At 31.4% G+C, this 60,284-nt stretch overlaps 3 protein-coding genes across 3 annotated transcripts; all 3 read left to right on the top strand.

The window, feature by feature from the left end:
• The first annotated feature begins 24,068 nt into the window (after positions 1-24,068).
• On the top strand, positions 24,069-24,680 carry LOC116105340 (replication protein A 70 kDa DNA-binding subunit D-like). The gene is made up of 3 exons (XM_031391773.1): positions 24,069-24,191; positions 24,308-24,456; positions 24,539-24,680. The coding sequence occupies exons 1-3, from the start codon at positions 24,069-24,071 to the stop codon at positions 24,678-24,680; spliced, it is 414 nt and encodes a 137-aa protein (XP_031247633.1).
• Positions 24,681-29,764: 5,084 nt separating this feature from the next.
• LOC116105339 lies at positions 29,765-32,166 on the top strand. The gene is made up of 5 exons (XM_031391772.1): positions 29,765-30,026; positions 30,750-30,848; positions 30,969-31,545; positions 31,633-31,699; positions 31,798-32,166. Exons 1-5 carry the CDS (start codon positions 29,765-29,767, stop codon positions 32,164-32,166), a joined length of 1,374 nt encoding a protein of 457 aa, XP_031247632.1.
• Positions 32,167-32,562: 396 nt separating this feature from the next.
• Positions 32,563-33,530, top strand: LOC116105338. The gene is made up of 2 exons (XM_031391771.1): positions 32,563-32,843; positions 32,957-33,530. The coding sequence occupies exons 1-2, from the start codon at positions 32,563-32,565 to the stop codon at positions 33,528-33,530; spliced, it is 855 nt and encodes a 284-aa protein (XP_031247631.1).
• The last annotated feature ends 26,754 nt before the right edge of the window (positions 33,531-60,284 follow it).

The raw sequence follows: 60,284 nt of genomic DNA, 5'->3' as shown, positions 1-60,284 counted from the left end.
TCTTTTCACGCTTAAACGTTCTCTCTCTCTCTCTTTGCAAGGATTCAGACTTGCCTTGCCTGCATCCACGGGCATTTGTCTACTTCTCATTGTACCAACTCTTTTTTTTTTTTTTTTCTTATAAATACATCATTTATTTTGCTCTTCTTCACACTCTCCCACATGTGATTAGTTACACTTATACTTAATCTAATTTACTTATCATGTAATTTGTAAATTTTAATGTTCTTGTCGCATCGGATTCAATTTATGCAGCTTAAATCTTCCTAATTACGTAAAAGCATTAAAATACGAGTTGGATGAAAGATATTTACATAATAAAAACTCATTTCTACTTGGTTGGATGTTCGAATATCACATCATGAAATATTTTTACTTGACTGGATGGACACCTCAAGGAAAGGGACGAATGAAAGACGCAACTAAACTATAAATTTAGAGTGTAAGATAGAAAGGCAAAAAATCAATCAGAAAATGTTAAAGTGTAAAAGAAAAATCGAAAGATGAAAAATACATCAGATGACGAAATGTTAACATCCTATATTGAAGATCAAGAGGGCTTATTTATTAGGTTAAGACTTAAGAGGCATATCAACGGTCAACCATCAATAGAAGAGACTGCTCAGTACTAAGAGAGAAAGGTTCAGACTTCACCTACTCCTTTGACAAAACAAGCAAAAATATATACATGGGTCTGTACGATCATGGAAATGGGTAAATATTTCTGCAGAAAGTCTTATTTCGGTGCTTACAGTTGATGTCACACTCATTTCATTTTTTATTTTTTACCCTAATACAGTAAAATACTCCACTAGTATTTTCAGTATTCATTGTCCACTAAATCATTTGCAAAACCATCAAATTATAAAAAGAATAATACAAATTCTTATATATGATAAAAAATGAACAAAAAAGTTACCTCACTTTTATGACAATATGATTGATGATGGTTAGATAAAAGATGAGAATTAATTAAATTTGCATCTGTATCTGTCACTTCAATTGAAATACGTGGAGTTTAATTAATTAATTAGTTTTCTAATTATATATTCTTCATAATTTAATTAAGTTGGTTGAGTTCTTATCTCCTGAATTATGAAAATAAAATTTTAAACGTGTAACATATAAATTGCATGAGGTGTCGTTATCTCCTGAATTATCATAATAAAATTTTAAATGTGTTGGGCATCAAATATATGTAGAGGTAGAGTTAAGATACAGACAGATAGATGCCATAGTATTTTTTTTTTTATTATTATTATTATTTTGGGTTTCTAATAATTATAAATAACTTTTATGACAATTTATAGAATTTTGCATGTATTTTGTATAAACCAGATGAATAAAATTTTATTTGAATAGTAAATATTTTTTCCTTAAAGATAGGATGCAATTTCTTTTTATTATTGTCAAAAAAAAAAATTTTCTTTAGCATCGGAGATGTTTGGATCAGTTTGCACACACCTCAACAAATCTCCTGAGATCTTAGAATTATTAACCGGATAAGAGTTTTAATGAATACCCCTATTAGTAGCTGAAGTGAATCGAACTCAAAAATTTTTAAGTAATGCATCTAAGAGTCCTAGTTGATCACTCGGTCATTCAGTGGTGGTTTATTATTGACAATCGACAAAGCAACCTTATATTTTAATAAAATTAGAACTGGGATAAACCCAAAAAATATACAATCAATCACAACAAACATATACAAATTAAGCCTATGCATTTAGAAAATCTAAATTAATAAGTTATGAAAAGGTCATTTTATCATAAAATAAGCCAAAAAGATTTAATTTCCAATTTAGAAGAAGACAATGAGAAAGAAAAAGATTGATGAGGCTAAACATTTTATAATGTAGTCTGGTCATAGTTCAGTAAAATATGGTATAATTATAGTGCAGAATATTTGGTGTGAAATTAATAAGTTTGAGTAGCTTATATAAATAAAACAAGTGTTAAGAGGCAGAATAAGGATTAAGGAGTACCACTACAATACCACTAATACCATGATGTATAATGATGAACCACATCAACCCATTTCCATTTCCTCTTAATTAATTAAAATACTACTCTGCTTGTCCATCTCTAATTCTAATTAAGTTTGACCCCACTTCTTGAATTCAATATTAATTCCATAGAACTAGGATCAGAGTAGGACAATACCTCAAAAGATATTATGGTCAATTTTTAATTTAAAATGGGAATGGTTCATCTCTTTAAGTTAATGTTAATCAAATAAGATACATTTAACCTCAAGAAGTTGATTGGGTGGTAATAAATATTTGTTCCTTTTATTTACTTCCTAAGTTCAAACTATCTTGGAGTCACCTATCACATTTATGGTTTACCTGATTCATTGGACTTATAAGGTATTCAATGAGCCTCGAAATTAATTGAGATGCATGTAAATTGGTCCGAACATTCTGGTTACCAAAAAAATAAAAAATAATATACATTTATAATAGAGACATAAATATTTCATTATTGATTTACAATTACAATACCCATATATAAGATTGATAGGATTAGAATCACATTAAACCAAATAAGTGGTTAAGGGTTGGTGTAACATTGTTTAAACTCGATCCCTTAAATTAAGTTTCATAAATTGGTGGTGTAATCTATTGGGAGGGAAAGAGAGAGAAGTGACTTTCAAGAAGTCAAAAAAGAAAACCCAATTGCAAACACTCTCTCTCTCTCTATCTTTCTCATTGATAGGATGTGTTATTATTAGTATTGTTATAATAATGGATCATGGTGGTCCATTTCATTAGTCTATTCTTGTTCCAATGGGCAAAGAGAGAAAGAAAGAGAGAGTTATTAAATATTATTTATGTAAAATTGAATGACCAAAAAACCACTCAAATACTTGATCAAAAAGTGGTGCATGTGAGACTCATTATACCATTTCATTGTCTTTCTTGTGGTTAAGTGTGCACTATTTTATAGTGTGTGTGTGTGTAATCTTCTTAATTCATTTTTATTATATGATATTATTTAATCTTAATTTTTAAGCTATAATGATTCCATGGCCTAGCTGTGGAACCAAATTCATCTACAAGATGCATGTGTTGACATTTTATTGCTTACCCAAGTGTCAAAAAGTGCTTTTCCTTTCTATTTTAATATAATTTTTTTCTTAATTAATATCTTCATTAATATATATTTTTGGCCCCATCAAATATTTGTCAAGCAAGTTGGTATTCATGAAGATTTCTTCATTGTCTTATTGGTATTGGATTATTATTATTATTTAAAATATATATATATAAATAATAATAATAATCCAATATATATATATAATTTGTTTGTAGAATAAGCCGAGTTATCATCATGGTTTTTCACCTACTTAAAGAAAAGGTACTCCTCGATCATAATGGTTATTTTGTTTTTTTAATTTAAAAGAACTTCTTTATTGTAAATTTGAAGCTCAACTTTGATTTTGTTCATAATTCTCAAGTGTGTAGAAAGCAATTCACCTATTTCTAAGTATATATACTATATAGTATAATAAAATGAGTTAGTCACAAACATTCTAGTAAAGTTTCTCCTTCTCTCGAGCAACTAAATTAAAGATTGGTTTGTTTGATTTGAGATATGGTAGGGCAATTGTTAGACATGTGGTGGAAAAGGTGAACAATTGATTTAATATTTTTCATAATAATAAGATCAAAATAAATGTAATGGGGGCCATGAAAAAGTGTGAAATGAAATATAAGGCTAGCTAAATGTGAAGGGTCCGTCTAAATCTTCCTTAGACTCAATTTCAAGGTATGACTTTATTATTATTATTAATTTAATAAAAAAAAACTTTGGAATTGTGGCCTACTCGCGACCATTATTTTCTATGGCATTGGACCCATTTGGGTTCACATCCGGGATCCTAGTCTACCACTCTATATATGCTTCATCTCTTAGACTTGTTTACTTAATCAACTTCTTGTTAATAAAATACAATAATTTCCAAGATTAATTCAACGATTTTGCATATATTATAGTACTAGAATTGACATTGCCATGGTATATCGGTAGCACCATCTTGATAACATTATCTACAACATCGAGGTTGATAATAATAAAGATTCGAATTTTTAACGTGTATTATTATATCATTAATGTCTAAATATCAAATTAAAATTCTAAAAAAAATGATGTGGAAGTTTCAATCAAACCCAAAATCCAAAAAGATTTGATTGACAATTGGGCATATAGTAACTGCCCGACCAATGCAAAACATCTTGTCTGATCAAAGTCTTCAAGTTAATTATATGTTATAATTTTGAAATTTTTGGTTGGTCATGGTAACTTATTTTATACATTTTTGTTAATTAATAGATTTATACTGCCAAACTTTTTAGCTTTAATGATTCATTCTCAACTTTTTTTCAGGAATATGTGGGTATACTATGAAATAATGTCAATATCCTAACATTAGTAAGTGGCAAATCTTGGCAGCAAGATTTGGATTTGTTGCCAAAAATTCTACCACCAAACTTTGACAGGCTATAAATTGGATTTATTAGCGAAATCTACCAACAAAATTGCCTTGGAAACTTCACATATATTATAAGAAATAGTGGGTTGCTGGGTTTAGAGTCAAGGTAGAAAATGAAAAGTGATTTGTCTAAGATCCTAATTGAGGTAAATTATTAAAAAAAATTCCCTTTTTTCATGTCATCTACAGAAAACAAGTAAAATCCTATGCCCCATGAAATTTGACGGTGTTTTAGTTTACCTTATTTGATGGGTAATGTTACTGACCCCTTCACAATTATTTGATTAGATCTAGAGAGGGATCATATATTGTTCCAAAGAAAATATATGAAGGTTTATTTTTTTAAAAGAAAGTATATGCTAAACATGGTTGGGGTTTTTACATTGAAACCCCTTATGATTATTGAAAAAACCCACATATTTTCAAAAGTAAAACTTGCATCCTTATATTTGATAGACATAAGTGAAAAGTAATGCTTTCAAGGGTAAAATGGACAATATCTGGCCATTTGATATTATGACAAAAATGGAGTAGATCTAGGTGCAGTCTTTTGCTTGGTGTAGTCGTCATTGCTAGACCGATCTAACTACAATAATCCATCTCATATACTCACGGTCTTTAGCCTCATATGGCCGTCGTCCCATACCCTAATTTGGCTATGACCATCGGCCTGGTCTCGTTGAGATCACAACCACATGTGGCCAAATTAGCACACATTATTGCGTGGTAATTATATAGTTAGATCATAGGTTGATGAAAGTCGATTTGACCAATATTGGTTAGAATAAGGATAAAGAAGTTGTAAGAAAGGGTGTATTAATCCTTACACTAGTTTCTATGTTAGATGTTAAATTTGACTAACTTACAAGAAATATAGAAAATGTAGGCACTACTTTTGCAAACTTGTGAGTCCAATGTTACCTTTACTAAACTTCAGGGGTGTCCATGTAAAAACCCCCCACATAGTTGACAAGGCTATTAATATTATATTAGAGACCCACTAATATAGCGGCCCCTTTATATGCCTAAATGTTAATATGATACCATTTTGGGACCAAAATGATATCACACCAAATTGAGCAACAAAAAGTGCCAATTCTTAAATGCCTAAAACATTGCATAAAAGAATAATCAACCTTCACCTCAACTTTTATTTGTTGAACTTAAAAGTACCCCCATTACATATAAACTTTTTCTCAAGAAAAATTCCCTTCTGATCAGTTGCTGCCAGGAAATCTGATATTCCTCTTGTTGCAAACAAGCATGAAGAATATTCTAAATTTTTTTTCCAGGTTGCAGCCATGCCTGAGCTGCAAGCCCCACCACCATTGCCTAACTCAACACAAATCAACAAAATATTATATCATCTTAGTTGGATAGCTCTAAGATTTTATAATTAAAACTAAACTATGTATTAACCATGCCACCACCACCACCACCACCACTACCCACATTCAATAATGCCAATAGTATCTCAAAGCATCGACATGATTACCATCTCATTTCATTTCTCTATTTGATTTGTCAAGATCTGCACACTCTTTCGTGTCAAAGTCTTATTCATTTTCATACCTGCTTATGCCAAAAACGACAGCTGATACAGATAGTTTAACTAATAATGTATTGTACGATTCTTCATTTTCTATTCAAATTTCTTCCATAAACATTCACTGGTTAGGCTTTTTGATTTAAAGTGACGACTATTTTAAGCATTTTTTGCATTATAAATTCGTTGTTTGGTGTAGTGGGAATCCAACTGGGAAGTATCAGGAAAAAGTCTTACTTTAAATTTTATAAACAGGTATCCTTAACGGTAGCAACTAATTGTTTTTAAAGAGANCATCTACAGAAAACAAGTAAAATCCTATGCCCCATGAATTTTGACGGTGTTTTAGTTTACCTTATTTGATGGGTAATGTTATTGACCCCTTCACAATTATTTGATTAGATCTAGAGAGGGATCATATATTGTTCCAAAGAAAATATATGAAGGTTTATTTATTTATTTTTTTTTAAAAAGAAAGTATATGCTAAACATGGTTGGGGTTTTTACATTGAAACCCCTTATGATTATTGAAAAAACCCACATATTTTCAAAAGTAAAACTTGCATCCTTATATTTGATAGACATAAGTGAAAAGTAATGCTTTCAAGGGTAAAATGGACAATATCTGGCCATTTGATATTATGACAAAAATGGAGTAGATCTAGGTGCAGTCTTTGGCTTGGTGTAGTCGTCATTGCTAGACCGATCTAACTACAATAATCCATCTCATATACTCACGGTCTTTAGCCTCATATGGCCGTCGTCCCATACCCTAATTTGGCTATGACCATCGGCCTGGTCTCGTTGAGATCACAACCACATGTGGCCAAATTAGCACACATTATTGCGTGGTAATTATATAGTTAGATCATAGGTTGATGAAAGTCGATTTGACCAATATTGGTTAGAATAAGGATAAAGAAGTTGTAAGAAAGGGTATATTAATCCTTACACTAGTTTCTATGTTAGATGTTAAATTTGACTAACTTACAAGAAATATAGAAAATGTAGGCACTACTTTTGCAAACTTGTGAGTCGAATGTTACCTTTACTAAACTTCAGGGGTGTCCATGTAAAAACCCCCCACATAGTTGACAAGGCTATTAATATTATATTAGAGACCCACTAATATAGCGGCCCCTTTATATGCCTAAATGTTAATATGATACCATTTTGGGACAAAAATGATATCACACCAAATTGAGCAACAAAAAGTGCCAATTCTTAAATGCCTAAAACATTGCATAAAAGAATAATCAACCTTCACCTCAACTTTTATTTGTTGAACTTAAAAGTACCCCCATTACATATAAACTTTTTCTCAAGAAAAATTCCCTTCTGATCAGTTGCTGCCAGGAAATCTGATATTCCTCTTGTTGCAAACAAGCATGAAGAATATTCTAAATTTTTTTTCCAGGTTGCAGCCATGCCTGAGCTGCAAGCCCCACCACCATTGCCTAACTCAACACAAATCAACAAAATATTATATCATCTTAGTTGGATAGCTCTAAGATTTTATAATTAAAACTAAACTATGTATTAACCATGCCACCACCACCACCACCACCACTACCCACATTCAATAATGCCAATAGTATCTCAAAGCATCGACATGATTACCATCTCATTTCATTTCTCTATTTGATTTGTCAAGATCTGCACACTCTTTCGTGTCAAAGTCTCATTCATTTTCATACCTGCTTATGCCAAAAATGACAGCTGATACAGATAGTTTAACTAATAATGTATTGTACGATTCTTCATTTTCTATTCAAATTTCTTCCATAAACATTCACTGGTTAGGCTTTTTGATTTAAAGTGACGACTATTTTAAGCATTTTTTGCATTATAAATTCGTTGTTTGGTGTAGTGGGAATCCAACTGGGAAGTATCAGGAAAAAGTCTTACTTTAAATTTTATAAACAGGTATCCTTAACGGTAGCAACTAATTGTTTTTAAAGAGAATAAGAAATTAATTCATATTAGAACTACTTCACCAAATGAAACTATACTATTTTAATATGAAATGAAAAAGAAAACCTTAATTAATTATAAGTGTTTTCCACAACATCAGCTTCAGAGTTTATCTTAATTATATATGAATTAATCATATAATTAAAAGGTAGTAAATGTCCCTTGCACATGCTTTAGGCATCTTCTTGATTATCAAACCTTTATGTAAATCTTGTTAATGAATACAATGGAAATTAAGTGGATGCAATTTTTTGATAATTTTATTGGGTGGTTTCGTACAGAATATATAGAAACTGTATCATTTTTTTCAATGGGAAACGTATCATTGTTTCCAATTTAGCTGTACAGTCAGTATCACTTTTCAATTAATGGGCAAAAAATATGTTTAAAGAGTTGTACATTAATTAAAGGGTTCGTATCTGTCGTACTTAAACAACTAATCTGGCAGTAATTAGATAACTAATAATCGCAAAAAGCTTAGTATGTAACATGTGCTTTATTCCAGGAATAATCAGCTTTTATAAACAAATACTTTAACAGCAGGAAATTCTTGTAAAAGTTATAAAATTATCAAAATCAGAATGCTGAATTATGCCCAACTTTCATCACAAACCCTTATAACATATCAGATATGTATATACTTCGTAGAACAACGGACGTAATGCAACATCTTACAGACGTTTTCTATTGCGTCATAATATATATATTATGAAGAAGCCTTGTTTTTGTGTCGGTTTATGACATTTTTCTTGTGGTGTTATGCATTAAGTTTTTCACTTATGTTGACGGAGAAGCAACTCTTTACACATAGAATCACCAAGTTTAATCACATATCCTGATGAGAGAATTTAAATTCATTAAGGAAATAAAACGAAATCTTTAATGAATATTCAGGATCCGACAAGGAAGGACGCTCAGGAGACTCATTTATTTGGGTTTATATATATGAGAGTACTATTAATGGCAGTGATGAGAGTCAAGATCTAGAGAGAACATGTTTGATATAGAGACACAGATTGGTGTTCCCGCATCAACAAGCAACAGTACCGCTTCATTTATTAACATAATCTCTTGGTTGGTATTATTTCAATGTCTCTCCTTAGCATTTTGGTACAGAATTATCCTTCCCTAATTCGAAAATATGTAAACCAATTAACATATATTGTAAAGTTACAATAACATTAATGTGGGCAAACTACAACTTTTATTTTTATTGCTTCCCAAGTAACCTTGAGAAACATAGTATTGACCATTACTTAAAAAAATTTTGTAAACTTCAAACATGTTTTTTAAAGAACGAAAATAAGAAAAGGGGAGAGGCCTAAAATTTGAATAAAAGCAATAGAAAATAGACAAGTAAACTTTTAAGGCGTGTAATTATGTTAGGTAACATGAGGGACAAAATAATTTGAAACAAGGGGGGTGGTAAAATAATAGGTTGTTGGTGTGGATTTGATTTCATATAAAGAAAATGAAAAAGAATGGAGCATAGCATATATGGAGAAGGATATATGAAAGTTGACCTTTAATGGGAAATGACAAAAAGATTTGAGATGGGGTAATTATAATTGATGATGAAAGATTATTTGTTCCATAGTGGAAATGGAATTGGATTTGGAAATGTTGGTTGGTTCCCATGTGTGCATGTTAGTGTCTCTCACCACTTTGCATCTTCCATGCTTTGCCATTGGCCCCATTCCCCCTTTTTGTCCTTTCTTTCTTCACTATTTTTCTTCCTTCTTTTTATTTTATTATTCACCTTTTAGTCCCTCATATTTGTCATTACAGTATATCACTTCCTATAGTTTTATCCAATAACGGATCCAGAAATTTCTGTTAGGATGAGCCAAAATAAAAACTAATTACATATAACATTCATATTTTTTTTTCGAAATTGTTACAAAAAGAAAAAAATTGCATATTAATATTTTTTTTAAAATCCGCCCCTGGTTTTATCATGCTATTAAGAAACAGAATCATAAATTTAAAATTAGAGGTAATTGTTATTCTTTAAAAATGGGTAATGTATTCACATCCCTATGACTATGAGAGACAAAATAGAGAATAAAAATATATAGAGGTACCATAGAAAGTAAATAAAAATTTAGGGAGGATTTCGATATAAAACTTAACCTTGGTAAGGCAGGGTGAAATATAAGGAAAAGAATAAGGACATAAATGATATTAGTATTTTGATAGTTAATGTAATCGTGAAAGCATCACGCACACGCAACCCAATTTTGATTGTACGGACAAGAGAAGAGATGAGATGCCGATGGGCATGCAAATGCAAATTGTTAGAAATATGGGGCGTGGGCCATCATTTAGTTGAGGCCTGACCTAGCTGTGTTCCTCTTGCATGAGCATGACCATGCCCTTCATCTCCTTCCTTCTTCACAATTCTCTTCTTTCTTACTTCACCATTAAACATTACTCCACAAACTTCAATTATATACTCAAATCAACTTAATTCTTTCATATAAATATTTATTTTAAAATTAATTAGTAAATTTGTTGACAAATGTTCCTCAAAAATGTTGAAAACAACCTGAATGATGTTTTTAATGTTATGTTAAGCAAGCCAGAAAACTCCATTAATTTTTAACTTCTTCAATTACAAAAATGAATAACATGCAATTTAAGAAATGATGCCACACAGCTACTTATAGTTTTGATTAAGCTCTGCAAACTCTTGTACGTGTTCTTTCTCAACAATACACAAAACTAAGACCAATTTATAACATCATTTTTAGCATATTTTCTCGAAATAGCCTTTGTTGTACAGAGTTTCGATTCTCTAGGCATAATATGGGTTCTGTTTTTTAGATATGAGAATATGATTTGATTCACTGACAATTGACATCACTATATATATATATTTTTTTTTTTAGATGATGTGATGAGTCTTTTTTCTTTTTTATTATTTATTTATTACAACCCATGACCCAACTTGTAGAGCTTGATTTGATTGAATCTTACTGCTTTCCTCTTGAAGACGAAATTACAAACTGCATAGATAGTGAAGCTGAAGTAAAGTAACTAAAACGAGAAATACGTAAAAAACTCAAATGCAGAAAGAGGAAGAAATGATATTATTGATATGGAAAAATAATAATGTAATGAAGAAACAAGGGCTGGCCCTCAGCATATGCAACACATGTGAAGGTTAGCTTGAAGAAGATCGATGAAAGATCATGCACAGTGAAAAGCTAAAATTAAAACAAAAGAAAGAAAGGTTCTGTGATTGTCGATCGTCACTGCTATCAAAACTTGTTCGAGAAAACGATGTTTGATAATGCCAAAACAAAGACACATCCATTGCCGGAACATATCTTGTAATAATTCTGAATTTGTATTGTCTTATAATTGAGGTACTCCTTGTACGTCAAGTTTATCATCATCTTTATGTGGCCACAATATTTTTATATGAGAAAAAAATAAAATAAAATTGTCACTATAAGCACACTGATATTATTGCGTTTGATTAGTCATTTTTAGTAGGGTTTTTTGTTCTCTGATTATAATTTTATGGAATATCAAGGGATTCATCAGTATACATTTTGATTATTTAATTGTGTTAATTAATTTCAAAAGAAAAGATAAAGGAAACATAAATTGTACGAGAAACCCTTTTTGTCTACTAGATCAACTAGAAGAGAATTGATGCTTCAACAGTTGCAATCCTTGAATCAGAAGTTTTCAGGCATTAGAAATGGGCTAGATTCACCTGTTTTATATGTACATTAATTTCTTTGCACAAATTATAGGCTCAACCATGTAGAAATTTAAATAGATTTTGAAGTGATTAAGACATAAAACAAATATCTTTATCAAAGACAAACGACCCTTTAATCAAATAATTAATGGAAACAACAAATATAAGTTTGGTAATTAGCGGATAAGTCAATGGAAATGAAAATAATGAAAGGACATAAAACGAGTTAGTTACAATGTCTCTGATTAATAGAAGGGGCCATGCGACAATTCAAAAGCTGAAAAGATAATTAGGGCACAGTACAGAGTAGACAACAACGTTTTCAATGACTCATTGAAGAAGAAAAATAGGACGTTGAAGGCAAGTTATAGATGTACACCTAGCTGGGTTGCATGTGCCACTGAATTATTGACTCATAGCTTAGCATTTCATGTCAAAATCCTAGAGGAAAAGCAAAGTGTCCACTCAAAATTTAAGCTCTTTGGACCCATTTCTTCCTTCAGGAATCCAGCTTTATTTGTACCTAACTAATGTGTTTCTCAACTTTCTTGTTGCTTGCAGTATCAAAATTATTTCTCTTTTATGGAGTCAAAAAGAGTTTCAGTTTCAATATGAAATATCAATAGTTAATTACATCAATAGGGTGGACCTTTAAGCTTCTACAGTGACATGAAATTGTTGACACATCATGCACCATGACTAATGGTAGAAAAAATATGCCTTTGATGTGTGAATAAAAAAGAAAATTCATGCATATATATGTAGCTGAGTCAAGTGGGGTCAATTAATTTAAATCCATTTTCCATGTTCCACCATGTTATTGTCACAAGAAATAGGAAAAATAATTTCCTAGCATTTTATATTGGTAGTCAATCTCTAGTGCCGGTATCTGAAAATTTTTAATGTGTGGAGTATGGGTGAGTGTCTCGTTATTAAGTTCATGAACCTCTAAAATCAAAACCAACGATCAGATGTTCACTTTTGGTCAACACATTAAAAATTTTGGGACATCTGCATCTGAGAGTTTCGTTTTATATTTTTTACTTAAATAAGAATTTTTTTCTTTCATGAAAGTAATTTTCTTTTTAAAAAAATCTAAATCTATCCGAAAGTGGGAGAATTGAGATCCTCTGTGTATTTAGGAGTTAGATATTAATTTTTCTTTGACACGAAAGCTCACATTGATAGAGAGCTCAGAGCCCAGCAACAACTAGTGCGTTTAGGTCTTCCAAAGGACTGGAGAAGAAAACGATGGAATTTGTATTGCTGAAGGCATCATCCTTACGAACATGCGCTAGGCTCTAGGGTTCTTGACCAAGAAGCCCAAACCCATTATAAGCCACTCTCCCACGAGCCCAAACCCATAATAGACACCCCCTAAAAGGCTAAAATTAGTTCAATGTCCATAAAAATAATTACTGAGCGTGAACTGTAGCATCACACCAAAGTGCTAATATTTTGTCTAAAATTTATCTCAAGTTTATCTTTGCAAGTCTAGTTGACATCTTAAATAGGGAGGAAGAAAATATTGAGATGAACAATAAATAGCTTTTGAAATATTCTTCTTGGGTTGGAGTAGAGAACTAGAAAGAGAGTCAAAAGAAATTGGATTTTTGGGGTGTTGGAGAAGCAATTGCATAGCTGACAAGCACTTAAATGGAGACAGAACTGGCAAATTAGAAAAGTGCAAATGACATAAACAGAAGCAAGCAAGCTAATATAAAGTCAAAAGTTGGAAGGACAAGATGCAATGTATTGTGGGTTTCTTATGGGGCCTGATGATGAGTCTTGAGGTTTGTCTCTGAATCTTCTTCAGCTTCTGCCACTGCCACTGTGGTGAAAATACTTTTGCTTAATCCTGAAACGTTCAGGCCGTGAGGTTGTGACAGTGTCAGATTGTAATGCCATTTGCTTGCTAAAAGAGAGGCATCCACTCATTTGTCAGTGCTCAACAACACTTTGCTAGCTAGTTATACTATCATTGATTGCTTTTTTTTTTTCCGGTTTTTGTTCTCCAACATTCACCAGCTTTATGTTCACTCTGAATTATAGCTGCCACGCACATTTCCATTTAAGATCATGGGCATTTCTTATGAAAATATATATTTTCTCTCAGTTGAGCCTATGCATAAATTACATAATATTGACTTGTAGTATCATTAATTTGAAACTTATATAGTATTCTAAATTTTCTACTCTTTTAATAGCTTAATGCCTTTGATTCAAGGTTTATAAAATTAAATTAAATTGAACTAAAATAGTCATGTCAAAAAGAGGAGACAAATATGGTCTAAAGTTGACATATATCAAGAAACAACTTTATTAAAATGAAAAGAGACATTGATTAACTCCAATAAACTAGACATGTTTGAAATGGGTTTGGCTCATACAAAAACCCAAATAAAGTCCATGACAGAAAGGAAAAGCAGGAAGTGGGTTATTAGGTTAAGGTTACAAACACAAACACTAGTATTGGTTGTATTTCTTCAGGATGATTTTGGGTGACTCTTTACAAAATTAGGTAACTTTGCTTAATCTTTTAAATTCTAATTAATTATGATTTCAAATCTTATGGATGATCTGCTTCTTTCATTTAACCAATGGTACTTAACATAGACTTAAAAAAAAAAGGGGCAAAATAATGTATAGTCATATGCTTTTTCTAGCTATAGAAAGAAATATCCAGCCAAAATTTAGTTGCTCAAAAGGGACAGAACCATATACCAGCTTTTCCTTGAATTTTTAGAATACTGTTTTTGCTTAATCAACTACATTTATATCTTACATGAATCAATCATTTGATAATTACCCAAAAGACTAATCTATAATGTGAGATTTTTTATTCGTCTTTTTAAATTCAAGACCCCATCTAATGTCCATCTAATGTGGAACGTAACATTCTCTCTCATCAAATTATGTGATGCTTTTGTGATTTTCGACACTATCATTTTAGTTCCCACACTTCCATTCATATGTCATATACAATTTCAAAGCAAGGTCATATTAATTTTACTCTTTACTATTTTATATAAACAAACTTAATTTTGAGCCTATGCATAATTTACATAATAACGTGAACTTAGATAAAATGGATGCTTATAAAAATTGTTGAATGTCCAATGTGTATACACTGTCCGTGTAGAATTATATTGTAAGCTAACAACTCATAAGTTTGAGAAATAATGTAAGTTATTAACAAATCTCTACAGAACAGTATTATTTTATCTTTTCTATTGGTTTTGTTACAGAGTCATTCTCAACATTTAAACAAACGAGGCACATCTAATTACCCTGTAATATAAAAGTGCTTGTTGAACATGATATATCAAATAAATAAGCATCGTCTTTCTAAAATTAATCACCAGGGAAAAAAATAAAAATAGACAAAAACTAATTGTTAAACTTCTGTTATACTTTGAGGTCATGACTCATGACCTGCTGCACTTAGCTGTTGCGACGGATTAGTACACAAGGTTAAACGCATTTCAGAAATATCTGTACTCATGCAAGATTCCTCCTATAATAAAACTTGTGTTGTTGAGGATGTTCCGAAAGAATGTTCAGGTGATCTTATTGGAGAAGACAAAGATAGTTTTGGTGGAAATTGCAAATTTTCTAGGCTACCTTCCAACATTTCCAAGGCCTTAGGCTTGGATGGTCTATCAGTCGGATTGGTTTCAATGCAACACAAGCTCACTAAAACCATCTTTTTTTCCCATATAGTGTTCCTCTTCTGTGAAAACTCCTTCAAGATTAAAAACATTGTCAGATTCAAGATGATTACAAATTGAATCTGGAAAATATATTCATTGGTGTGAGACACTCTCTTATTGACGTTTTTTTCCTCCAACCATTTTGAACATTATTATTCCGTAACTATAAACATCAGACTTATAAGATACTCCTTCAAAACTCCGATAGAACACTTCTGGTGCAATATACCTAATAGTTCCACTTGCATCCAACATTGATAAGATACCTTTGGGTTAAAGTCTTCATATAAAATAATGTTATGAGATTTTATGTCAAAATGCACAATTCTTATGTTACACTGTCGGCATAAATACTTTGCTCCTCTAGTAATACCAATTGCAATTTGATACATTGTCTTCCAATTCAACTTAGGATTCATGGTACTTGAAGGTTTATTATCATATATAAACTTATGTAGAGATCCATTTGACATGAATTCATGGATAAGAGTTATTTTCTCCCTTTCATAACAAAAACCTACCAAGAATTAATTTTATATACCCCTAAAAGATCGATTGAGTTGAAACGCATTCACAATTTTCTGAAATAGGCAATATATCACTAGACTTTGGGTTTTCTAAAAAGGCAAAAAAATAAAAAATGCCTTCTTAAAAATGGAAATATCAACCGTACATTTCTATCAACTAATCTATAGTACGATCATATAATTATAATTATGGAGTTGTTTTCATTTACCTGAAAATTGAATATATAATCCTGAGACATAGGCTATATGATTGCCATTTTGAGGAGCTAGAATTCCTTCATTTTGACATGTTTGCATATTGCCCAACACATGGTTGGATTTGATTGGTGATGATGTGGCATAAATTGATGAGTTGTATTTTATGGTATATGTGGCTTCATATAATTGATGTTTGATATTGTTTGTTATTAATGACAGATTTTAATAACCTTATTAATTGTTTTTTGTTTCACATTGACAATAAATATTGTCATTTACATTTACATAACCTTATACACAGAACGTTATTGATTGTTGTTTGTTTATAAATTTTTGTGAATGTAAGGGGTCTTATATGTTGCATATTATTCACAATGCATTTGTGTGAATTTAGGGGGTTTGTGAATGTGAATGTGAATGGTTTGATAAGTTTTTATTTTGTTACATTGTATGTGTTATGTTTTGCTCTTTAATATAAACGGTTACAGATATTTATGAGAATGTGAAGAGTTGTATACTTTAATTGGATTTACATAGTATATATATGTAATTATTTGTATAATTTGGTACATTATTACCAGCAAGAAATTGAACAAGAAACAGAGGTATAATTATTTGTTTTTATATGTTTATATGTCATGTTCTTGCCAGTTTATTGTTTATTTTTTTTCACTTATGTTCATACCAGTTATTTTTTCTTGAAATTTCATGTAGGTATATACAATTTGTGGAAGGAATAAAGCTGTTGCTGCTTATATATCTTGGTGAAGGTAAAATTATTTGATATTGTAATTTTTATATGTTTATATGTGATATTCTTGCCAGTTCGAGTTTATTTTTAATATTTTTATTTATTTATAATGATTTATATTATAAGTTATGGTTCGGCAGGCGAATCATGAGCGGCCAAAGTATAATGATTTATGTTATAATTTATGGTTTGCCAGTCGAACCATAATAGATCGTTAGTGTGTTTACAGTGGCGTCGCACAGGTGAATTATGTTTGTTTATTAAAGGTGGAAAAATAACCCGCTCGGCCCAGCTCGTGCTGGGTTAAGCCAAATTGCCTGGGCCAACAATCCAACCCGCCTCTTTGGCCAGAAGGGTTGGCCTAGCCCGGCCTACCAACCCTAACCCGGCGAGTTTTTGTGAGGTCTAGGCCGACCCAAATTTTTTTTATTTTTTATTTTTGTGTAATTTTTTTAGCTAACTTTTCAAATATCAATAATTCAATTAAATTAATTTTTTTTTTTAACATTTCAAATATTAATTCAATTTTAATACTATTAAATTGTAATATAAGAAAAATTAGATTTATTCATTTATCAAAAAATAAAATAAGAAATTATGACAATTATTGTCTCGTTAAAAACCTTACAAAGGAAAACACAATTGGGACAAAAACTTTGTAAGGAAAAAAGAGTGCAATAATTGATAGTTAATTTACAAATTATAAAGTTACAATTTACAAAACAACTAATTTTAGGGTTGACTAGGACCTCCCTCATTTGTATCATCTAAATTACAAAATTGAAATGATTATAATAAAGTATCGTTGACAACCTCGTATTAATCCTGATGGCGCGACTGTTCCCAATCTCGAAGACATGTGAGGACTTCTATCAATTTTAGTGAATGTTTAGTCCTCCTGTCATTTAAAATTCTTTCACTTGCACTAAATGTTTGTTCGAATGAGACGGTTGAGACAGGAACAGAGAAAACATCCAGGGCAAGTCTTGATAATACCGAAAAAACACATTTTCTGGTTTTTCAATATTCTAAGACATCAAAGTTGGCTTTTTGTTGTGGATCTGCTGGTAGCACTATTAGAGTCACGAAAGTGACTCTATTTCGTTGATAAAAAGATCCCATATGTAATTGAATTGAAGTTATATTGAGACAATTAAGAGAAATTATGAATTTATATATAAAAATCATATTTTGAGTTTTTCTTACTAATTTAGCATATTTGGGATGAATTTGGAAATGGTGTGAGTTGATATTAGGTTGTGGTTTATGGATTAGGGGTGATTTTGTCTCATTTATGCTGTTCAGGGGGTAAAATGTCATGTTTCAAGGGGCTGATTTTGTCATGTTTCAATCGTACAGGGACCAAATGAGAATTTGCCAAATTTTGTATAAAACTACAGTGCAAGTTCGCAGATTGGGTGGCTGCCACCCACCAAAACTCTTCACCTTCTCCGATCAAGCTCCGGCGACCCTTCATCTCCTTTTCCGATGACGTTTCGGCTTCCCCTTGCTCCGGTCACCATCATCCCTTCATCACCACCGTGAAACACGCACGCCACCATGAGCTTCATCTTCCCACCGCGACGTTTCATCTTCTCGGCCAGATTTGGCCATTTTCTGGCGACGTTTCAGCTCCCCAAGAGTTGATCTCCCTTCCCTACGGCCGGATTTGGCATTTCCAAGCTTCAGCCACCGCAAAAACTATCGGAATCCGCGATTTTGCCTCCGCGCCTCTTCATCTTCCAGCCTAGATCCTGCTCATTTCCAGTGATTTCTCACCTCCCCAGGACCTGATCTGAACTCCCCATCACCAGAGCTTTCCATCGGTACCTTCGGATCCCATTTCTGCCCCCGTTTTCCGGAAGACCCGTCGAAAAATTAACGTTTTCCAGCAAGTGCGGCTGTTCGTATTCCAGGCTGTCCGTGGGTCGTTTTCGCCTCTTCTTCTCATCATATCACTGTCGGTTACCTCTTCTCTACCATGATCAGCTCTGTTTCCACCATTTCAGCCTCCGTCATCACCACTATGAGCGGCTGAGTTCCCGATTGTCTATTATGGTGTAGGCGAGATCGAGATTGACTCCATTGATCTCCTCATCAGCTCTCGACTAGTTGGATGAGCCCGAATGTTGGATATTTGGTTAAGTTTCTTGTATTCAGATTATATTTATTTTCGTTTCAGTTTGTTTGCGATGCTTTAATATTATTCTGATGCTCGATGTGTTGAATTGATAATGTCCATTGAGAACGTTTATTAATATATAACTTTTCGCATAATTGAATGTCGGTTTGAGATTATTGAATGTTGATTATGACTTTAAATTGCTTCAATACTGATTGCAATCAAGTTGTAGTAGCGTTAAATATCATTTCTACTAGGAATGCATTTATTGTGTAATTAGTTGATTGGATGATACAGGTTGATAGGTTGTACTTGTTAACGTTGTACCAACTAGTGGTGTTTAAGGGTTTAGCATTTTTCGGCTAGTCAATGATAGTCTTTAACCAATCGATCTGTAACTAAGATGACGGAGAGACAGGATAGATTATGCCTAGATTGCTGGGAGATATTTCTATTGATTTGCCTAGCCTTGTAGGATTAGGAAATTGAAGAGCGAGGAGAGGAATTGTGAGAGTTGGTCTTGAGTAAAACCGAACCCGTAGAGACAACGCTTTTAATATTGTGTTTTAGTTAGCAATTTATTTGATGCTTTTTAATTTCCTGCAAGTAATTAGTTTCCTTAGTTTTAATCAATCATTCTGCCAATTTCTCTTTCATTAACTCAAATATACATTAGGTCGTTAGTCTTGCTCTCTGTGGATTCGACCCTGCTTACCGCTAACTACAGTCTTTAGGTTTAGTTTTGTGACTGTGACAACCGGTTCAACAAGCACGTCGGGGGTTCCCAAATATTGCTGAAGCTCATTACTCTATAGCTGCATGGAGGATAATATATTTGTTGTTGATGCCTTTGAAGAGGAGGCTATGCTTCGGGTTCAGGTCATCTTTATCATATTAAGTGCATTCTAGGAGTCGAAGTCTTAATTTGTGTCTTCTGATGCTACTTTCTCAGGGATTTCACCTCTTCGCTGGTTCCAATACCTATTTTCATATTGCAAATATACCTCTGCAAGACACTGTCTTATCTCTCCTAGTTGATTGGCATATGCTTCGTCTCGTAAATTTTTACTTAACGTGTCTAAATCATTTTCTAAACCCGCTAATTTAATTCTAGGATCAAATATGGTAATTAAACAAAAAGAAAAAGGAATGGGTTTCCAATATTTTTTAAATTTTAATTCCATTGCCTTTATTGGTCCTGCTAAAATTTCATTGTTTCTGTTTTTTTTTTTTTTAAATAAATATGAAATTTTTATAATTGTATGTATTACTAATGGACTAGTATGATAATACACACCAGAAAGTTTTAAAGTAGATTAATAAACAATTTTAAGAAAAGAATGAATTTTTTTAGCTATATGTCAATCACTATCTACCAAATAATGAGGACCCCTATTATTTGCTATAAAATAACTAATTAAATTTGCATAAGGTAAACATGAACCAAACATTAAATAAGTACTATTCCATCTAATAGGCATGTCTAATGCAAAAGTTCTAGAAGACATATTTGATTTTATATAAGCATCTTGAAATTCAACATATCTTATATTATTATAATAATCCAAGTTAAAGAATCCCTAATTCTATCAATATTATTTCTAATTTTTTTCATACCACTTTTCACAATTAAATTAATAATGTGACATGCACAACGTTAGTGAAAAACCTTCAAATTATCATAAAAAGGAAAATTACTTTTAAAATAATCTATAACTCTACTGTTAGCACTTGCATTATCTAAAGTTAAACTTATCACTTTGTGAACTATATCATAATCTTCTAAAACTTCAACTATTTTATTATAAATTTGTTGACCACTATATCCACATCCATTAATCTAAATCCCAATAAAGATTTATTTAATTTACATGCATTATCAAAATAATGACTAGTCACACAAATATAATCTTGTTTAGCTCTACCACTCCAAATATCGGCTGTTAGAGCCACATTAACATGACAACTATGTATTTTATTTCTTAATTCTAATTTTTCCCAAATAATTTTATTTAATCATTTCTCGTTGCAGTTTTAGAATAACTTTTAAATCCTAGAAAAAAAATAAATTTTTAATAAATCTTTCAAAATTTTATCTTCAGCCATATTAATAGGTTGATCAGTTGCAGCAATCTATAAAGCTAATTGTTCCCTATATACATCAGAATTATAATGCCAAGTAGTACCCATATTAGTTATTTGAGGTTGATTGGTTTCTCTATTTCCATGTTGATTCATATGTTTATTAACATGCCTTTTTAAAGTACTAGTACCATTACCTACATCAGCTTTATAACTATTTCTACAATACTTGCATCTTGCTTTCTTCACTTGAACTCCATTTTTTGTCTCATAAAACTTTTTGAAATGCACCCAAACGTTTGATGTGTGCCTGTCGTCGATTCTGACTGTAGTTAATGAACCCGCTTCTGCTTGAGATGGAGTTGGACGAGGATGACGATTACGAGGATGACTTCTAGAACCACTGGGAGCTGTAGCAGCATGGGGAGGAAGGGGGGAATATTATGAGGTGTATCAGATTCTGAGAATGGGAAAGCAGGACTATTTGAATCAATTGCATTTACTAACAAATTCAGGGGGACTAGGATAATTTTCTTCATCATTAAAATTGATGGGATGGAAATATCTATCCTTTCTAGTTAAAAAAAAAAAAAAAAACTTGGATATAAAAGAAATAAAGAATTAAAGAAGGAGAATTGGAATTTGGAAATATGAATTGAAAATTGCAAAAACTAATAAAAATTACAATGAGAGCAAATTGACAATAAAGAGATTGAGAGATTTCAATAGAGAAATGGAGAGAATGAGAGAATTTGGGATGTGAGGAAATATGAGTGTTTAGGCCCTATTCATAGAAAAAAAAAGGGGAAAAGAAAATGACCAAAAAGACTCCTCCAACTACTATAAAACGGCTATATTTTTAGGGTAAAATGGGTTTTTGCAAAAAAATATTTAATTTAATTTTTTTTTTATTTTTTTTTCAAACCCGGCGGGTTGGACGGGTTTTTTTTTTTAAAAAAAAAAATATATAACCCACTGGGTCGCCGGGTTGGCCTATGAAAGCCCAACCCGCCTGGCGAGGTATACTCGAGTCGTGTTGAACCCGGGTTGAGGCGAGTCGGGTTAGGGTTGACCCACCTAACCCGGCCCATTTGTTCCACCTCTATTGTTTATTATTGATATAACAACTACTTTTTCCTCAAATTTGATTTAGGTATATACGATTTTTGGAAGAAACAAAGGTGCTGCTTATATATACCTGTGAAGGTAATGACTCTTTATATTTGTTTATTTTCATTAAAAATCCATTTGACCGAATTATAATTACATATATCACAAGTTAATGTTTATATACCGAAACATAGCGATATAATGATTTATATTATAAATTATGGTTTGGTAGGCGAACCATGATGAACCGTTAGTATGTTTGTCATTATGTCACTAGGACTCCACATAGGGAATCATGTAAAGCATCATGAGCGGCTGAAGTATAATGATTTATGTTATAATTTATGGTTCCATAGGCAAACCATAATGGACCATTAGTATGATTACAGTGGCATGGCACAGGCGAATTATGTTGGTTTATTACTGATATAACAACTATTTTTCTAATTATAATTACATATATAACAAGTTAATGTTTATATGGTGAACCATAGCGATGTTGTCAAACAAAATTTGCAAGAGCGAACTATAATGATTAATATTATAGTTACGGTTTGGCAGTTGAACCATAATGTATCATTGGTATGTTTGCTTTTATGTCACAAGAACTTGACATAGCAAAACATGTAGTTTTTGATTTTATTGTAAAAATTCAGCTGCCGAATGATGTTTCACCATTACAATACATTATTGATAATTGTCTTTTTTTCCCTTGTCGGCAATTCATTGCAATGTCTTATTGTTCGTTGAAAGATCTTAACCAATCACGTGATGATTGGATAATCGTTGCTAGAGTAATAAGATGTTGGGAATGCATTAATTTTAAAATGAATAACGATGTGTTTAGCATTGATATGGTTTTGATGGATGAATAGGTGCAAAATATAAATATTTATGTTAGTTAAAAGTTTTATTATTTATAAATTGCACATATTTGTTAACACTTTTCATTTGCATTGGTTTTACAGAGTAATGTGATGCATGGAACTATACCAAAAAATAGGGTTCCTAAGTTTAGAAGCCATATTCATAAAGGTTGTATATATCTCATCAGATATGTAAGGGTTATAGGATGGGCTGCTTCTTACAGACCTGTGGAAGGCACATATCGTATACAATTTCTGATGACCACATCTTTGAAGGAGATCAAGGAACCAAGAATAGCCATTCCAAAGTTTTATTTTAAATTTTCTGGTATTCATGATCTTGAAAATAGGTCACATGATATTTAGTTTTACTTATAGATATTTCAAGTCTATAAAAAATGAAGTTATATATTATATTTAACATAAATAATGATATGCAGATGTGATTGGTATTCTGAATGGAAGAGGAGAAACTCAAGAAATTGTATCAACAAAGAGTAATAAAAGAGAGATTAGACTGCAGACTGCAGACTGAACAATAAGTTTTTTTTTCTATATTGTTACATCCTGTTATCAATTGATATAACTAACATCGTTAATAATTTCAGAGAAACAAATACAATATCTTTGTTTGGAAAAGTCTGTGATAAAATCAATGATGTTGTGCAAATGGAAAATGGAAAGGCTATTGTTATGATTGTTACATCAACAAATATGAAGGAGTTTCAAGGTAATTTAAACATATTATAGAAAATTATTGTATTGTGAATAATTAATTTTTTTTTTTGTGTAACATGCACAGCGATTATTTCTGAATACAACTTGGGCATCAAGAATTTATGTAAATCTCGATATTGAGGAGGTGCATTCCCTTCAAGACATGTAAGATATCAAGAAATTGTATATTATGATATTAAATGTTGTATAACATTGATATCTTATGTATTGTTATTATTATAAAACCAAGACATGCCAGTTGTTCAATTGCAAAAGAGAATTTTCAATGAAGTACCGGTAGAAAAGGAGATTTTTCAGAATATAGTAACATTGAAGCATATTACCAATCTAGTGTGGTATAACAATGATGATCAGGTACAATATTTACTATGTAATTAAATTGATTATTACAACTTTATTTTTTATATAAGAAATTCATTTGAATAGGTCATTACACCTTTATTTTTTATATAAAAAATTCATTTGAATAGGTCACTAATTTCACAATAAAGGCTATGCTAAGTGATGCTGATTCTAGATTTGGTTGGTGCTATTTGTCTTGCAATTTTTGCAAGAAAAAGATCCCAGAGAATTTGTATTGTCAGAAATGCAGAAAAGAATTGAAATTCCCACAGATGAGGTATGTAATTTTTTTTTTTTCCCTTAGTAAATTGTAGATTACAATTCAATTGTTTATGTAACTATTGTTAATGTTACAATAGGTACAACATAGAAATGAAAGTGACAGATGAAAGTGCAAAAACAACTTTTTTGTTGTTTGATTCAATAGCCCAGAAATTGATTGGACTATCTTGCTATCAATTGCTGAACAAACAAGAGAATGACATATTTTCAGGGGAATGAAAAGAAAAAGCAAAAGCTGTGATAAAATGTGTAAACATTAGTTTGTACAAATGTTATTCATTACCACATTCAATAATAATTTTTTAACATTCTTATATAATTATTTTTATATTGAAACGAAACAGGGTTTTAAAAAAATTATTTTAACAGTACTTTTGGTCAGAAGTAATATATATTTTAAAACATATTATAAACATTGTTGCAAAAACACATTGAATATTTACATATGTTTATAAACATTGTTCCAAAACAAAGAAAATATTTACAAATGGTCAGTATTTGAATACAATACATCAAGTATCAACAACATCTAGAGTAGTGTCAGAAACAACCTGATTTGTTTGTTCTGCCTGCAATTGTAATTGCTCCAAGAAAACAGGATTTTCATTTGGAAATCGCAACTTAAATTCGTTAACACAGGTTGCTCGAGTTTCGAAGAAAATTTGAGTTAGTAAACCATAAGCTTCATTCCTGTCTGCTTCGGCTTGAGCAATAGCAGATTCTATTTTAGTATTGGAGTCAATTAATTCTTTTTCCTGTCTTTTAAGAAAACAAACTTCTTCATGAATTTTTTCACAATTTTGTCCAACAACTTTAACTATCTCCTCATGATCCTTTAATTCAATTATGACTTCTGCATATTTGTTCTGTAGATAGTTGTTTTCAGCTGTAAATTTTTCCTTTTGAATGTCTATATTTTTTTTCTTCTTCTGCAATTTAATAATGGTATTGTCTGACCCTCGCCAACATTGCTTCATTTCTAGCAAACTTTACAAATTCTGTTAATAAAACAAGACAAGAACAATTAAAAAAATAATATGATCATCAAAAAAATAAAGTGAAACAAGTTATATATTTTATATCAACAAAATTACCTAATCTGGTGTAAGTCTATCCAGATCTATTGCATGTATATTCTTCAAATTCTTTCCACAATTAAGAACTATATTTACTTCCTTGCTGTTGTTCTCACCCTTCCTTCTCTTTAACAATTGACTCTCTTCTATATCTTCATCATTCGGTTCAATTGGTGAATATATTTTTTCACATGTAGGTGGTGCAGGATGTGTAGAAACAATCAATTTGGTTGGAGAAATTGTTACTGCAGCTGTTGCAATTGGACCTGTTTTCACAAATATAATTTTCATTAACAAAATAAAAAACAATAAATTTCTAACAAAAATAAGGTGCAATTATATTAAAATTCATAATACCACTTTTTGAATTAAAATCCGAGTATTTGCTCAGCGTATCGTAGATGTCAAAAGTCTGTTGTTGCTGAATAAGAAGTTCCAATCTTTTGATTGCAATTTCATTTCCCTTACTACTGTCGCTTTCATTTCCTTTCATTTCCCTCTTTTTGAATTTTAACCATTTAGTAGGTAATCCACCCCAGCCTTTCTTACAACCCAATAAAAAGTACCTATCATTCCACCCTCACAACTTATTGCTCAAACCTGTTAACAACACTTTATCATTCCTACTCTTGATAAAGTAAAAGGAACTATTGGGTCTCTTTTTAATTGCATAAAAATAGTTAAAAATAGAAAAACATTGGTTCAATTGTATTCATCAAGCAAATAACTTTGAAAGCCATAACAATTTTTCAACCATTTGGACGGAGCTAGCTCAGTGCTATTTTATAAGCCATCATTACTTCTTCTACAAATGGAGAGAATGGAGGAACTAAGCCATATTGCAAAAATATTTCAAAAAAGGTAAAAAAAAAAACCCAGAAGGAGGAATAGTGAATATATAAAACCCAGGCGAATCACAAGGCAATAAATCATAATCGTCAGAGATACTGTATTCTTTCGGAAGTTTAGAACTTCTTCATCAGAAAGGGTGCTGCTAATTTCTAAAAGAGACATTGTCAAGAAGAAAAATTATATTAAGAACCAGTGGAATAGGAAATAATTTCACTTACCTACGAATTGGTTTTAAAGACATTGAATGAATCCGCAATACATAGAACAAGAACAAATACCCTAAATCCCCACAATTATTTTAAATACATAGCAAGAAGCTAAACGGTGGCGTTTTATTGAATTGTAGATTTTACAAATTTTTGAACATTATTATACTTAATAAAGGTATATATTGTCAGAAGAATATGTCAGTGATTTATATATGGCAATTTTTTTCTTTTACTTGTGTTCACAAACAAATTGAAATTCAATTTATTGATCTATATGTTTTTTCTTTTTAAAACTTCAACAGTTGTTTTCTTAAATCCTCATTGATGATTACAATGTTCTTCTCTTAAACCAAGATTAATGATTACAATGTTCTTCTCTTAAACCAAGATTAATGATCGTACAAAATCCTTCATATTGCATATGATTAAGCCCAGGTATTGTAAACATTCTTAAATTTTCAAATATATCGTATGATAATTGTTATATTGACTGAATATTAATTACATATTTGACACTTTAATGTTTTATTTATGTAATGAATTTAATTATGTCATTAATGAAGTATTGTTAACACAATATTTTTTAAATTAATTGATATATAAATATTTATTTGGATGTCAAATGATTTATACGTTGTTTCTGTCATTGTAATGTTTTTTTTTTTTTTTTAATAAATTATTGGATATTAATCGGTTGGTATATTGTATTTGGTCTCTTTGATTTGCTTTCAGTTAATGCTTCTTAATGTGAACGTATACGTTGTATGTGTTAATTATTTTTGTTATGTGAAGTTAATAGAAAACATTCAAGGTATTTACATGAATATGAAGTGGTTGATATGTTGTACTATTGCAAAAATAGTTCGTTTTTATTGTTATGTGAAATTAATAGAAAACATTCAAGTATTTATGTTAATATGAAGTGATTGATATGTTGTACTATTGCAAAAATTAAATGTTTAGTGATTTATATTGAATTATTGTAATTAATGTACTTCGTATACATATAAATATATTTATATAATCAATATTAGATTGATAGATAATTGTTTTTTTTTTCTTTTCCTGATTGTTTGGTCTTATTATATCTATAGAACAAGATAAAAATTGTTCTTCGTAGCTACAATATATCTGCTGGTAAAGTTAATGTAATGGTCTTGATTCTTTTAACAATTTAATACTTAAATGTTGTATGTATTACTTCTTAAATTTGTAATATATATAACAATTTGTAGATGATTGTTTTGTGCTTTTCATTAGTGTCCATGTGTTGTAAATATCTTTTGTTTTTATTTGACGTAGGTATATACAATCAACGAAAATAATTTGAAATTTATTATTGCAATATTTTTCTTTTTACAGGTAATGAAGCTTTTTTTTTTTTTTTTTTTTTTTTTAATTTTTTTATATCATTACAACAATCTCCTGTGAGATTGCTTGTAATTTTCAAATTTTTGAATATCATTGTATTATGCAATTTTCTATACTGGTTATAGAATTATGTTGGTTAGGTTATAGGATTGTAATATGTATATGATAGTATTAAAAAAACTTGACTATAATTCTTCTATAGAGTTGTAGTAAACTATTTAACGAATTATAATTTTGGTTTTGATTGTAATAGATTTGTTAATTAACATTTTCAATGTCCATCCATTTATTTGGTGTATTATTACTTTTTGATATGCTGGATGCCGAACAATGTATTGGATCCTTAGAATTGTGTTAAGGTAATACTGACCTATGATTTAAATGTAACTAGTGCATACATTATATCTGTATTATTTGTCGAACGATAATTTACATATAACTATATAATAATAATTTATAAATTTATTTTTATAAGTATGCCGAACCATAATACAGAAATATAAAAATGTCATAAGTTGTTATTGAACCAAATTTTTGGGCAATTCTAAAAGATATGATGTCTGTTCGCTTTCTTCACTGTATTAAATTATTATTAGCATGGTTGTATAATTGTGTTATAAAAAAATAGAAAGAGTGAATATTAAATTGTTTGAGTCTAATTTTGTTTGTTCATGTGGAAAAGCATAGTATGGAGACTACTGATGGAGTTTCAACAAACGTACAATTATATTTGGAAAGGACAGAAAGTTATAAATTGGAATTTGATTCTGGAAATACAACTGCTGTTGAATTGAGAAGAAGAGTGTGCAAGGAAAATAGGAAATTGAGAATGATTGTATAGAACAAAGAGCTGCAAAAGCTGCTAGAACTGAGACCGGTGATAGTGCAAATGACAAAATGTCTGGATCGAAGAGAAAAAGAGGTAGTTAATAAATCAATTATTGTTTTTCTATCCTTTCTGTAATAGTATGACAATTATACTATTGTTATTTTTAATTTCAGGAAACGCATCGAATAATGAAACAGAGTCTGTGTTGGAAACAAATGTAGACGTATTGAATAATGAAACAAAATCAGTGTTGGAAACAAGTGTAAACGTATCGAATAATGAAACAGAATCTATGTTGGATAGTTGCATCAAATAATGAAACAGAATTTGTGTTGGAAACAAATGTAGGTTCACAAATTTGCTTAGGCCCTTCTGAACATAATGATCGCATATACAAAAAAAAAAAAAAAAAAACAGAAGATACATAATGTTTGTATTAAAAAGAAAGAGAGGTGAGGAAAATTATGTTTTTTCATTTTCTTGAGATATTTGGCTGACTACATATAAAATTTTGCAAGTGGTGATTATTATGTAAGAAAAAAATCTAAATTAAAGCTTACTCTCTCAGAAATATGTAACAGTAAGTTATAAACTTTAGACATATAATTACATAACAAATTATTACAGTTTGTTCATTTTTGTAACAATATCGTTATCTTTGATATTTGTTTAAAATTAGTGTTATTTCTATTGTTAGTGGATTTGGAACCATTGAACTTTGGTGTACCATTTACCATTGCAAGCATTATTAGGGCAATCATGTGGTATGAAGAGTTTACAATTAAGAACAGAAAGATAACTTCTCTTGTATTTTCGTTATGTTGTATGGATAGGAAAATTGAGTTACCACTGTTGAAAGAACCACCTGAATTGTTGAAAGAATTATTGGATGTAAACAGTGGTTCTAAAGGAAAAATATTTAGAAACAAGATAAGAATATACAACTTGATATTCTCATTTACATCAATGGGAAGGGACATTGATACTGATATCAATAGAAATAATGGTCCATATGTTTTCAGACTTTGTGGGCAAAATTATCACCGTATAGGGGCATTGCTTCCACCTGCTGGAAAGAAACCTACTTTTGCACAACTTTACATCTATGATACACAATGTGAAATCAGTCAAAGATTGAATTGTATGGGAAGGCAAGCAACTTATAATAGTGTTGACAAAGAATTGAAATTGATACTTGATAGGAACAATGAGTTGGTTAAAATTTTCGGTTTGCCAGGGATTATATTGAATCAAATAATGTTCTTGAAGTCCACTTGTAGTTAAAAATCCATAGAGAAAAAGATGGAAGACAGTGTAATCTGCCAATTGCATATGAAATTGCAGGAATAATTATTGGTGATGTTGGATGTTGGAAAGGATGTTATCGTTTATCATTCAAAGAATGGTTTATAGAGAATTACTGACTTACATCCCAGTTTTATGGCATTAAGTTATCCAATTTTGTTTCTATATGGAGAGGATGGATACAGGGTTGGCATTAAGCATAGAGAATCAGGAGACAGAGAAACTTCTACAATGCATAAACTGACTATGAGACAATTTTATGCCTTTCGATTGCAGTATAGATTGAATGAAGGACACACTTTGATGAAATTTGGTGGACTATTGCAATAATACATTATAGATGCATATATGGCTATTGAAGACGAAAGGTTTCGTTGGATAAGAAAAAAAAAATTAAGAAGTGATTTTTTATAGCGGATTGATGGATGCTATTTCAAATGGGGATGTTAATGCAGAGAATATAGGCAAGTGCACATTGCTACCGTCCTCTGACACTGGCAGCCCAAGATATCGTATTCAAAATTATCAAGATGCTATGACAATTTGCAGATATCATGGATATCCTGATTTTTTTTTACATTCACATGTAATCCAAAGTGGCCAGAGATACAATATATATAGAATGCTATTGGTCAATGTGATGAAGAAGGAAAAGTAACTGCTATTTGTAGAGTGTTCAAGATGAAATTGCTTGAACTGATGAAAGAGATAAAGAATGATAAATATTTTGGTGAAACTCTGGCAAGTAAGTTCTGTTACAAGTAATATGTATATTTTCTTTTAAAATATTTGTTCATTTATGATTTATAATATGAAATTTACAATATATCAACAATTACTGACAATATTCTATTATATTTCCCAGTTATTTATACTATTGAATTCCAGAAAAGAGGTCTCCCACATGCACATGTATTGATTTTCCTCTACGGGGAATATAAGAATCCTTCTCCATCAAAGATTGATAGGATGATATCTGCTAAATTACCAGATAAAGAAAAGGATCCTCTTGCTTATGCAGCTGTTGGGAACTACAATATCCATGGTCTGTGTGGAAATTTAAATACAAGTTCACCTTGCATGGAGAACGGGAAATGCAAAAAACATTTTCCAAAGAAATTTGTGAATGCAACAACTATAGATGATGAAGGGTACCCAGTATATAAAAGGCGAGATACTGGATCAATTATTGAGAAAAAAGGTGTCAAAATTGACAACCATTTTGTTGTTCCCTATAATAGAAATCTGACGGTTAAGTATGATGGTCACATAAACATTGAGATCTGTAACCAGCATAGATCAATCAAGAATCTATTCAAGTATGTCAACAAAGGACCCAACAGAATCAAAGTTTCTATGGAGGTTGCAAAAAATAACGAAGGGAGTTATGGATGCACAAATATTACAGAGGATTATGAAATTAAAACTTATGTCGATTGTAGGTATGTATATAGAAGTATAAAATATAATATATTTGTTGTTATTTGTTATAAATATAATATTGAAAAATGCAATTACTATATTTACAGATATATTTTTGCCATGGAGGCTAGTTGGAGAATATATCAATTTGATATGTACTATGGAGAACCAGCTGTTGAAAGACTTCCTTTCCACTTGAGAATGAAGAAACAGTCGTCTTTGATCCAAATCAGAATTTAGTCAAATATTTGGAGAGCAATGTTGTTACTTAGACAAAATTAACAGAGTGGATGAAATGTAATCAACAATATGAAGAGGCAAGATCATTGACTTATTCTGACTTCCCAACAGAATGGGTTTGGAATGACAAAGAAAGGAGATGGAGTCAACGGGAAGGTGGAAGATGCATTGGCAGAATTTACTTTGCATTTCCAGGCAGCAGTGAAAAATATTATCTGCGGATGTTGTTAAATTTGGATAGAGGAGCAACATCATTTGAAAATATCAGAACTGTTAACGGAAGGATATATCCTGCATTCAAAGATGAATGTTATGCATTAGGCTTGCTGGATGATGACAGAGAATGGAATGATTGCTTAGCTGAAGCATCAATATGGGCTACTGGAACACATTTACGATAGCTATTTGTAACAATTCTTTTATTTAATGAAGTCGTAAACCCAACAGAATTATGGCAAGCAAATGCAGATCAACTATACGAAGACATCGCATATAATCTCAGGAAAAAAATAGGAATGAGAACAATGAGATACAATACGAAGCAGTTACACAATCATGTATTGACTGAGATTGAAGACTTCATTAAAAAAGGACGAAAAACAATGGCTGATTTTCATGGATTGCCAATTCCAAATCGCGCTGAATTTGAACATATGTAGAATAAGTTGATTCCTGAGGAGTTGAATTATGATATTGACAGCAACAAAATCCTGCACAATGACTTATACAGTGGTCTAAACAATGGATAGAGAGACATTTACAATTCAATTATTGATTCAATTTATAATGAAAGAGGAATGCCGTTTTTTGTTTACGAGCATGGTGGAACATGCAAAACATTCCTATGGTCAACAATAATAGCAAAATTGCGGTTTGAAGGTAAACTTGTTCTTTTTGTTGCTACGTCAGGTATTGCTGCCTTGCTGTTACCAGGAGGAAGAATAGCCCATTCACGTTTCTGGATACCTTTGGATGTAACTAACAAGAGTACATGTGATATTAAGAAAAGAATGCAATTGGCAAAACTGATTTTGACAACATCTTTGATAATTTGGGATGAAGCATCGATGGCAAATAGGTATTGCTTTGAAGCACTTAACAGATCTTTGAGGGAGATTTTGTCTGATAAAGATTCGTGAAATGCTAATAGAATATTTGGAGGCATAATTGTTGCACTGGTGGAGACTTCAGACAGATTTTACCAGTTATACCAAAGGGGAAAAAATATGATGTGATGCAAGCATGTTTATCTTCATCTCCCCTTTGGGAACATGTCACCGTGTTGAAGTTAACAGAAAATATGAGATTGAAAAAGAATTTCCAAAGCGATGCAGAATTGGAGTTGACTACTTTTGACAGATGGTTACTGCAAATTGGTGAAGGAACAGGAGTATCAGAAGATGAAAGCTTTATAGAAATTCCTGAAGATTTGAAAATTTCTCAACACAGAAATCCAGAAGAAAGAATTGTGAATGTTGTTTTCTCAAATCTATTTGCTGAGATAGGCAATGTTTATTATATTAGAGAGAGGGCAATATTGATAGCTAGAAATGATACAGCACATGAATTGAATGACTACATTATTCAAAAATTGCAATCAGAATCAAAGACCTATTACAGTTCAAACAGCACTTGCAAAGCAGCAGGGACTTCAAATGATGATGACATTCTATATCCAACAGAGTTTCTTAACTCTTTGATGTGCTCTGGTATGCCAAAACATGAATTGCAATTAAAAATTGGAGTTCCAATTATGTTGCTATGAAATCTGAATCAATTAGATGGCCTTTGCAATGGGACGAGATTGATTGTGACTCATCTAGGGAAGTGGTGCATACATGCAACAATTATTACATGATCAAATATTGGTGATAATGTTGTGATTCCTAGAATAACAATGTCCAATGCAGATATGAAATGGCCTTTCAAACTGAACAGAAGGCAATTACCAATTGCAATTAGCTTCTGCATGACTATAAACAAAAGTCAGGGTCAATCACTCAAAACAGTGAGTTTGTATGTAGAACACCAAGTATTTACCCATGGACAATTACATGTTGCCCTATCAAGAGTAACTTTGAGAAAAGGTATCAAGATCTTATTAGTCCAACAACAAGATGAACCAGAAGAAAAGTTGCGAAATATTGTTTTCAAAGAAGTGTTCCACAAGATAGAAAATTAGATATGATACTGATTCTATAGCAATGCAAAGTTTCAAATACAGAATATTTGTCAAATATTTCACAACACAATTATACTGTTTTATTATTTGTACAAGTAGTATTGCATGGTGTAAATACATTTTTAGTAGCATTATCATTAGTACAAACTTCATTAGACTGCCCTCTCTTCAACACAACTTTTTCCAAAAATTTAGAGTCTTCATTTGGAAATTTTGACTTGAAAGCATCTACACAAGCTTTTCTGGCAGCCATAAATGTGTCTATCACCCAATCTTCAACTTCATTCTTCTCTTTCTCTTTGACAACCAAAGATTGGATTTTTCTATTCTCATTAGACAATTCGTTCAATTTTTTTATCACAACTTCCTTTTCTTTTTGTTGATTTTCAATAGATTGTTCAGCAGATGTAAATGCTTCATGAAGATGTTTCAAGTCATCTTCAACTTTATCTACCTCTCTTTCAAAACCTTTTTCACTTCTTCTAATTTTTGTTTGTCAAAATTCAGAACTTTGATTTCTTTTTGCAATTTTGAAATAACATTCTCCTCTGCCAGCCAATGCTCCCGAGCTTCTTGCCAAAGTTCAAAACCCTATTGTAGAAATACAAGGGAAGAAGATAAAATCTCAATAAGACACGTTTAAAAAAAGTACAAACTTAACTGACCATTAAATTGTTCCAAAAAAATAATACCTGAGTACCGACAAAAGATATCTTATTATTTAATTCTTTCATAGATAGTGTTCTATATTTCCTCACACTCTTTATATTCTCACTCTCTTGCTGGGATGTTTTTTGTTGCTTTATAAAGCTACATAACGGAACCTCTTCTATTGTATCATCTTTCTCTTCAATAACTTCGACATGAAATGAAACATAAAGGGATACAATAGGATTAGGCACTCGTACAGATGAAACATAACTCTGTAGTTGATTTATCAACTTTATTGTCGTGGCAATGCTTGGTCTTGTATTAGATGCTGATTTGCCCTTGACTCTATCCATAAACTTCAGCAATTTTTCAGAAGCCATATCTAAAATTTAAAAATCACACTTCAAGACTTATAAAAAAAAAGAACAATAGAATCATCAATCAACCTAAAAAAATAATATTTCCAAACTGCCTAAAATCCTCAGCAAAGAAAAATAATAGTATAAAGATTTATTCGTACCTTCTTAAAAAATTGTATTCACAAATACTACAACAAACCAACAAGACAAATTATAAACAAAATTTCAAACAGTCATGAGTTCAAAGCGATTACGAACCATTCAAATCTGGAAATTCCTCACTGATTTTGATTTGGATATTCTATTATACAGATTGTGTGTGAATGCATATCCAAATAAAGAAAGAAATAAATTTTACCGTTGTAAAGTTGTGCAAACTTATAGGATTTTTGACGAAACTGTTCAATGTTACCAATTTGCCTGAAATCACAGCAACAAATCCGGTGTGATGGAAACATAAATAGATACTTCAGGGTTAGAGAGTTTGAATCAGGCTAAAAAAATACTCTTAAGCAATAAAACATCCTTAAAAGTAATAAACATATTGAACAACAACATTTAAACAACATATAAACTTTATCAATCTAAACGACCTCGCACATCAAAATAATAATGCCAGTGTTTTTATCATTAAATAATAATCCCTTTAAAACAGAATAACAATAATTGCATACTTTATTTTAAACTTAATGAATACACATGGTATAATAATAATTGCATATTATTCTTATTAAAAAAAATATTTTCACTGAATAATTTATCATATGAACAATTATAAATTCTTGAAATCCAATTGCCATAGAAAAATATAAAATAAAATAAACATGATTACCACTAATCAAATATAATAATTAGTGAGAAAATATAATATCTTATGAAAATGTTGTCTGATTTTCTTTTCATCTTACATTACAATAACATTAGATTCAAATTCGAATAAAAACTTAGTGATTTGAAACAAACATTATTTTTATAATAAATAAAACACTGATTAAAATTTAAATATAAATTGTTAACATTTATTTGGTTTTAAATTTGATATAATATCAAGGACCGTTGTCTTTCACAATTTCCAAACAATTTTTGCACATTCTTCAATCGACCAGTTTATTTATTATGATACGTCTCTTCGTTTTCTAATTGTTCGATTTCCATACACATTAAAATGATACTTTCATGTTTATATATATATATATATTATATATAATATATATATATATATATAGATGATATATATATTGTATATGAACAATTACTAAAACTGCATCTACATCATTATATAAATTTTAATTATCTGCTCAAGCTTTGTTCACGTTTTTTAAAATGGCGGATAAAGGCAAGAAGAAAGCAAACTAAATTATTGCAAGTTTTTCAACAAAAAAACAAAAAGGTAAGAAACGAATCCGTTTGCACTGATAATGTTTCTCTGCATTAAAGTACAAAGAATTTTTTATTTGTAATATTTTGTAAATTGATACAATTCCATGAATTTCTTTTTTTGTTAGTTGGTTTGCCGATGAATAAAAAGGACGAATAAAAAAACTTGAAGCAACTTCTGCAAAAAGTCCAGACAAATTTGGACGATTTAAATGCGGCAAGACTCGATCTGAAAGATGTTACCAATGAAATGGGTAACATCATGGATTCTTGCACGGGCTTTGTCTTTGATCTAAATAAACGGGAGAGTTTGGCTGTTGAAGAGGAATTGAAAATTCTTAAACAGAAAGTTCAAGATCTTTCCTCTACATCATCCAAACATACCTGATAGTAAAAAATGATGATGTAATCATGTTTATAATACAGATATAATAAATAAAATTCTTTTTCAATTGTCTCATTGTCAAATGTTTAACTGATTAAAAAGTTTATTATAACATGTTCTAAATAATTTTTGTTAGATACAATATCAAACGTTAAAATACTATAATAAAAGCAATTGATATTGTGCATCAATGATAGTAACTAATAAAAAATAGAATGAGCAATGTTTAATTATATCAAACAATTAATCAAGCAATACCATGAAGAGATCAATGACAAGAAAGAAAATAGACAAATCAATTTTATAAAAGAGACACATAACATTTGCTCATAAAACATTATAAAATACCTAATATTTTTTTTCTGTAAAAATTGATTGTCAAACTAGAATTCATTTTCGAATACCAACTGTTAAAATTTAAGTGTTGTAAACTTTATTGTTCAAAAAAAAGTATAACTCATTCGCAGCAATATTCAACTATTGGCGAACATATTTAAATTAATAAGTTTTCTAAACGTTTTCGAATTTATACATTTAATATATAATTATATACTCGTTTTATTGCATATTGTTCGAACATTTGCTTTCATCTACTTCCATAACTGTGGTTTGGCGAACCATTGTATTGGTCGCAAATATTTTAGATGTGTTTAATTCCATAACATACTCAAAAATACAAACCATTTAAATTTAAAGTAAGTATATCTATATATATTTAAAAACATAACAATATCGATATGTATTTGTATTGTTTTAAAATTTTTAATGTACAATAAATACTTTACTATCATTTAATTGCACGTTATCCAAAACTTTTTTTTCCTTTTCTTCATAAATGCCTGTGTTTAATATTTAACAGAAATGTATTAATATTCTGACTTTTACACTTCACATTATACGAAGAGTCCTTTAAATCGTTTTTAATAACTAATGCCTTTATTTATGAACAGATACTTGTTGGGTTCCCAACTATTCATATTCTAACCTCATTCAAAATGTCTTCTCTTGTTAATATCTATATCAGGATAAAAAAATTTGTATTTGTTTTGCCTTTACAAAATACTTGATTTATTTTCTCTGCTTATCTCAATATGACTGACAGATCATCAAATCCAAAGAACTTTGTAGACGGTAATAAACATCTAAACCATTTTAATATTTTCATTTCTATACAGAAACTCTGTATCTTTATATATTTTTTTAAATTAACAAGATTTGATTGTTATACTTAACAGATGAACCCGCTTCAATCGACAAATAGGTGGACTTGAAAGAGATCCTTCACAATATCGAAACCAACATGGAGAAACTAAATGCTGCAAGACAGAAATTGAAAGAAACAATTGATGGATAGATAGAAATCATGCAGTCAACCATCAGTGTTATTTCTGATCTAACCAAGAGGGAGTTCAGGATTGCTGCAAAGGAAATTGAACTCGAAATTCATCAGCAGCAGAAATAAAAAAAAATCTCATGTACACAATCTTTTGATGTTTACAATACAATTAATATAAATATAAATATATTCCATTCAAAAATACAATAGCAACAGTCCAAATTTGCAAAAATACTTAAAACAACAAACTAACAAAAATAACTCATTATTATTATAAATATAAGTTTAACAATTTTAGTGTATAATAACCTACATGCTGAACAATAATTTAACAACAGCGTTTATACTAAAAAAAATCTTTAACTTTGAATAATTTCACCTCTTATATGATAAACATTATTGTATTATGCAGATTATCAAATTGAAAAATAATCAAACAATTCTAATAAAATATTATACATCAACATTACAATTTTGTATTCAACAAACAAGTCGAACAAACTGAACAATTTATTAAATAAAATTAAAACTTGCCATTATCAATGGTATATGTCAAACAATTTTAATAAACAATACTCCAGCCATTTCAATTACAGAACAACATATACCAACGTTTTGCCGAACAATTGTATCATGTATTTTGAATATTTACAATGAATCTTCCAATGACCAATACTTATTACATGCTGTTTTGGTAACACACCTATATCAAGATATGTTGCTAATGTAGAATTTGCCTTTGCGAACCATGGCAAGTAATTATTACAAAACCGTTATCCGAACAATAATTAATAAACATTAATAATTAGCTAATACTTATTATAATGTTTCCAGGATACGTTTATGTTGACACATAGAGAGATTGTCTTTGGCAAACCATTTTCACATGATAAATCGTTTGACAAATGATGTACAATTACTCAAATACAATTCAATGCTCAATAACAAAATCAATGTTCAGAAATACTAAAAGCCAGATGCAATTAACAATTTTATTTAAAACAATAACGTATAATGACTATTCACTATCAACCAAAAAATTATATAAACTACAATGCAAATATCCAAAATCCAAAGTTTTCATACACTCAAAAATCTTACAATGGCTGACGAAGATTCAACAACACAAATCAGTAATATTTTACAACTACTGGCAGGTATACTACAACAAATCATTTTTAAATCAACTCAAAGAAGCATCTAGACTCTATGCGCAATTCGGTTGACGTAAGTACTACTAACACCAGTGGTATTGATTACTATATCAAAATATTATCACAAGATATAAATTAGACTTCATTTATCTAACATTTTACAGATGCAAATATCTTAACAAACAAGCAAATACAAAAAAAGTACTGCGTAAAAGAAATATCTACAAGCAAAGATCCAAGCTACTAGCAATCACGCCGCAAGGACTTTCAATTCTAAAAATGTTTGCAAACATAGAAAATATACATGCATTATTACTACTTGGAACGTACTTAGTCTTCATCGAACATGATGTACACACAGGTGTATTGATGTTGAATGCAGCTTGTAGAACAAATACAATGCAAGCACTATATCACTTCGCAATTGCTCTGCAAACCATATATGAACGGAAAGGTATACAAATTCTACTGAAGTTGGTCAAACAGCCATACTATTTTGTGAGGATGAGAAATTGCAAAGAAACCTTCAAATCCCTAACTCCAACAACAACAATTCTTATCAAAAGAAAGATATTTGGGATTTGTGACAAACAAGATGAAAGTGTTGTGCATTGGGACAAAATAACAACACTAGAAAATATCACCTGCCAAAATTGTTGTGTAGATTGCCAAATAGTATGTGTAAAATACAATTTGTAATAGAATCTTCAAATTAGGATCTTCATAATATTTTACTGAATTTTAGTATACCAGTGATTATTCAAAATTAATCCTACTGATGATATGTGCATTCCAAACTATATTGTTGAACAAAAAATTTCAAATTGCATAATCCTATTTCCTAACCATAATAATAAAGTATGTTATTAACATGACATGTAAACGATTTTCCAACACATGATACCATGTTATAAGCCATGATTTTTCAGTTTTAGATTTTACTGCAAGTCATTGATAATGATTAATATTTATTAAACTTGATTGTTCAATTACCAATTGTTAACTTTTCATTGTGGTAAACTTCACTCTTATTGATTATATTGATTTTTTTTTTTTTTTTTTTTTGTGAATGTAAGGGGTCTTATACGTTGTATGTTATTCACAATGCATTTATGTCAATTTAAGGGGTTTGTGAATATGAATCATTTGATAAGTTTTTGTTTTGTTACATTGTATGTGTTATGTGTTGCTCTTTAATACAAACGGTTACAGATATTTATGAGAATGTGAAGAGTTACGAACAATTTATTAATCTAACTTGATAATTGTGTGTAACGAACCATTGAATCTGTTTCCTTGCATATTGTTTGAAAAATTGTTTTGATCTATTGCCATAACTATTTTTACCAAACCTTTTAATAATAATAATTAAACTACCAAATAAATACTTATTACCGTTTCATTGCACACTATCTAATCGTTTTTTTTATCTTCTTCAATCCCTGTGATTATTTTTTAACATGTGTTTTCGTTTTCTATTCATTCAATTGCTATTAAAACCAACTCTTGATATATATATATATATATATATATATCTCTCTCTTATACANGGCATTACAATAACAAACCATTGAATCTGTTTCCTTACATATTGTTCGAACAATGGTTTTGATCTACTGCCATAACTATTTTTACCAAACCTTTTAATAATACTAATTAAACTACCAAATAAATACTTATTACCGTTTCATTGCACACTATCCAATCGAATTTTTTATCTTCTTCAATCCCTGTGATTATTGTTTAACATGTCTTTTCGTTTTCTATTCATTCAATTGCTATTAAAACCGACTCTATATATATATCTATTTAGAAGGTTAAGCAAATTTGTATTCATAATGCATTCAGAAAATACCTAATTTTTATTGATGCTTTCTGCTTCTCCTGTCTAATTTGCAATGCCAGACAAAACATCAGATCTGAAGACCTTTGAAAGCGGTACCAGACATTTTACTCATTTGGTTGTATTTTTTTATATACATAAATTCTATAATTGTTTAGTTGTCATAAACTAACATTTATTTTTTATTTTTTCAAAAGTTGAATCAGCAATACTTAACAGACAGTACGAATTGAGACATATTATAGAAAATGTTGAAAGCAACGTAGAGAATATAAATACCGAAAGACAGAAAGCGAAACATCTCATTGACAGATTGGTGGATATCATGCATTCAACAATCATTATTATTTCTAATCTAATGATATTGGAGTTACAAATTGCTGCAAATGAAATGGAATTGGCAAATCATCACGATAAGAAATGAAGAATGTGAATGTATCCATTTCTTTTATAATTAATATATAATAAATAATATAACAATATATTGAATTCCAAAGTACAATATCAACAGTTTCTGTTTCTCATTAACTTACAATATTCAAATTTCCCAACATCATCTTAAGTTTTTTATTCTTTTTTGTTAACAACCCATATTCCAAACAATAATAAATAACATATACATAATATTAACCTAAAAAAATCAAAATGTACATACTTGTTTAATCTTAAAATCATTTTTATAACCTAAAATAAATTACGATAACAAGTGACCCAACTATTAATTAATTTTAAGCATGATAAATTATAGTTAGACAATAAATAAGAGAAATTCATAATTATGCAAATGTAAATATCATATTCAACACTACAATTTATAAAAAACAACAAAGTTTCACAAAAACTAATTACACATAACTTACATATCCAATTCCTTTTGCCGGATAGTTGAATTTTTGGGTTTGCGACCACACTTTTTCCCTGGTTTTGATTGACAACGTTTATCCACTACCTTTTCAACATATTTTGAAACATTTGAGCTCAAAAACATATCCTTCCATTTCTCCACAAATCCAGAATATGATTCAACATGTTTCTCATGCTACAATAAAATTAAATATTTGTAAGTTATTTATCCAAAAATATAAAAAAAAAATTATTAGAATAAAATTGTTCTATAATATAAACAAACACATATATGTTATGCAAAAGAACATATATTCAAAACACCTTCCAAACAACACTAATTAAAAAACTTGAATCCCGAATAAAAACAATTCAATAAATCAGACAAATATAAAAGCCATAATAAACATACCACTTCAAGTTTACCAAGCAAGTTTTCCAGCTTTAAAGCAAGTTTATGGTTCTCTTGAGTTAAAATTTTAATCTGTTTAACAAAACAACAACAAAATANATGTCAGGTCTAGTACAGACTTGAGCATACATTAGGCTTCCAACAGCTGAAGCATAAGGAATAGTTTTCATTTGTTCCTTTTCAATCTCAAGTGTAGGACATTGGTTCAGATTGAACCTGTCACCCTTAACAATGGGTGCAACACTGGGTGAACAATCTTTCATCCTAAATCTCTCAATAATTTTATTAATATAGGCTTCCTGAGATAGTCCCAAAATATGTTGAGACCTGTCCCTATGAATCTTAATGCCAATAACATAAGACGCCTCACCCATATCCTTCACACTAAAATGTTGACAGAGAAATTGTTTCACCTCATGTAGCAAACCCAAATCATTGGTTGCAAGTAGAATATCATCTACATATAATACAAGAAAGATGATTTTACTCCCACTGACCATGTGGTTTATACACTGATCCATGACATTCTCTACAAAACCAAATGAAGAGATAACAATGTGAAATCTTAAATACCACTGTTGAGAGGCTTGTTTAAGTCCATAAATTGACTTCTTAAGCTTGCAAAACAAATGCTCACCATCACTTGAAATAATCCTATCAGGTTGTTTCATATAAATCTCTTCTCAAAAAAACCAAATAAAGCTTCACTTTCTTCAACCCTTTATTTCAAATCTCCATGCTACAATCAAATTTCAAAAATCAATCTTGCAAAACTATAAAAGCCCAAACAAGTACTTAATCCTCACTGTCATTATCCAATGTATATCAAACAAAGATACAAAATATAATATAAACCACAGATAAACAAAACAATAAAAAAAAAAGAACGAAAACAAAGAGTTACAAACAAAAAAAGAAAAAGGGACGAAATAAATATTACTTACATTCTTACAAAATATTGTTTAGATACTGCCGAAGCTTTAAACAAACAAAAAATAGTAGTGGAAGAAACCGAAAAAAAACAAAAAAACAAAAATAGATACAAGACGGCGAGGTAGAGACAACGACAATGTACTGAAGAATACCCTAAGTAAATAGTAAACAAATTTGAAATAAAACCCGGCCTAACAACTGAAAGAGCATTAACTATCCGGTCTTTTGAATTAAATATATTTGACAATATATATCCACTATAATTAATTTTAGCAAATTGGATTAAATAATAAGTATATATAAATGTGTAATAATGAAAAAAATTACTATTATTAATTCTTTTATCCAGTATATCAAAAAATACATACAATAAAATATTGCTTTTTCACAAAAATTAATATGCAACTAAAATAAAATACTATTCATTAATAGAATATGAAAATCTTTTATCCAGTGTATCAAAAAATGCCTGCAATAAAATATTGTTTTTTCACATAAAATTCATAAGTAAATATACAATCCAAAATATAATATGTCCAAATCCAATTTCAAAAGCAATCGGCTCAATGCGCGGGCCTTAAACTAGTTTCATTATAACTTCATTACTACTTTCATATTTGATATTTGAATCTTTAAAATATTTAGGTACTTAATGATGTTATTTATGTAAAATACATTCATATTCCAATATTCATATAGAAGTTGATAATACAATCAATTTCATCATAAAATCTCCATGGAATATATGCAGAAGTAAATGACAAACCTCTAGCCATAGCAATTGTTGTTTAATCTTCTTGCTCCTTCAAATTACAGGATCTTCCACTGACTACAATTTTAGAGTGATGGTTTTTGAATCTGAAATAAAAATTGCGTCTAATGGGGACCTGTAAAGTCTCCTTTTAATACGTAGTTGTCTTTCCATCAAAGACAACTGCCCAATAGAAGAGACACAACCGTATGACCACATAAGTCCACATCAGCATAAAAGTGTAGGACCATAATGTAATTATATTAAAAGTGTAGGACCATAATGCAAGAAGTCTAACATTCTCCCACTTGGTCCAAACTTTTATAATATAATCCAGAACACAAGAGATGTATATGCGGTATGTTCAATTAGAAAGAGGAAAAATTACATGAATCATAGCAATAAGTCCCTTTTAAACAAGTATTACCTTCCATGTATTACAATGCAATTGTTCTCTTTCTAAATAAATGCTTAAATGTGGAATATCACTTTATGAACAAACCTCAAATGTTTGTTCCAAGTCCTCTAGAATGTTTATTTGTCTCCAACCAAAATGTATACAACTTAAAAGAGAAAACAAACGAAATTACAAAGTTTCAGATAATGAAAGTATTACCTCTTATAGTGACAAAGTGGGACATAGTCCTATTCGAACAACATGATCCTTGAACATCTTTGGTGGCATGCCTTTTGTTAGAGGATCAGCAATCATATGCTCGGTATGTATGTGTTCAATGAGCACTTTTTTGGCTTTAACGTGCTCCCTTATTGCTAAGTACTTAATATCGATGTGTTTACTTCGACTTCCACTCTTATTATTCTTAGCAAAGAATACAACAGCTGAATTGTCACAATATAACTTTATTGGCCTAGAGATAGACTCAACAACTCCAAGCCCAGAAATGAAACTTCTCAACCAAATACCCTATGTAGTGGCCTCAAAACAGGAAACAAACTCAGCTTTCATGGTAAAAGTGGAAACTAAAGATTGTTTGGAACTTCTCCAAGATATAGCACCTCCGACGAGCATAAAAACATATCTGGATGTTGATTTTCGAGAATCAACGCAGCCAGCAAAGTCTGAGTCTGAATATCCGACAACGTCTAAAATGTCAGACCGTCTATAAGTAAGCATGAAACCTTTGGTTCCTTGAAGATACCTCATGACCTTCTTTGCAGCTCTCCAATGATCCAAACCTGGATTACTTTGATATCTTCCTAACATGCCAACTACAAAAGTGATGTCAGGTCTAGTACAGACTTGAGCATACATTAGGCTTCCAACAGCTGAAGCATAAGGAATAGTTTTCATTTGTCCTTTTCAATCTCAAGTGTAGGACATTGGTTCAAATTGAACCTGTCACCCTTAACAATGGGGGCAACACTGGGTGAACAATCTTTCATCCTAAATCTCTCAATAATTATTAAATAGGCTTCCTGAGAAGTCCCAAAATATGTGAGACCTGTCCCTATGAATCTTAATGCCAATCCAAAGACGCTCACCCATATCCTTCACACTAAAATGTTGACGAGAAATTGTTTCCCTCATGTAGCAAACCCAATCATTGGTTGCAAGTAGAATTCATCTACATATAAACAAGAAAGATGATTTTACTCCCATGACATGTGGTTTACACTGATCCATGACATTCTCTACAAAACCAAATGAAGAGACAATGTGAAATCTTAAATACCACTGTTGAGGGCTTGTTTAAGTCCATAAATTGACTTCTTAAGCTTGCAAAACAAATGCTCACCATCACTTGAAATAATCCTTCAGGTTGTTTATAAAATCTCTTCCTCAAATCTCCATTGAGAAAAGCTGTTTTCACAATCATTTGATGTAAATCTAAATTGAAATGGGAACTAATGATTATGATACGAAAGGAATCCTTTTTAGAAAACTGGAGAAAATGTTTCTTTATAATCTATTCCTTCCCTTTGCGTGAACCCTGGCAATAAGTTTAGCCTTGTATCTCAATGTTGCCAATGAATCCTTTTTGGTTTTAATTACCCATTTACAACCAATAGGTTCTTCAGTAGGCAACTCAACAAGGTCCCAAACTTCATTATCCGCCATAGAATTCAGTCATCTATCATGACATTATTCCACAACTCAGATTTACTACTGTTCATAGCTTGTAAAAACGTGTCTGGATCATCAATACCTATGTCATAGTCAGACTCTTGCATATATACTTCATAATCAGAGAATTGCTAATCTCTTGTTCTAGTAGATCTCCTTAATGTTGTATCAACGGTCTCTTGTAGGACTGTTGCACAACTGGTTGTTCTCCTATAGTAGAGGTTGTTCAAAATGATCTTCTAAAACAATCTCATCAGAATGTGGATTTTGATTGAGTGGTTCCTCATATTCGCCTTGTTTGGATGAACAACAAATCTTTTACTTAATGTAGGAGCATTGTCTAAAAAATCAATTTCTCAGGGATGAGTCTCTGATTTGATCACATCCCATTGACCAACATCATTTCAAGAAATTTGCATTTCTTGATTCAACAATTCTACTGGAACGGTTAGGACAATAAAACTTATTCCCTTGGATTTTTCCGCATATCCAAAAATATGTACTAATAGTCTTAGGATCTAACTTCCGTCTTGTGGGATTATAAACTCTAACTCAATGGGCAACCCAGATGCGTAAATGACTTAAACTTGGTTTCGAACCCTTCCATAATTCGAATGGCGTTTTGGAACCGCCTTAGTGGAACTCGGTTTAATATATACGGAGTTTTGAGAGCTTCAACACAAAGAATGAGGAAGTTTGGAGTTACTGCATACTCCGTACCATATCCATTAATGTTCTATTTCTTCGTTCTGCTACACCATTCTGAGAGGTGTGCCAGGCAAGGTGTCTGAGCCCCAATACCTTGCTTTTGAAGAAATTTAGCAAATGGACCAAGTGCTTGTCCTGTACCAGTGTATCTACCATAATATTCACCACTCTACAGATCTCACGATCTTAATTTGTTTTCCACATTGTTTCTCTACTTCTGCTTTATATATTTTGAAAGCATCCAATGCTTCATCTTGTGATAAAGCATATAGAGATACATATATCGTGAGTAATCATCAATAAAGGTGATGAAATATTTCTGACCACTAGAGCTCATGTCAGGGCAACAAATATCTGTGTGTATGATTCTAAAAGTTCAGAACTCTTCCTGGCACCCTTCTTGGATTTGTTAGTCTGTTTCCCTTAATGTAGTCTACACAAGTATCAAAGTCAGTAAAGTCAAGAGTTTCAGAACTCCAGCATTTACCAACCTTTAATCGTATCAATGGAGATGTCCTAATCTCCTATGCCACAAAGAAGAAGAGTTTTCATACAAATAGTACGTTTATACCAATGTTAGCATGTGAAGTCATAAGACTATAAGGAACAGTATCATTAATGAATTTTAAACAAAACATCAACCAAAGTACCATTTCCCACAATGATGAGTTCTAATTAAATTAAAAGAACTACATAAAAGTTGAAAGAGTATCCACAAGGTACAAGTTTAGAAACTGAAATTAAATTCCTAGAAAAACTAGGAATATAAAAGGTTCGTTCCAAATCCAAAACATAATTAGTACTTAAAATAGTCCAAATGTCCAACAGCCTAACACGTGAAGGCATCCTATTTCCCGATGAGAGGCTGCATTCACTTCCCAATGGCTTCCTTTGATCTAGAAAACCCTGTATGGTATTAGAAACATGGATTGTAGAACCAGAATCAATCCACCAATCATTATGTGAAACACAAATCATATTAGATTCATAACACACAAGAGATGAGAGGTTACCTTTCTTGTCAAGCCAGGCCTTCCTCTTAAGACAATCCTTCTTCATGTGTCCCATCTTTTTACAGAAGAAACACTTGATATTGTCCTTATTACCTTTGCTCATAACCTCATGCAGCTTGCCTTTTCCCATCCACTTTTTATTCTTGTTTGAAGTGTACTTGAAATTTCCTGTCACTAGATGTGCAGTTTCATTCACTTCCTAAAGCAGTCTCTCCTCCTCCTGAACACACATGGTCAAAAGCTCATTGATTGACCATTTATCCTTCTATATGTTATAAGATATCTTGAAAGGAGTATAATGAGACGAGAGAGAGTTCAGGACATAATGCACTAGGAAATCATCATTAACAACCATCTGAAGGGATCTCAACTGAGCAGCAATGTCCCTTATTTTCATAATATGCTCACGGACTCCTTTGATGCCAGAGAACTTCATGGATGTCAATCTACTCATTAGGATGCTACCTAATGCCTTGTCTGATGTTTCAAACTGTGCATGAATTGCCTCCATCAGATCCTTGACATTTTCACACTCCGGTATCGACCCACGAATACTAGTCATAATGTGAGATTTGATAAACATCATGCTTAAACGGTTGGATCGCTCCCACCGTTCATACAAAGCAATCTCAGCTTGAGAGCTAGTATCTGTAGGAGTAGGTGGCTCTCTTCCTTACGAAGAGCATAGTCAAGATCAATGCACCCTAAGTGAAGAAGGATAGCCTCTCTCCAGGATTTATAGTTATCACCATTTAAACTAGGAACCTTATCCTCAACGATCATCAAAGTTTGATCAACTGTAGGTATATCAATAGACATGCTTACTAAATAAATTATGAGGCACAAACCATCAATAACAATTATAAGTTTACCAATGTAAAACAAATAATAAATCATAAATGAATCGACATATCATAAAATCTCCCTGTGGTTAAAGACATTACATATTATGATTCATTTTCCTTTAATGATGAAACTAGAAATTATTAATATTTCATAATACTTGTGGACTAATTAAGAAATAAGAATAATTTCTATTTCATCCCTAATTAATCCTGAAAATATAACATTTCCTGTGGGTAAAATGATTACATTAATATGATTAACTGCAAAACGATGTTATTAACCTTAATATGATCATAAATAATATTACTTAATGTATATATTATCATAATTTAGATGCTGCGGCTACTCTAAATTAATCAAATATATACAATCATAAAACATCAAATAATTTATAACGTCAATTATATAATATAACACAAATCAATACAAAAATAACACATTATTTATGCATAACTAAGCAATATATGACATAAAAAACCATCATACAAGTTGTCACCGACTTCCATGCGCCTCAGTGACTAAACCACGTGTCCCCACGCGCCTTCACGTGCCGCCAGAAGGCAGAACACATTCCCACATGCTGTCACGTGTCGTCACACGCTCACACGCGCCTAAGCACACATCCTCACACGCCTGATGCAAGCAAAAGCTCTTTCACGCACCAACACGCGCCGGGTCTGGACATGGGTCGGTTTAACCTGTTTGGCCGGGTTGGGTTGACCTAGTTTGGTCCATCAGACCGTTCTGAACCACTTGACCAGTTCGTTGACCGGTCTAACCCATTGACCGGTTCATTGACCGGTCTGACCCGTTGACTCGGTCAGGTTGACCTATCGCGTTTTAGGCTGGTTTGACCCATTTTGAATATTGACTTTGACCGAGTCAGTTTGACCCATTTATCCTATTGGGTCGGTTCTTCTTGACCCGTTTCTGTAACTTTTTACCTAGTTTTTTGCAGATTTTAACAGCCCGTTTCCAGTCATTTTTCCGGCATTTTAAAGGAGAAACTTGAATGTGGACATTTAACCTATATCAGTGACATCCCAAATGACAATTTCATCCTAAATCGGTGCTGTAAATGGCTTCCGAAAACACCCAAACAATAATTTCTAACCAAAACTTTAAACTAGCATAACTTTGCATCCAGAACTCCGTTTTTGACAAATAATATACCGTTGCAAAGCTTTTTCAACAAGGATTCCAATGACATCAAAATCAAAAATAGATTCTATTTATAATAAAAGTTATGCTTGATTTATAGTATGGGTTTTAATGAAAAAAATCCCAATTTTATGCAATATTTTTTAGATTTGCAACAAACATTTTCATGCTAGGTAGAGATTCAAACAATGCTCTGATACCAAATATAAAATACATTCATATTCTAATATTCATATAAAAGTTGATAATACAATCAATTTCATCATAAAATCTCCATGGAATATATGCGGAAGTAAATAACAAACCTCCAACCATAGCAATTGTTGTTTAATCTTCTTGCTCTTTCAAATTATAGGATCTTCCACTAACTGCAATTTTAGAGTGATGGTTTTTGAATCTGAAATAAAAATTGCGTCTAATGGGGACCTGTAAAGTGTCCTTTTAATACGCAGTTGTCTTTCCATCAAAGACAATTGCCTAAGAGAAGAGACAAAACCGTATGACCACATCAGTCCAGATCAGCATAAAAGTGTAGGACCATAATGTAATTATATTAAAAGTGTAGGACCATATGCAAAAGTCTAACAATTTAATCATTTGTAAGATTATAATCAAACGTTATAAGTTATTAATATTCATACTTAAAAGACGCAAACTATTTAACACTAACGAGTAAAATAAGAGATAAAACACAATAACACATTGTTAGGTTTATTTTGTTAATTAAAATAATATTTTGTTTTTCTTATTTTTAATGAAAAAAATGAATAAGTGTCAACATTTTTTAGTTTTATTTTTATAAATACATAAATGAAACATACCTTCCTTTATATTTTCTGTTTTATAACAAATAACTGAGTAACCATTCATTTTTTATTTTCGTTTGTTATAAGTAAAAAGTTATAAGAACTGTTAATTTTTTTTTTTTCATTTCCTAGGAATAAAAAATTAAAATAAATGTTATTTTGATATATCTTATAAATGAAATTTTGAAATTAAAATTCTTTTGTATTTTGAGTTTAGTATGATAAATATTTAAAACAAAAAATTCTTTTTTCTTATTTGATTTTTATAAATAAATAATTGAAACAAGAATCCCTTCTTTATTTTTATTTTTAGAAATAATAAATAAATACAATATTTCATTTTTACTTTATTTTTAAATATATAATATACTAATCATTCCCTTTTTTATTTAAGAAATTACAATTTTATTTGATAAAATTTAATGTATTTATTTTTGAAACATAAACATGAGAAAGGAATGATTACTTTACTTATTTATTTATGAGTTGGGATACTATGATTTTTTACTTAATTTTAGACACTTTATTTAAACCATTCATTATTAGAATACACTTCAATATTAAACAAAAGAAAAAAATAATGAACAAGTTAATAAAATATGTTTGAGAGAGGAGATAAAGGAGAGCAGAAAGGTAGAATAAAAATCATTTAAAAAAATTCTTATGCATGAATAGAATCTTTTAATTTAAATTAATGACTTAAATTAAAACATAAATTTATGGATACGTATTTAGTGCAGTCTAATGGATCTGAGATGGAAGTTGAAAGTGATTATTTTCATTGTCATCATCTGAGATGGAAGTTGAAAGTGATTATTTTCATTGTCACGTCATCATCTCCGAAACTATTGAATTGTAATGGATCAACGGTTAAAAATTTATATTAACAATTTAGTAAGAAATTTACGTTAAAAGATCTCGTTCCAATAATTCTATATTTATTGTCTTCGTAACTTTTCTATGTTATCATAATTCATATCTAAAGAATTGATCACTTTCTAATTTAAAGATTAAGATTGGGTGTAAAATATATAGGAAGTTAAAAGGCACGGGAAATATGGCCTTTCATTTTGAGTGCCCAAAATTGAGGTTCTTACCTGAGAGAGTTGGAGGATCTTTTGGGGCATCAGGGTCTACTAGGGATTGGTCTGCTGAGGTTGTACATGCTTCTAGATTTCGGCAGTAGCAAATTGATTTATTCAACAAATTATCATAAGTCATAACCACAACTTCCGTAGGATTTGATACACTTATCACAGAAATCTGAACCTTTCGCCTTCAGTTTCACTTCAATACCTTATTTTAGGTCTTATTCCGAAACTGACAAATTTCTTGGTGCTACTAAAACATAGCCTTCAAGAACCACAAATACAAGACATAGAACAAAGAGAAGCTCAAACTCATTTCTTGTAAAAGTTAAAAGTGTCAAAGGAAATACGCACAAATTGAGTTTATAGGGTTAGGCTATGTAGAAGAAATAGTTATGGGTGTGTTCTTTTATGAATTTTGTGTTTTTGTTTTCTATGTTTTTGAGAATATTGAAAGTGAATGGAAAATGTAAAAAATGACAATGTGTTCAGTATGTTTGTCCGAAAACACCAAAAATGAAAATTAAAAATACGAAATTTGTCTCCTTCACAACCGATAGAATTGTTCCAAATTACCATTTATTTTGTTCTGTCTCGAAGAACTTGTCTTAAAGATGTCAATTATTAATTTTCGTTTGTAATTTCATGTGAAAAATATGATTTAAAATAGAGGTGGACAAGGCCTAGGCTCTCAAGGTCCGGTCCCAAATTGGAACCGATCCTTGAGGGACGCCCAAATCCTCAAGGACCGGTCTTGGGCCCATGAGTTTTCTTAGGGCCCGGATGAGTTCTATGGGCTTGGAAATTTTTTATTTTTTTGTCCCCTAAATTTATTATGTATTTATTGGGGGGTTTTGAATATTTGTTAGGGGGTTTATGTAATTGGGTGGGGATTTTAAAAATTAACAGACCGAGACCTAGTAGGCCAGTCCTCCTCCCTTGGGCCTAGTCCAGTCCCAGGATCGATCCTAGGACCGGGTTTTAGGCCTTTTCTTTTTTCCCACCTCTGATTTGAAATGAAAATTTAATTGGTAAAAAAGAGAAGATAAAAGGAAAAATAGAATATATAGGGTCTGTTTGGTTCATTATTCTGATACTTTTTAGAATAATATTTTGAAAAAAAAAAAGTTAAATTGGATGGGTATTACGATGTAGGATTTGAAAATTAACAAAAATACCCCCTATGTTTGTTTATTTACTAAACACCCCTATAATAAAATATTAAAAGTTAACAAAAACACCCCCAACCCACCCATTAAATATGGACAGCCGACCACCACTGTCGGAGGGTGGCCGGAGTCATCGTATCGGTGCATGACCGGCTGGATCTTGCCGATCATGCACCAATATGGCCTTTTCCATCCAGATCCATGGTGGATCTAACCGAAAAAGGCTAGATCTACATCTGGCCGAAAAAGGCTAGATCGACGCACTACCGACCAGATTCAGCTGGTAGTGCGCCATTACACCAGATTCCGGCCAGCTTCCGGCAATGGTGGCCGGAATCTGATAAATGTGGGTTGCTGGGGTGTTTTTGCAATTTCTAAAAAAAAAATTTAGGGGTGTTTAGTTAAATTAACAAATTTGGGGGGTTTAAATGAAATTGAATAATATTTTGAGAATAAGCCAATTTTACTATTTAACTTTATAGGGAAAACCAAGAATAACATTTGGAAGAGTGAAACAAACGGAGCCATAATATTTTTATATAAACAATGGGCCTCACACTCTCTCACGTAGCCCATTCTTTCGTTTGTTTTCAAATTTGCAAATAAAAGAACGGTAATCGAACACGCTTTGTGCAAATTTCAAGGTGAAAAAATGGAAATAAAACAGAGAGAATGCTAAATGAACAGACCTCTCACCATAGAAGAAAATAATATGTGATCTCTGGACTCTGGTCATAATGATAATTTTACATACATTAATATTTTACTAACAATCTAATCTTTGAAATTAGTTGCAGTTAACCACTAGCTTGGTGGCCGGATCCCGAATGGTAAGACTTTAGTCATCTGGGTGGATTACCTAGAGGTTTTGTGTTCGAGTCTCACAAAGTAGTAACTTACCTAGCCCATTAAACTTATAAGGTGTTTAATGGACCTTGAAGACTAGTTGAGGTGCGCACACCGGACACTCTGGTTATAAAAAAAAAAATTAGTTGTAGTTAGTAAAATTTATTGGGTTACAAGTAAAAAGACCAAAATGCCTTGTGAATAAGACAAAAAAATTGGATTAATTCTTTTAGTTCCTACGTTTTTGGTCCACTAAAATTCAAGGACAAATTTCTTTTTCATTAGCAAAAATGTCCTTCAACTGATAAAACATTTGACTTTTCATACAAATTGAAACTTTTTGAAATATGAAAAACCTCCGAAGAATTTTTTAAAATTTACTAGAAACTAGGAATACTCTCACTAACTAAAACTATTAAAATATAAAAACCACCTATGAATTTTTCTAAATTACAAAAAGGAATAAAAATAATTCAAAAAATTTCAAAAAGAAGATAATATACAAACCTAAACGTCACTCCAACCTTTTATTCACAGATTGCGGCTGCCACCTAGGGCTAGTCAGCACTCGGCAGTTGTCACACCAACCTTTTCACCTGACGAAATTTCATTATGGGATAAGTTGATCTGGTTGGAATTTTTTTTTTTTTTTTTTTTCATATTTGCTGTTACTATTTGTGGTCTTGATTTGTGTTGTGCGGTAAATCCACCCTGCATGTGCTCACGCCACGTCTCTCAAAAAGACTGCACTGTCACCAGGCTGCATGTTACCTGATAGAGGACTACTTCATTTGTAAGTTTACCATAGGATACTTGATTGGTAAGCATCAATTTGTGGTAAAAGTCAGGTCGTGGATCACTCATGAAAAAGTTACTTCATGTACAAGACCATTATAGGCCGTGTATTGCTTTTTGTAAGGGTTACTTAACCAATAAGTCGACTAAGGTAGCAATATATATAAGGGTCTCTCACCCTCACAAAAGGATCTTTTAGAACACTCTATTTTCATATTACAGAAACTACCTCATTTGTGCTTTAGTTAGAGCTCATTTGTACTTGAAAAACACACCAAAAAAACAATAAAACAACAGTGGACGTAAGAATTGTACCTTGCATCCGAACCACTTTAAAAATCATTTATTCTTTTTATTTATTCATCAATTTAGCATTAGTCCCACACTAAATTACCGGTTTATAAAACCCTTGCGTAAATTTCCTCATGAGATTTATGAACTTTTCGTTGGTGCGAAAAATCGCATCAACAATATATATAATTCCTCATGAGATTTATGAACTTTTCGTTGGTGCGAAAAATCGCATCAACAATATATATAATTGATTCTACTTATCAACAATATATATAATTGATTCTACTTATAACGTAGTGTAACAAAATGCTATTCATTTTATTGAAATAAATAATTGAATAAACAGTGAAAATAATACCAAAATATCAATTGATCAACAATTTAGTAGAGAACAGTAGGGATTATTAGGGGTGAGTGGTTCCGTGTACCTTGCAATTTCTGAAGGAATCGAAACCGACCGATTTCTAAGATTTGGAATCGGAACCAGTCGGTTCCGGTTCTTAGGTTCCTGGAACCGAAACCTAAAATGCAGGTTATTGTTCCTTACCTGAGTACCCTATAAAATTTCAATTACCCTTTATTAAATTAAAAATGACAAATAAACCTTAAAAATTTACAAATACACCCCTGAAAATTAAGAAAACGAGCATTTAGTAGTTTTCACTTTTCATTACTCATTTATTTGTGTCAAATCACAGTCACAGATCCTATAATCTCTAGGCAACACTTGAATTCAATCAATTCATTACACAAATTTTTCAATCAAAACCAAAACACAAGCGATTATTGAAATAAGAAAAAGAAGCATGAGAGAACAACTAAACCAAACAAGTAAGTAGTAGATTTAACATTATCTCAAAAGAGATCAACTTTAAAAATAACCAAGAAATGGAAACTACCCACATCACAATTTCAAAAGACAAACAATACCCACAACGCACAATAATTAGAAACATCAAATAACTTCACCAAAATCATTCAAATAAACAACAATATAGAAACTGAGATGTCACCAACTTCTTTGATTCTCCCCCTAATTTCATTCACTACAATTATAAAAATACAAAACAACCCAAAAAGCATAACATGACTCATGTCTAATGCTCCAAATTAGGCATGGATGTTCCCTTGTCAAGTGACTGAAGTCCAATCATTTCTGCAAAATAAACACAAGAAAGTCAATTAGTAGCTTAAAAAGTAAAAACAGTGAATAAATTTATTTACCAATAAATTAAAATAAATTTAAGAGATAAGAATGTAATAGATAGATATTATACCCGTTTCAGAAATCATCTTCAGTCTGAGTTGGTGTAGATCTCAACCAATAGCCTGTGCAAATCGACGTTTCAACAACTGGCAAAGATAAAGAACTCCGAAATTGATCTAGTACACAATCCGATGTATTAAAAGTTGACTCATAAGCAACAACAGACATGGGGATTGCAAGGATATCTTTGGCCACACGTGAGAGAATTGTATACTTTGAAGCATTTACTTTCCACCATTCCAATACATTCAACTCAAACCTAATGGATTCACATTTATCATCAAGGTACCAATATAACTCTGACTATGCAACATCATGTACCTCTTCCTCTATCTCCTCCACATATGCCTCTCCCAAGGGGTCGGAGGCAATATCATCACACTCACTACTATCAACAGGTAAAGACTAATCATTTTCGATTGGTGGACAGGAACTAAAAGCTTAACTTTCATCTAAATTTGATGGAAGTCCTTCATAAAATTCATACAATTATTGTAACATGTCTCACAATTCCGAACATCCTTTCAGCCTTTTCTAGGTCATCGGCATATATCTTTTTATAGCACCAACTCACATATTTCATTTTATTTCTAGGATCTAACACCACTGCAATCAACACCATCACGTTGACTTTGTCAATACTCCCAAAATACTTGTTAAATTTCTCCTTCATTTTCTTTGATATTGTGTGAAGACAAGAATTAAAGTCTTTCGCCCAATCACTTAAAGAAGTGACAATGCCTACAATTTCATGAAAATAATTGTTAGAAATCACATAGTTGGACCCTCACATACTGTTTGTAGCTTCATAAAATTTCCTTAGGAACTTGGCAAACACAATTACTTTTTCCCAATCTTTATCTAAAGGAATATCCTATAACAAATCAATACTGTAGTTGGGGTCCTCATCTTCCAACCTTTTAAAAGCTTTTTTGAATTTTATTGCTGAATATAACATGAGGTAAGTCAAGTTCCATCGAGTAGCAATATCAAGACACATCGTACCTTTACAAGCTACCATTCCTTCTTTGACACATCTTTCAAACGCTTGGGCTCTATTGGGAGAACTCCTCACATATTTAATTGAATTAAGAATTCAGCTAACACAACCCTTAATCTCACTAAGACCATCCTTCACAATCAAATTCAAAATATGAGTTATGCATCTCATATGAAAATGTTCACCATTTAGAATTAAAGCATTCCTATCCACCAACCTATCCCTAAAGTAAGTCATTGTCATATCATTAGCGGTTGCATTATCCACCATTATAGTGGACACTTTATTTTTAATTCCCCAATCAATAATACACCTCTCCACCACCTTTTTGATCTCCCTACCCTTGTGACTACTAATCCTTACAAAACTCAGCATTCTCTTCTGTAGAACCCATTTCTTGTCCATGAAATGACCAGTGAGACATAAGTAGCTATAATTCTAAATAGACGTCCATACATCGATTGTCAGAGCAATTATGGACTTCAAATGCCACAACTTGTTCTTCAGTGAAACTTTCTCACAATTGTAGATCTTCAAACAATCCTTTGCCACTGTGAAACAGGAAACATTCTTCCATAACAGTTGCATTGTACCCAAAAATCCTTTAAATGCTGGATGCTCAACCTTTTTGAAAATGATCTTCCATAATAATTAACATTTCAGCAACCAACTGCCTAGGATTGTAACCGAGCTGAGTCGAGTCGAGTCGAGTTTTCGACTAAACGAGCTCGACTCAATTGCTACAAGAACGAGCTTGAGTTCAAGCTTAAGCTTGATGAGCCTGGAAATGCATGTTCGAACTCATGTTTGTGAAATCTACAGTTAGCTCGAGCTCGAACTTGAGCTTTAGTTGCTGCTTCTTGTCAATTACCACTTTTTGATCTTTCTATTGTTTCTCTTCAATTATTGTTCTGCGATTAGTTGTATTAAGCTCAACCTGAACGAGGCTTTCCACACAAAAGTGTGCCACAAACAAATTCGGTTTACCATTAACCATCACAGTCTTGACACTTTATTTTTTTTCAAATCATACACTACAAGTTCTTCATACCTATTCACTTCCAAAAGAAAAACATCAGTACCATTAAACCATTCCAAAGAAGGTGGATTCAAGAAACTGAAGGAAGTAATCATGCTACTTCAATCAATCAATACCAAATTAAACCAAGATTCCTTCAACCCGTATTAATTCATTCATCATCCATACATCAAGAAGCCCTTCATAATACTTACAAATCAAACAAAATCTCTTAGCCACACCGTCAAATCAAACACTACTGTTTTCTCAAAGTAAAAATAATCAGTTTTCAATTGGAATATAGAAAACTAGAGAAAAAAGAAAAGATGAAAACGAAGATGAAGAAGAAGAAGAGATGGGATGAAAAAGAGAGAAAGAGAGAAAGAAGAGATGGGTAAATGTTAAAACCGTAAAAGAGAGAAAGAAGAGATAAGAGAAGGAAAAAGAGAAAAAAAAAAAAAGTAATAGCTTGAACTCGATCTTGTCGAGTCGAGATTCCACTTGTTTGAACTCGGCTTGACACTATAGCCGAGCTAAGCTTGAGCTCGGCTCGGCTTGACATAGGTCGAGTCAAGCTCAAGCTCAAGCTCTTACCGAGCCAAGCTTGAGTTGCTTGCAAGCGGCTCGGCTCAGCTGACACCCCTACAACTGCCTACACTCCTCTTGATTAAATCTCCAAGTACCAACCTCACTACTATGCCCTCTGAAAGTTTTCATACTTTACCAAGTGTATTAAACCTAAGCGAAATGGGTTGCTAAGTAGATTTTAGTGTTCATTCATCATCATTATAAAACAACCAACCATGAAACAAAATAAAAAACATCAGGAGTTTTTACATGATTCGGCAAAATGTCTACATCCATGGGACCAAGTCTAGATGAAGCCAATCCGCTATGATAAACATTTCAGTTTAATTACAGAGTCAAAGTTTAAGCCTCGGTTGAAGAACACTCCCTGTTTTGCAATGCTTCAAACCCCACCCTTTGGTCAAACTATGAACTACCACAGCAAACTCCACGTTCAGAAGACCACCTGGTCAGCCTTGAGGATCTCTCAAGGATCAATCACTGAAGATCCATTTCAGTTGAATCAACTCAGAAAGCTTCAAGCACTAGCTACGTAACAACATAGAAGGACAAAATCAAAGTATTTTGATGAAGATATTTGTAAGTCTACCTAAGCATAGAAACCTGATATAAAACAAAAGATACCTTTAAGAATATTCAGAGTACTTTCAAGGAAATAATCAGGCTTAAAATGAAATTGCATTGGAGAAGAGATTATATAGAAAATATCGGGCCAATACAAGGGGACAGGTGGCCAACAAGAAAACTTTATGGTGTTACCTTTATGAAAAAGTTTATTCCAATTCTCTCGGGACCACCGACAATTGTAAACAAACTTTCCAACACATGGCTTGAATACATGACAAATGTCATGTACCACAAACAATAACTCATAAAGAGAATTAAAACAATTCACGAGAATCTTGAAATGCAATACGTGTTATGCAAAATATCTACCAGATGCGTGTGACCACTTAGTCTCTGAGGTGCTCACACGGTATAATAGAAATCAGACTCAATCGAAAGTGGTCACTTTGACAGAGAGTCGTCACACTGGAAATTTAAACATAAATGATTGTGCAGAGGCAAGACGATGTCATGACCTCAGAGATCAATGTTCTCACACTGAGTTCATAATTTGACAAATAACTTACACCCTCTTTCCTTTTGTGTGGTCTTGAACGACGAGAGAAATGGCCATAAACTGTCTACATTGTGAGGAAACTTCTTGCAACTTGTAAGATGTTTGCGCATCGAAGAAGTGTCATTAGCCACATTGTACATCAAGATCTTATCACAATACATGCACTTTGTCCGCTCAATCTTGTTGGTTCTCTCATTAACGATCTTCTAAAAATGTTGCCACACCTCGGACTTGACATTTGGCTTAGGCTGTGAAGGCCTATTTGAAGTTGAATCTACAACAATAATTGGCGATTCCTAAAACTCAATGTTTTCTCTAGTTGATGACATTGTTCCTACAAAGATTACATGATTAATCCTAATAGGCCTCCTATAATTAAGATGTACAAGAAGAAGAAGTGAAAGGGCAACTAGGGAAATTCAGTTAGATGGGCAGTAAGGGAAATTCAGTTAGAATGGGCAGTAAGGGAAATTCATATTAGAATT

Source organism: Pistacia vera, unplaced genomic scaffold (assembly GCF_008641045.1).
Source record: "Pistacia vera cultivar Batoury unplaced genomic scaffold, PisVer_v2 Contig498, whole genome shotgun sequence".
Taxonomy (NCBI): Eukaryota; Viridiplantae; Streptophyta; class Magnoliopsida; order Sapindales; family Anacardiaceae; genus Pistacia; species Pistacia vera.
Note: the sequence above shows the minus strand (reverse complement) of the source record. Positions and strands in the feature narration are given on the sequence as shown.

What these genes read in the sequence shown, in the direction of transcription:
- LOC116105340 (XM_031391773.1), top strand. Translation starts at nt 24,069, where the DNA reads ATGCCAGTTGTTCAATTGCAAAAGAGAATTTTCAATGAAGTACCGGTA. An exon ending in GGTATAACAATGATGATCAG is followed by an intron (nt 24,192 to 24,307) that starts GTACAATATTTA and finishes TCATTTGAATAG; the next exon opens with GTCACTAATTTCACAATAAA. An exon ending in TTGAAATTCCCACAGATGAG is followed by an intron (nt 24,457 to 24,538) that starts GTATGTAATTTT and finishes ATGTTACAATAG; the next exon opens with GTACAACATAGAAATGAAAG.
- LOC116105338 (XM_031391771.1), top strand. Translation starts at nt 32,563, where the DNA reads ATGCCGTTTTTTGTTTACGAGCATGGTGGAACATGCAAAACATTCCTA. An exon ending in GAAGCATCGATGGCAAATAG is followed by an intron (nt 32,844 to 32,956) that starts GTATTGCTTTGA and finishes TGGAGACTTCAG; the next exon opens with ACAGATTTTACCAGTTATAC.
- LOC116105339 (XM_031391772.1), top strand. Translation starts at nt 29,765, where the DNA reads ATGGGAAGGGACATTGATACTGATATCAATAGAAATAATGGTCCATAT. An exon ending in TTTTGGTGAAACTCTGGCAA is followed by an intron (nt 30,849 to 30,968) that starts GTAAGTTCTGTT and finishes TATATTTCCCAG; the next exon opens with TTATTTATACTATTGAATTC. An exon ending in AAAACTTATGTCGATTGTAG is followed by an intron (nt 31,546 to 31,632) that starts GTATGTATATAG and finishes CTATATTTACAG; the next exon opens with ATATATTTTTGCCATGGAGG.